A 72,089-nucleotide genomic window follows, 5' to 3' on the forward strand; every position below is an offset into this window, starting at 1 on the left:
AGGCCTCACAATTAAGTTTAAAAACTTATCTTAGAAAAAAATGCTAAAACCCTCATTGCTGACTATCACTGTGGTCACTTTTGATGTACACCCCTTGGGAAGCTCTGCACTGATGCCAGAACCTAGTCCACCCTTCAAAGTAATTTTGGAACTCTTTTTTTGGACTGTCCAACAGAGCTGTTGTTGCATTATCCTTAATGTCCTGAATGTCATCAAAATGTCTTCCTGTCAATATTTACTTTATCTTCAAGTAAAGAAAAAAGTCTTTGGAGGCCAGAATAGGTAAGTAGGGAAGGTGTTTCAATACAATTATTTGTGTCCTGGGTGGAAGCTCCCTCACAGACAGTGCTGTGTGAGCTGCACATTGCTATGATGCAAGAGCCCATTTTTGCACACACCTTTCTCATGCCAAGATTTTCAGTTAAGATTGTTCTATTAATCTATTTATATTTACTTGGTGTTCTCTGCTTCTCCCAGTCTGCCAATGATTTTGACATACAACTCAATGAATATTTTACAATGTTTTCGCCAGTTCTGAGCATACTGTCAAGTTTGTGAACTTAATTGTCAGACCTTATAGATGATTTGGGGGAAGACAAATAGCCACTGGTTGCAATTTCATTTGAAGAAACAATATGGTAAAAAATAATTTTTGAAAGATTTGATACTACAGCTCTGCGAAGAAAACATAAGGAAGTGTGACCAAAATGTACGTGGTCTCCACAAAAAACATACAATGACAATGAGTCTTTATGGAAACAAGTGCAATCAGGACAAGATGTGGTGACAAGAGGAGTGGTTCAGATCAAGCCAAAAGGAAGAGTTTTGAGACAAGCACTGAAAAGCTGCTTTTCAAAAAAAGTCTCTGCTACTTTTGTCCCTGTGAGAGAGACCAGAAATATGTGAAGGCATATTTGCAGTGAACGCAGCAAACACATCTGTCCAGCCGCACATCAAGGGAAGGAAATATAATGAAAAGAACATGCAGAGAATGTGATTACAGTGTTGCTAGTTGCTTATACAATGATATGCAAAATGCACACATTTTACACAAAATTATAGTACTAGCTATTCTGGGGTTGTTCATTGGGTACTTAATTGGCATTGGTGTGCGACTGCTCTAAGGCGACTTGCAGCTGAGCAGAGTGGTTAATGCCTATAATCCTAGCCCTTTGTGAGGCTGAGAAAGGAGAATCACTTGAAGCCAGGGGTTTGAGACTTACTTGGGCTTACTTACTTACTTACCATGACCCCGTCTCTGCAAAAAATAAGAAAAATTAATCCATTGTACTGGTATACAGCTGTAGTCTCAGTAACTTGAGAGGGTGAAGGAGGAGGATCACTTCAACTGAGGGAGGAGTTTGAGGCTGCAAAAGCTATGATCACACCACTGCATCCCAGCCTGGGTGACAGAGTAAGATCCTGTCTCTAACAATAAATAAATAAATAAATAAACAAACAAATAAATAAATAAATACTCCACAAGGCCACTTGAAGGCTAGCTTTCACAGATAATCAATGACCACACATATATATTTTCAATGAGATAAATGCCATCTGAAATATATAGGTACAGCCATTTGACCAAATTCATGTTTTGCCAAGCAATAGATGAAAATCATAAAGCCATCTCTAAGAAACAGAATTCAAACCTCAAGCTTCAACTCAAGTGCCACGTCTTTCTCAAAGCACTTTCTAATCATGCATTCTCTACAGGTTCATTTGGCCATTTTTATGCCACTTGTCATTATCATAGTACTATAGTGATTTGGGGATTTTTTCTTATCTGACTTCACCCCACCCTAGCTCTCATTTGGTCTTTAAGGACAAGAATGATGATTATTCTTCCTTACATCTTTCATAGTGCTGGTCCTTACGTATAGCCTTTCGACTGAATCCAAATTTTACAAAACAAATACTTTTATTTCTACAGATACACTTTTATCCATCTTTTATATTTTTATTTTATTTTTAAAATAAATGTACTTAAGATACCAAAGAATAAAATAAGTTTCAGACAAATAATCCTCCCAGGTTGGACAACACAATCAGACCATTGGTAAGTCATATAGGCTAAACTGATGGCTACGATAGTCATGATTTAGTTCTAACTTCCCTGCCTGATTGGTGCCACTGCCACAAGACTGGCTGGTGAGAGGTCACAAGGCTCAAGTATATCAGTCTTTTTCAGCTTTTGACAACAGCACTTTGTTTCTCTTTGAAATGGGATTTGTGAATGGTTGAACAGCTCAACAGTATATTTTAGTTCTGTCTGCTTAACAGCCTTATTTATGTCAAAGAAGAGCAGGGGAATGCTGATGGTAGAAAACATTTTTTTTTTTTTTTTAAGGATGACTGGGAATTGCAATATTATCTTGTTTCTGCTAATGATAAGATGATTTTCTTGCTTTGTGATAACTGCAATATCAAAATTAAAGAAATTCAGTGCTTATCAGCATTATAACACTTATAAGGGCCACAAATATTTTAAATTAAAGGGAGAGGCATGAGAGATTATACTACAAAAAAGTAAAAGGTAAAAACAAAAGCACAGGCAATTCTTTCAGGCAGCAGCAAGACCTGTAAGTAATGCCACTGAATTATCTTATAAAGTGCCTTATATACTGGGGGTTGGGGGGATTGAAACCATTCAGTGATGTAGAAATTGCGAAAGAATTCATTGTAGTAATTTTAGGACTCTGGTAATGTTTCAAAGTACAAACAACTCCCTCTTTCAGGGAGCACCAAAACTGATCAGAAGCATGAAGTAACCTTTAACTTGACAAAATAACTTTATGCAATGCTTAAAAAGGAAAACATATATTATTGAATCACTTTAGATGAATCATGTACTGCTACTGAACTCAGCACAAGGTTTGTACATGATTCAGGTCAGAACGGATGATTTTTGTTGCTATGAGGAGTTACTCATTTTGGGCATTCTTGCAAATGAAACATAGTCAAGAGATGTCTTCAACAATTTTCAGAATAAATGTCATGAAGTTAGACTGAATTTGGTAAATTTAGTGGATGTATGTACAGATGATGCTCTTTCCATGACAGGGACGCATGAAGGATTTATTGCACAACAGATCCAGATGTTCTCAGCTCTTTTCCCTGTATCTTGCATCAACAAAATCTCTGTGCTAAATCTGCTGTTTTAAGTGATACTTTGCAACAAGTTATAAGTATTGTTAACTATATCCATGCAAATGCAACACGGTATTGTCAGTTTTGTGATATTCTAAAGTGCAACCATAGTTTATTCAATGTGGATTTGCTAAGGTGTGTTGGCTATCACAGGAACAGGTGTTAGCTAACATTTTATCTCTGTAAGAATAAAGAGTTAAATTTTGCAAAGAAAAGAATTATCAATGTGAATTATTGAAAGATTATTTCTATAGGAATGCAGCATTTCTGTAACATCATGTCAAATCAAAGTAACTTGAATAAGTCTTTGTAAGGTAAAACTCAGTATATATATGATATGTGGTGAAAATCCAAGTGTTTCCAGAAAAGCTTTTCAAAACGCTTTTTCAAAAGAAAATTTCAGATGACCATTTTCCCCAGTTAGCAAAAGTCATTGAGGAGCAGGATGATATATGTGAATAATCTGAAGAATACGCAGCTGTTAGAGACCTATTAATTGGAGAGTACAATGGGTTCACTATCATTACTTGATGTTAAAAAAGATCCAATCAAAACATGGAAAAATGCGATAGAATACTCACACCTTTGGCAACATGTCTGAAAATGCTTTCTTATTTTTCAAACATTTACTGCTGTGAAGCTACATTTTCCTACCTAACCCAAATCAAGATGCCTTAAGTTCACAAATGACTAATACTCATCTAGAGAAACACCTAAACTGCAGATGCTCATACTGCAACCAAATATTCAAATGGGCAGCACCTGTAGCTCAGCGGCTAGGGAGCTGGCCACATACTCTGGGGCTGGTGGGTTCAAACCTGGCCTGGGCTTGCCAAACAATGACAACTACAACAACAACAAAAAAAAAATAGCCAGGCACTGTGGCAGGTGCCTATACTCCCAGCTACTTGGGAGGCTGAGGCAAGAGAATAGCTTAAACTCAAAAGTTTGAGGTTGCTGTGAGCTGTGATGCCACAGCACTCTACTGAGGCACTGTCTCAAAACAAACAAAAAAAAAATATTCAAATGCTTTCCAGTAAAAAACAGACACAACAGAGTCATTAAAAGATTAGTTAAATTTAAATCTAACAGTTTTCATGTTTTGAAGTTATTAAGTCCATAGTAGTTAATTTTTACAAAACAGTGTACATTTCTAAGTGTATCTAATTGAAGTTTCTTGAAAATGGCCTTATTTGATTATAGCTAAATTAATATGGACTTCCAAAATAGATTCCCCAGTCCTGTACTAGACACTCAATAAATGTTTCTTGCTTAAATAGATAAATGAATAAATAAATATTCTGTTCTAAACAAAAATAAAACAAGATAAAGGATAAAAATCAATCCCACTAGTAACATTCTTTTAAAAATGATTACACTACCTCACATTGACCTGAAATTAAAAAAGAAAAAGCAAGGATGGAGCCACAGAAGTTGGTCCAGTGGGTCCCTGATCCCATCTGTGGTTATTTCCCCAGTTCCAGATCCATAATTAGTATAGACATCCAGGCATGCTTTGGAAATATTGTGGATGGGTTCCATTCCACCACAATAAAGCAAATATTGTAGTAAAGTGTGTCATGCAAACATATAAAAATGATTAGACTATAAATGAAAACATACTTCTATTATATCTTTAAAGTATTCTTTCTTTTTAAAACTATGAAACTATCAAGACAATGTATAAAATCAGTTAAGATTTCATGTAGCTAGGGTTTTTATAAAGGGTTTTAATAATGCACTATCCTCTCTATTTCTTTGTATATTTGAAATATACAGGGCATCCCAAAAATCACCCCCAAGTTATTTTCCCTCTACATAGGAAAGATGGGAAATTGTAGCTAAATGTACCCTTATTTACAAAATATACATTATGAAATTTTACAAAATATTTACAAAATATTCTTTGCATGTTGGCCACCTCTTTGTAATTTCCCATTTTCTTTATGTGTGGTGACTTCAGGGGTGAGTTTGGAATGCCCTGTATTAGACTTTAAAAATTTCTGGGACACAAGACATCGCTAATATTTTATATATGCAGAATAGCATATCACTTAGTAATTATCTGTGTTATATACCTTAATAACTATTATTTTCAGTTATTAGGATTTAATGTTTTTTTAAACCAAGTTATTTTTGAAATTCTACACATGAATTCACCTGCACATATGCAAACTATAAAACAACGTGTGACCAAATCAGTGGTGGAAGAACCAAACATTAGTGTGAGTGAGGCTTATTCCCAGTTCATCACAAGCCTCTGGCACAATTTTGTCAGCAGCAGGCCCGAAGGGAGCAGCAATGTACGCCGCGCCTCTCCTTTTAGCTCATCTGCGTTATCCAGGAAAGGAAAGAAGTCATCAGAGCTGACAGAAACTTCACTTAGTCTGTGGATCCATTCCTTCTTCTCTACCTTAGTAATTCAGGGACCTCCTCAAACAGTGCCTTCCACTTCATCAAATCTTCCTCCTCACCAGTGGTTCCAGTCACATATTGGTCGATGGCATTGGAGATGTCTGCTCTCTTCACTCTTGGTTTAAACTTAATTGAAAGCACCTGTGGATGGTGCCTCAGCCACCAATCATTTGCCTTGTGTATCCGAGACTGCTGTCCTGCTCTGATGCCAGTAACCTGCCATTCCTGGCATAGCACACAGAATTTGACTGAGTGTACTTGCAATGTGTACTTGCAATGGTGGCCACAAGGAGGTCCCTGGCGGCAGACTGAGAGATGTTTATTCTTGCTAATAATGACTTAATGAAGACCAAAGAGTGTTGAAATTTCATTTTCATTTGATTTATAAGACTGGTCCATCCGAAGAACACAGTAGTCTCACTTTTCTTTTTAGAAAGTATTTTCAAGGTTTCTTCTTCATATCCTGGAGCAATAATACCATCAGATACTTCTCTGGATAGAATTTTTGCTGTTGGTACATCAGAAACATCACATAATGCAATAAAATTACCAAATGAAGACATCCAAAAGCCCCTCTTGCTCGTGCATATGCGGTTGATACAGCAGTGCGGGTCTGATAGAGATCATAGGCCATGCAGACTTTGGCTTCATCTTCACTGAGTGGAATTCCAACAGCAGCACCTTCTGGGCTGACATGTTTCAAAGAGGCAACGGCTGGAATTCCTAATACCTCTTTGAGCTCCTTTGCCAGCTGCCAAGCATTCAAAGCATCACGTAAGTTTATAAATCCAGAAGCTCTATTTAGAACTGTGATGGGAAGCTTGGGCTTCATCGTGTACAGCTAGGCAGAGTTTGATGAGGTTCATTCCATACTCAAGGGCACCTGAGATGTTCCTTACTGTAACTGGTTCCTGAACTAATCAGAAATTCCTTCCTAATATTGTGCTCTACCTATGAGCAAATGCCTTCAAGGCTGACTGGCGTTTAGTCTCCAAGGAGGCATCCTCACTCTCAGAGCTCTGCATCTCTGTGGACACTGACACACAGTCATCTGGGTCACACTCCACTGTCACTGGAGCATGGTTTTGGCTGCGGCTCTCAGTAAGGTTACGGCACTAATTTCAATTTGCTCAAGAGCCCCCTCATCAGTTATATGTGGAGAATCCACTGTCTTCACGAAGGAATACAGTTTACAAGCTAACAGCTCTTACTTGAAATCAAGTCTGGCCATGTCAGCATTATCTTCTGGGGTCTTACGAGTCAGGATACCTGCATGGACTGCAGGGTGCAAAGTTTTCACATGACCCATCCCCCGCCCCCCAACATTTCAGGAAATCCCATCAGGTCAGGAACATCTCTGATGGTAGCCCAGCTTCCCTGAGGGCCTTTGCAGTCCCTCCAGAAGCAATTAGATTGAAACCAAGAGAAGTTAGGGTTCTTGCAAATTCCACAAGGTGGGTTTTGTCAGAGACACCAAATAGGACGAGCTGGCCTGGAGCCATGGCTGCAACAGCAGGGTCCAGAGTGAGCTGCCAGCGGCTGGGGAATGCCACGTGAGGAATCCTTAATAACTATTTTAAAAAACAAACAATGCAGCAATATGCTGCTCATATAGAGGTAATTCATGATATGACCTACAAAGAACAGAGTTAGGAACCAGCATAAAAAGATCTCTAAACTATATAAAATAGGATTTAGAGATAAAATGCAAGTTTCTGTGGTCAAAACATACTTTTTTAATGCATTATTCTAGTATATTTAGCTCCTTAGCTATCTAAGATTTAAAGGATTAAATGCAAAAAAATAGACATGAGAAAATCTGGAAAATTAAAAATATAGAGTTATCTGGGAACATTTGGTTGACTATATCATTTAGGAAGCTTCACTGTACAAAGGGGAATACAAGGGGCAGTGCCTGTGGCTCAAAGGAATAGGGCTCTGGCCCCATATGCCGGAGGTGGTGGGTTCAAACCCAGCCCCGGCCAAAAACAGCAAAAACAAAACAAAAACAAAAACAAAGGGCAATAAGGGGTGAAAATAATGATGATACTCTGTCCTAATGGTAGGAGATCATCAGTTCAATACAGTCATTAAGAACTCAGAGAAGCAAGGATTACATATTAGAAGGAATTGTATTACTTGTATAATGATGCATTTTGTTTTTAAGTTCAAAAAACATTAGGTTCCATTTACTTCAAATACTTTATTTCTTGGTTATTTGACTGAGGTGAATCCAACTAACAGAAACATTTTTGAACCCCTACCGCATGCCAAATTTTTTTTATAAGGTGCAAGGACGATAGGAAATTTTAATAAATCTTAAAAGATATGAAATGAAAAAAAGCCTTAATAAAGCCTTTTTGTGAAATCATCTTAACAAAGTGCATTACTCAAATATACGAGTCAATTGAGATATGAAATGAAAATCTCATTCAATGGATTTGGAGGAAATGAAAAAGGCTGGGAAGCTACGGAGAGCCTGTTCTTCAAAGTGGTAAGGGTTATAGCAAGTCTTCAACAAGAATAGCAATCTTTTCAAAAGCAGTATAATGCCTCTGCCCAGAAGGACCTGAAACAAAGACATCAATATTATTACCATAATGTGCAGCTCGAGAATCATCTTTTAATCATAATCTGGCAGGAGGTACTTTCTCCTCTTTGAAAAAGGAACAATAAGATGTGTTTTTCAAAATAGGAGCTGCAATAGCAAGGAGAGAGAAGATGATCTAAAAAGCCAGAAAAATTATACATAACATCAACATATATATTCTTAAAGCTTTAAGGGTTTTTGAGCTTCATTTAGTCCAATTTATTTTACGGTTGAGAAAATGAGACCCACTAATGACTATTCAGGTTCAGATAAACATCTGAAACCCAGATCTTCTGACTACAAGTCTACCTTGACAGCATGCTTTTCAAAACTTAAAATACATCAAATAAATTAAATAAAAACATTTGTTCTTGCTTCAATGATACGATGTTAACATAATGATATGATGTTATGGTTTCATAGGTATTTGTGGAAAAAATTCAAATAACATGTACCATCAGTTTGGTGCAGTCAAGTTTAATAAAAAATCATTAGATTTTCTAATTTAGAATCATGTCTACAGACCAAGTGAGAATCCTAGCAAGACAAAGCAATGTAGTACAATAGGAAGAAATTGCCTCTAAGTGCTTCATTATATTTTCAACACACTAGAAATATTCCTGAGACCACAGAGCCCCAGACACCCACATTAAATTGAAGAGTTATCTGAATTCTGCATATATTTTATTGACAACCAAAGATAAAATAAAAGTATACCTGAAATATCCCTCCACTTTAAAAATACCAAAAAACATTTAAAAAAATTATTTGTATTGTAATATGATAAAGTAATTGCAGACAAATTCATTATACTTCAATAGGTTTTAAAACATAATAAAATTTATATGAGCATTTAACAGTAAAGTTATAATCTATATTTAAATATTAAAAGTAATATCATAAATATGATTAATTTAAATCCAGAAATGATCATGTTGTGCCTTGAAAATAATTGAATTCACATTTCAAATGCATGCTTATTTTTTACAGAGAAATAAGATTTTGGACTTCAATAAAAAAAAATTGGATCTGGAGGTTTTGCTTTTAGTCTAAAAACTGGATCTAGATTATGTCATATGTAATAACATATGTCATTAAATTGCCATAAACTTCAGCAACTTAAATCTCTATAAATCCGATTTCTTTGTTTCTTCTGCCAAGAAGAAATAATATTTCAGAACAATTTTTAAGCTCAAATAAAATCCATATATAAAAGTTTTGACAATTTTCTTGTTATAATACATTTAAATTCCTGTTCTTTTTTAGTATAAATTACTACCTTATTGTCATCTTGTCTATAAAGAGAAGAGTTGTAATTAACGTAGCTTTTAAAATCTTTTAGTAAAACAGCCTAGTTTGGCATATATATAGGGAAAAGAATCATAAATTATTGCATTACCATATTTCTGAAAAAACTACTGCCATATGTTTTCATTAAAAAATTCAGTAATTATAATTAGAGACACAAAAAGAACAAATAGTTTGATTGAAATATAGCAGAATATTTGAAGTAAATTTAACTTTAAAAGGATTTTATTTATGCTTTATTTATCAAATCTTGCATTTATCCAAGCACCACATATTTGGCAGTTAAACACCCAATGGCTGGGCTTTTTGTGTGGCTCTATGAACATTTAGACATGAATCAACTATAAGTCTTGTACATTGCTGGAAAACTGTTTGCAAGTATTCACTAAAACTAAACATATGTCTGCCTTATGACCCAGCAATTCTACTCTCATGTATATATCCAAGAGAATGAGAGCCCTGGTTCCCCAAAATGCAAGTGAAAAAAAATGTATTCATAGAAACCATATTCATACCCCCTTAAAACTAGAAATATGGTAAATGTTCATCAGAAGAATAAGCAATTGAAGCACCACAATGGAATACTACACTGTACTCAAAGAAGAAAAAAACTACTGATACATATAAAATTGTGGATGAATCTCACAGATACTATGTTGAACAAAAAGAAGCAGTGTGATTCCATTTATAGGAAGTTAAGAAAAAAACTCTTTGGTGATTGAAGTCAAAATTATTACCACAAATGGGATAGTGATGTATAAGAAAACCAAGGCATACAGTATCATTAGTACTGGTATTGGGCAGCAGACAGAAGGGGGAAGGGTCTTAAAGAGGTTGTTAATGAAGGATGGAAAAACTGAAGAAAACTCTATCAGAAACTGGAGAAAAGGTGATTCAATCTATGTAGTGGCAGAGCAATCAGCAAAACTCTGGCCTAAAATAACAGGGGCTGTAGAAAATAGCTTAGTAGGGGTGGAAAAGGATTTGCTGGGAAGGGGTGTCAAAATAAATGTTCTAAATTCTTAATAGAGATACAGTCACTTTGGTATTCCGTTACAGATAAATTATAACTCAATTTAACAAGTGTATTAGAGAATACATTTAAAAGGGTTTTAAAATTACTTTCTAATACATAGTACTAGTATGTACTATTGTTCAAAAGTTGTGAAAAATCAAATCAATTATAGTCTGTACCATATGTTACAGTTTTTAAATAGCACAAGGTCCATAACCCTCTAGTTTATAAAACTTACGCTGGGAATTTTCATTATTCTCAGTGCTGTGCCATCAACCCCCTTGAATTATATATCTTCTATAGCTTTTAATATTGGAATGCTGAGAGAAAGTTTGTGTCTGCAATAAACATACATGTGGCATGCTAATAAAAGCAATTATAACTTAGACAAAATTTCTTCTTGTTACGTTTGAGCTATTTATGTAGACATGCCACGTTTCTACATAGAATAAAAGTGTCTGATGCAGTTGAAGATATTTTAAAAAGCCTTCAAATGTCAGGGTATAGTGACTACCAGATAATCTAGTTTAGGCATGGAAGTTAAGACAATTGGAAAATGTCACAAGAGACTTCAAAATACATATTTTGATACAAATTTGTATAAGCACTATTTTTTGTGTAGAAAGATGGTACAATTGCCCTACTGTAAGACCATTCGTAAACTTGAATGGTTTCTCGTTTTTCTGTGATCATTCTATGACCAAAAATTATACATCTCAGATAAGGCTAATAGCAGTGGTTTCCCTAAATATATATTTCTAAACAGAGGCACTTTAGCATTCCTGAATAGAATTTCCACCTGTCATAGGCAGGATTGTTTCCCTCACTGCAAATTCATATGTTGGTGTCCTAACAACCAGTACTCAGAATTTGTATTTGTAAGAAGGGTTTTTTAACGTGTAATTAAGATTTAAAAAAAAAAAGGCCATAAATGCGGCCCTAATCCCATATGACTGCTGTCTTTTTAAGGAAGGAAAATTAGGACTTGGACATGATGTGGACAGAGGGAAGACAGGGGGAGACGATGGCCACCTAGAAACCAAGCAGAGAGGCCTCGGAAGAAACCAAGCCCACAAACACCTGGACTTCAGACTGCCAGCCATCTGAACTGTGAAAAAATAAGGATCTGTTGTTTAAGCTCCTCATTCTTTGGTACTTTATTATGGCAAATATAAAACGCTAATACAACACCTCATTACTCAAAGAATACATTTGGAAGCAAATTACCATCTCCTATTTTTTTTATGTAAATCTATCTTAAGATGACAGGTACCAGAATACAGCTGTGGGGAAGGGTCTGTAAAAAAGAGGGATCCAGTCCAGGTGTTAGAAAGGGTTTATTAAAAGAGAGGAGAAGAAAGTCCGGAGTGGAGTCTGACTGTTTCCAGGGGCTTTTATTAGTATACTTGGGATGCAAGTAAGAGGTGTCATCTTTTTTCTGCAGAGTGAATGAAGCTGTGTCAGGGACTGATCTTAGAATTACTGCTTTCTACGTGAGTCTTAATCTTACACCAGGGCCTTATCAGGCCGGGCTCAGCCAGGACCAGGGTAGGAGATTGTTCTGATGTTTCCCAGGAACACTAGCCTTGACGCATTCAGGGAGTGTGGGGAAGAGGTTGCTGTTTGGTCTCTGATATGCCATCTGGTCTCTACTTTCTATTACTAGCTCTCCTTTCAGGATAGATATACTCTTGCAGGATTGTAAGGATTTACAGGGGTTGCTGTGGTCATACAACTTGGTTTCTGGCCTTCTCCCTCGTACTAGCTGTCTCCCAAAACGGCTGTGCTCTTGTCAGGATTGTGATGACTCCTTCCCCACAATTATACATTGTGTAACTTGCTATGATTCATCTCAAAGTGATTGGAATGTGAGATAGCACGTGACTTTCAACAGTGCAATTTCAGGAGCAAGGTCCCTGAGATGTCCTCTTCCTCTTGGCATACTCATAATTTCACTCACTTATCAAGCATTTCATTTACTTTCATGAGCCTTCTGAGGCTTTGTGGTTTTCACAGGGTTGTTTTTGTTTTCTTTTGTCAGAAGCTTAGTAAATACTCTCAAGTCTATGTTCCACTCTAATAATCACAAAATGACAACCCAGAGTATTGGTAGAATTTAGAAACTGTGGCTCAGCGCCCGTAGCTCAGCGGCTAGAGCGCCAGCCACATACATTGGAGCTGGGGCTTTCAAACCCTGCCAGGGCCTGCCAAACAACAATGACAACTACAACCAAAAAATAGCCAGGCATTGTGGCGGGTGCCTATAGTCCCAGCTACTTGGGAGGCTGAGGCAAGAGAATCGCTTGAGGTTGCTGTGAGCTGTGACACTACGGCACCAGTCTTACTAGGGCAACATAGTAAGACTCTGTCACAAAAAAAAAAAGGGATTTAGGAACTGAGTGAGATAAGACAGTGGAAAATGAGAAACACTGGACCTAGAAGTCAAATTAACTTAGTAGTCTTACCTGAGGCTACCCAGTTACCTGAAGTTTGACAATCTTCTCTCTGAAGACAGTAATTCTTCATCTATACCAGGGATTCATAAACCTGAACTCAATTAGAAGAAACCTAGAGAGCTTTTTAAACAAACAAATGGTTGGGATCTACTTTTATACTTGCTTTTCAAACTTACCTGGGCATTAGAATTACCTGTCAATCTTAAAAAATAATTCTGTCTAGACCCCATTATCTGGAGATTCTGATTTAATTGGTTTAATTGGTCTAAAATGTGGCTGTGGTATTGAGAGGTTTAAAAGATCCCCCTCTTCAAGAATGATATCCACTGCTCTGGTAGTATATGATTTAATTGGTTTAGGGATGAAACTGGCATTGGTATTTTTTTAATTCCCCAAGTGATTGTAATGCACATTAATTCATCGCTATGCCCATGCATAACTGTGTGTTATAAACCTAAAATATGCTCTTCTCAGCTCCAGCCCTTTGCAATTTTTTTAACTTTTTGTGAAATACTTGCTACCTCTAAGACCTTTCAAATTATACTTTTAAAATATGTAATTTAAACAAGTTCACTTACTTGAAAGCACATGAACTCATTAGTAAGTGTGAACTTTCAGTTCTGTGAGTCAAACACCTTTCAAGTGGCTTTGAGAGTGTCTGAATATACCTATACCAAAGGCAGCAGGAGGGGAGAGGCTGTGAAGGAAATTGGTCGCCATCCCAGCCCCAGCTGTATGACGAGTGCAATTATTTCGGGAAGGAGTACATGCACAAAGATGAAGGCGCAAAACATCATTGCTTCTATGAGAGTAATTTAGTTTCCAAAGGGAAAGATTTGAACTAGCATCTCCCATTAGTCTAACAACAATTACATAGTTTTTCCCTTTAATCCGTTCCTTTCAGGCTTTTTTTATATTTGAAGTTTTCTAAAGGGTATTTGAGTGATCTAACATTAAGCACCCACACGCAGTATTTACCACTATTATTAGCACAGTGGATAATCTTTACAACTTAGTGAAGCTATTACTGATTTTCTTTAAAAGAGCTTCCAAATCATGTGCCATTTCTTCTGATTTATATCACAGACAGAATTATTTTTAAGTGAACTTTAGCTTTTTCTCCTACCTTAAGACTAAAAATGACTACAAGTAGTGATATGATAGAAGTGCATCCTGAACTTTGAAGTTTTATATTTCAGTTTACATAAACTCAGAAAGATTTGAAAATATAATGTGACAAGGTAATATATAATAGTCAGATAGTCCTACTTTTGTGTGTCCTAAATAGCTACATAATTGTTCTAAGGTAGAGGGAGGAGGGGGATGGTTTACAACCATAGTGAGAAAATTTGTTAGAGTTCAGATGAATGGAAATTATGTAAAAGTCCATATATAACCTCTATAAATGAGAATTCAATTTTAGTCTCATAAATGAGGAAATATTGATTTTTTAATTTATCCATGTATTAGATATCAGCCCCTTTGAGCGAAACTGCAAAAGACTGGAATCCCTTCATATTTTTTCCAACCATGCAGACTTGACCATTAAAACAATACCAACTCATCCATAAAGGAAGAGGTCAGTTCTGAGCTCTATTACTATCTTTTAATTTGGAAATGTCACAACTTCGCTAATGGCTTCTTCTTTCACATGTATTAATACTAGCTGCTTTATATTATTATATCCTCAATGGGAGGATATTTCACTACAATCATCTCTTAGAAAGAATTCTAAAATCTTCTTGGGCTACTATAATAAGCATCTGAAGGAAAAGATCAGAAGAAATTAAAACAGCTTGCTCTCACCTTCTTCAAATCATCAAGTCCCTGGCATGTCTACACATATTGAATGAAAAAAAGTTACTAGGAAATATTTTCTTTTATGATTAAAACATAAGTAAATTAGGGAGATGAAGAAAAACAAGAAAAATTTTAAATAAAGTACCATGTCATCTTTATACATTCTCACTCACTCTATGGTTAATATATTTAAATGCCTTTTTAAAAATGTTAATTAAGAATATTTTAAGGTGCATGAATATTTTACTAAATGGAGTACATTATCCAGTTCTGCATACCAAATTTCAAATATATAGATTAATAGAAACATTAAAAATAGTTTTATTAATCTTGGGAATCATATAATATTATAGGCGCTCAAGGTGCAAGAGAACGAATCCAATTTTATATGTTATAAATCTTAGAAATGAATATGGGACTCAGTAAAAATCCCTTCAGTATGTAGTGGATGGGCCAAGGTCACTTGCTTAAGATCATACAGCAACATCAGTATGAACCACATCTGGGTATTTAACATTTGGAAGTTAGTTACTCCATGACTTAACCTTTTAGAGTGTGGCAGAAATTCTGCAGACCATTTTCAAGAATATGATTAATTTATGATCATTTTTATATATGTAATACTTGCTTTTTTTCAGTAACCATCACAGCCTAATTAATTCCCTACAGCACCCTCTTCACACTCCAAGTCTGTGTGTGATTCCTTATGCCTTCCTGTCCCACCTACAGAACCCCACTGCTGTAGTAATTTTTAAAATATTTATTATGTCATTACTGTAGGGGGAGGCAATTTGGGAGAAAGCAGGTTTGTCCAAAATTAAGTAAAATCACTTTATCACCAAAATGTTTCTCATCTCCATGCATATGTTTCTATTCCCTTTAAATTGCATTCTTCCCCGACCAGTTATTCATTATTTTTTGAGTATGTGTTATTCATATTAATAATCTCTCTGCCTAAAATGACTTTCTCAATATCTTTGTCTAGGAAATTTATTCTTCAAGACATAGTTTAAATATCTCTAATCTCCCTCGTTTCATTCTCAAAGGGCATAAAATTTCCATTCTCATTCTGCATTCTCACAACACTTTTTACACATCTCTAATAACCCTTATCCAATGGTATCATAGCACATTATGTCTTAATTTTAAGTAATGAGGGAATTATTTTTCAGTCTATGATCACCGTGCCCTAACTTCACCTAACCCCATACCACAAAGAGTGTTATCCTCCAAGTCCTTCTTATTATCATGACTTAGTTTAGTGCCTGTTACATATGAGCTATTTGCTCAATGTCAAGGTAAGTTTGTAATTTTATTTTGACACTAATAAAGCCACAATGAATTGGTGGAATTTCCACATTTTTATTAAACTAATTTTCATTAAATGTTATAAAGATTTTAGTGGTTATTTTATCAAATTTTCATATTTGACATAAAGGGGACAAGAAAAGTACAGTTAATTCAACAAATATTTTTTTTTTTTGAGCCAGATTCTTACTTTGTCACCTTCTGTGGACTGCTGTGGTATCACAGCTCACAGCAACCTCAAACTCTTGGGCATAAGCAATTCTCCTGCCTCGGCCTCTCAAGTATCTGGGACCAAAGGTGCCCGCCACAATTCCTGCCTATTTTTTTTTCGGAAATGAGGTCTTGCTCTGGCTCAGGCTGGTCTTAAACCTGTGAGCTCAGGCAATCCACTTGCCTTAGCCTCCCAGAGTGCTATAAATTCAACAAATGTTTATGGCATTTAAACTATATGTCAATTCCTAGTCTATGTGCTAGAGATAAATGATTTGGTTTAAAAGTATTCAAATTAATTGTATTTGTGTAACTCATATCTTGGAAGGAAACTGACCATAAGCAAACAAACTAGTTAATAGTCAGTGTATTATGTGATGTGATAATGTTAGCAGACCCTATAGGGGACAGGACTGAGAACAGATGCAGGGGCTTAAAACTCGGGTGCCAGATGTTAAAGTAAGCAACTCTCACGTAGAAGCTAACTAGGGGGAGCCGATAACCATTTCAGCCAGATTGTCAGTTAACTCTTCCACCTTTTATGAAATTTGGCAAATTGCAATATCACTTACATTGTGGTTTTAAAACTTCTCTGCCTTTGAAATCATCATGACAATTCCAAAACAATATAAAGTATAAAAATAAGAGGGAATTCTAGGAATTACTACCCAAATTCTCAGCAAAAGCCAGTCCCTTAACCTTTAATATTCCTCTCCTCAATTAATAAGACTTCAAAAGACTAAAAAACACTTCCTTTCCATCTGTTCTTTTTGAGACTGCTCACTCTCTCTCGGGAGTGTACTTTGGCTCTCAAAAGAAAAAAAATAAAGTTGTTTCTTGCTTGACTTATACAATACATCCTGAAATTCTTTTCTTCTAACGATCACCAAGAACCTGGAAAATCCTCCACTCAGAAGCTGATAACAATAAAGGTAATGAATAAAATAAGCTGTATAATTAACTCAAGTTCTCACAGCTTGCAGAGCTGAACTTGAGCTGTGATCTTCTATGACTTAGTACTGGTTTCATGTGTTTCAGTCCAGTGTTATGTTAAGTAACAATTACATTCTCTCTCCACATTGAGTACAGTTTTCTCAGAACTAAACTGAAGTTATTATTCCAGGTATCAATTGAGAACAGGCTGTATAGGTAAAAGTAAATTTTAAGCTCCTATAGCAAAGATACTTAAAAACTAAGGTGGCTTAATTAAGGCAGAAGTTTATTTACCTCCCACAAATGGTCCCAAGTTAAGAATCTGTCTATTGGAAAGCTCTGCCTATATTCTATCATTTAGAAACTCAAGTTCCTTTATCTTATTTTGCCAAGCATTATGTCTTACATGACTCCTGAAGGCTCTTTCATTCTGGCCAGCAGAAAGTGGAAAAAGAGGGGGACGTGCACATGTCCAATATTTTACGGGGAAGAACTGAAAGTGGCCATATTACTTTTTGTTCACACCCAACTGGCTAAACCCAATAAAGCACACTTGGATCCAAAGGGGGCTGGAAAACAGTTTCTAGCTGGATGGCCACCTATGCAGCTGAAACTGGCTGGGGGCAGGGAAGTTTTTACAAGTTTTACCAAGAAAGAAGGCCATCAGTTCCTGCCTCGCTGGGACTATTATTTTCTTTTTCTTGATCTTAAAAAGGAAGCCAGAAGCATCGGTAAATAATGAGGTCAGACCTGTTATTCCAAGGACAAAGTTATCCAAAGCAGTGGGGCGTTTGATGTTAAGAATCTGGTGACATTATTTTATTGAACAGTGGCCTAGTTTCTACTGCCTGAGAAACTCAGTACTAAGTTTTAAGAATATCTTTGCTTAATTCCCCCCTTAAAAAATAAACATTACAGGAAAAAAACAAAAAAGAGTGGAAAGAAAACATATACATCTCACATGGCATCTGTTTGTGCAGCCAAATTGATTTAGGTGGGTAATAGAAGCCACTTTAATGAACCATAACTGTAATTTAAACTGGCTGTGCTGTGCTGCATTCTAACTCACTTTATAGACCCAGAATATTATTTGCCATAACTGAGGTTACATATTATCTTGCTAAGAAATCAGTAGGGGGAGGAAACTGCCTAAAGCTGGTAATTTCGTACTCACATAGTATTCAAACAAAATTGCTGAATCACAGAGACAAAGATGGTAATTGTCTGAAGGCCTGGGGTCAATTGTTTCAACTTTTCGCTGTTTGTCAAAAGGCAGTGCAGGTAGCAATTTGAGCAGACATTTAGTCTTGTTTTAAAAACCTTCCTCATCAGTTCTTCATCTTTGAGTTACATGTAAGAAGACATTCCCTGCAGAAATATTTCTTCAACTAGACAAGGAAGTTGATGACTTCATATTTCTTTACTACTCATTTTCTCCTCCCTTGAATCCACTCTTGGGTGAAGGGAAGGAATTAATCAAGTCCTGTTTCCTCTAATAGACGAAAGATCATTAAAAGCAAACAGATTAGAAGAGGACAGCGGAAACTGGAAGGCAAGGAGATAAGGAGTTACCTTAGGAAGGACAAAAAGCTGTCTCGCCTTAGCAAAATAATGCAAAGTAGGGAATGCTCAGGGTTAAGAAAAATATGTTAAGCCTACAAGGAAAACTTATAGATGATAAACAATTTTGATATTTTAAGGTAGTAGTTGATGGATGAAGTACCCAGAATTAAGAGAAGGATGATAAAAAGCCAATAAACAGTACCTATATTTAGATACTGGAGCCAGGAAAAACTGGAAAAGAACTAACCATACAAGAAAGGGATAAGTTAAATGTTATGATAACAGTAAATGTTAAAGTCAAGGAGACTTACCATTATGTATTTACTGAGCATTTATATGGGGCCATCAACATTTTATCAAGCAGAAGACCATAGAGTCTTTGCATCCCATCTTGAAGGGGTAGTTTTACATTGTGTACTGAAATAAAATCCTAAGGGTTTTTCTCCCACCTGCTAACTGAATGTACTCCTTCTTGGCCAAGGATCTACCTCTAACATTGAGTTTCTAAGTCTAGGGAAAGGAGGTCAGACAAGCCTTATCAGTCTCCTCCCCTTTCTTAGAGACACCTGTCATAACTCATTAACAGGACTAAGGCTTTGCGAGACAAATCTACAAGTTCTCAATATACATAATAAAACACTTCAGTCTGGGTATACAACTGGTAGCTTCTCTCTAACTGGTAGACCCTTATCTTAGCTCGAGCATTCCTTTCCCTAGACTCCTGGTCTTTTAGACAAACCCTATCTCTTTCAGCCAACTATCAACCAAAAAATCTTTAATTCCCCCTGTAACATGTAAGCCTTCTCCTTTGAGATGGCTTTTTTTCAGGCCAAACCAATGAATCTTTTCCATGTATTCCTATAATTCCTATCTCCCTGGAATATATAAAACCAAACTGTAACCCAACTACAGTGAGTCCACTTGCCCAAGCCACTCCTTCTTGGCCACTGAGTTAGAAACTCAGTGTTGAGTGTGGCTCCAGGCCATGGTCCTCAAATTTGGCTCAGCATAAATCTCTTCAAATTACTTTACAGAGTATGGCTTCTTTTCCATTGATAATATCAACGCATACATTTTTTGATAGTGCAGTAAAACTACGGAATACGGTATTTTACTGATACACATCTGTTGATTGTCTTGAAGCACACAGCTTTGCTTGCAAAGATTAATAATATCACAATGAGAGGCAGAGCCAGTAAGAATGTCTAAGATACGCTAGGCTAATGATATAGCTGAAAAGAATGGGAAAGATAGATCGTTTATCTTGAACAGTAGCTACATACAATTAACCAGGTAAGTTTGTCTCATGCAGTTAAGCTACAAGAATGTGAACTAAAACTAAAAATCCTAAAGCCTCAGCTAAGTGACTGGATTCCTCTTGGCCAAGAGGGACCCGAGAAACACCTTTAAAACTGAGTTCCTGGCCATGATGGGATGGGAGAGATAAAGCACAATTACATGCGTATGATTTTCCTTCATAAATATTCATTACTGCTTCTTAGAGCTTGCTAAATATGTATATTTGACCACCTTGCTCAGTATAAAATACTGTTGCCGTTTATCTATTCTTTGAAGCATGTATTCCCGCTAGGCTCTGCTTCCCAACCTGTTGGAATGGCCTCTCAAGAGATTGCTACCTTTTATTAGAAAGAACATTCTTCTTTCCCCAAAGTATAAACCTTGTGAATAATTTTTTTTTTTTTGCACTGTAGCTTCCTGCTGCTTTCCTCCTACACGAGTTCTGGGAATCTTTGTCACCCTGCCAGCACATCTCAGCCTGAGTTTGAGAAAGCTGCAGAGAAGGTTAAGCACTGCAAGACCAAGCCAGCAGACTATGAGATGCTGTTCATCTACGGCCACTACAAACATGCGAGTGTGGGAGATGTGACTACAGAATGGCCTGGGATGTTGGACTTCACAAGCAAGGCCAAGTGGGATGCCTGGAATGAGCTAGAAGGGACTACCAAGGCAGGTGCCAGGAAAGCTGACATCAACAAAGTCAAAGAGCTAAAGAAAAAATATGGAATATGAGAGACTGGATTTGGTTGCCAGCCATGCATTTAACTTAAACTGATACGAGGCCTTGTTTTTTCTAACACTGCGGAGGATGTGAAATAACCAGTCAACCCTGTTCCTCAAGGCTGTTCAGGATATAGCTCCAACAGATTACGGGCTAAAATCATTACTGACCATCCCCAAGTCGTTTTTATATGAGTTGAATTAAAAATGTATTTGTTACTTTTTAAAAAAAGTTTATTTGTTGTTGTCGTTAGCAGTATATATATCTATCCACTTCTAAGCTCATTTATGTTATTCCCTGGGTTGGGGGTATGCGGGGTGTTTTGTTTTGCTTTTTGTTTGTTTGTGTATGTGTGTGTGTGTTTTTTCCTTGACAGCTGGCCAATAGATGGTGGGGGTCTTTGTCCATTTATGCTGCTATAATGGAATATCTGAGACTGGGTGTTTTATAAAGAACATAAATTCATTGCCTCACAGTTCTGGCAGCTGGGAAGTCCAAGATCCACGGGGAGCATCTGACGAATGCCTTCTTCCTGTGTCCACACACGGCAAAAAGAGAAAGAGAGCAAACACATTTCTGCACGCCCATTGTGTATACAGGCTCGTAGAAATGGGCGTGCAGAACTGTGTTTGTTCTCTTTCTCCTTTTGCCGTGTGTGGACACAGGAAGAAGGCATTCATCGGATGCTCACCCTGGATAGAGTCTTCCACCACATCCTACCAAATCAACAGTAAGGTGTTTTCGCTGGATAGCAAAGGAAGTATGGCATTTCGGAGTTTCTGCCTTTTTGTTTACTGGTTTTCTTTTTAAATATAGGAGACTTTTCTTAATATTATAACTTTTATTTTTTTATTTTTTGGGTTGAGAGAAAGTCTATTTTGTTCAATTACAAGAAAGCTCATAACATTACCAGATAGTAGAGTGACAAGATTTTATAATAATCTTCTGAAATTTAATCCTATAAAGACGGCTTAGTCGTATTTTTACCTTACATTCCTAATTTTTTACTGTACTTTAATTTTTAACACATTATAAGTCATATAAATAATTAAAGCAAACATTTCCTCAGCAAAGTGGATTAGTCCAAAATGTTTTTCATTGTTTTCAATTTTCAAGAGGACACAGGAATATTATCTAAAATGCCAATAAATGGAGATGCATTTCCTTGACAAAGACCTTCACAACAGTAAGAGAGAAAACAGCAAACCAAACATTTTACATAACTTCTTAAGACACAGCATTTCTGCATTAAAATGTTCATTTTATAATAACCTGGTTGATTCCTTTTTGTTTTATTCTGGAGTTTTGTTAGTTCATTTTCCTCTACTCATTATTATATCCTTAATTTACAGTCTGGAGTCTAATCTGTTTAGTTCAGGAAGAAAACATGCTTCGCTGCTTAGACAGACAGATGGACAAGACTCTAAGATCATTGTCACTTCTTTCTTCTGCTCACTCCTCCCGTCCAATTCATCCTGCTGCCTCCGAGTGAAAAATATATTCCAAATCTGACTTTTGCTGCAGGACAGCAAAATCATATTGAATAGATGACTTCCACTGATTAAATATCATAAGTGAATATCAGTTAACTATTCTCCAAGTATCTCATTCCACCTCTATAGAAATGACATAAGATGGGGAATTTACAAAAGATACTTTCTTTGGTAAAACAGAGTGGTAGGGCATGAAGATTTTTCTAAAAATATACTGCAAGTAAAACCTAGCTTCAGGAGTTTTCCCTGTCTTCCTTCTATAGATAACTTCATATCATGAATATTACAAAGTTACAATGAGGTACCCAGGCCCCCCATTCTTATATAAATCCACTTGCATGCTTAATTTAATTATGGTAAGTGTTGCTTTCCTGAACTAAATCCAAAACTAATATAACAACTTTTCTAAACAAATTAAAGAAATATAAGAGGGAACAAGAGAGTGATCTACTCTTATGCTTAAAAGCTAATGGAGATTGGGCGGCACCTGTAGCTCAGTGGATAGGGCATCAGCCCCATATACCCAGGATGGCAGGTTCAAACCTGGCCCCAGCCAAACTACAACAAAAAAATAGCCGAGCATTGTGGCAGGCACCTGTAGCTCAGTGGGTAGGGTGTCAGCCCCATATACCCGGGGTGGCAGGTTCAAACATGGCCCCAGCCAAACTATAACAAAAAAATAGCTGGGCGTTATGGCAGGCACCTGTAGTTCCAGCTACTCAGGAGGCTGAGGCAGGAGAATTGCCTAAGCCTAGGAGTTAGAGGTTGCTGTGAGCCGTGTGACGCCACGGCATTCTACCAAGGGCGATAGAGTGAGACTGTCTCTACAAAAAAAAAAGCTAATAGAGATTTTATGAGACTAATAACTATTAAAGTCCTAGAAAAAAATAATAAATAAAAAATAATCAGCAACTGAACTGTTGCAAAGGATGACAGGTACCTACTGAATTCTCTATTTTACCTACTCGTGGATGGGAAATACAAGAGGAAAAGCTTACAATATTCTTCTCTTTGTCCTTGAATTCATAATTTACAACCCCCTATGAGGAGACCTATCACTGTAATTTAGAGTCTCAGTCAAGGCATCATCATTGTTACGTGTTTTGTCCCCTCGTATGGCTTTGTAAGTTTTTTATTCTGGATTTTAAGGACACATGCATATTTCATGGTCACGGTGCCACTTACTGAGCATGAGTCACCAGGAGCCAGCTGCCAAAAGTCACTCAAGACTATGACAACAGTACAATTTTTTCATTTAATCTTGATATGGAGGATACTGTAAAACTGGTACACACACACAAAAGAGGAGTCTGCCCCAGAACTATTAATGTTCAAGGGCAGGATTAGGGCAGATGCAATAAAACATTGACCAAGATATCAGGAATTACTTGAAAAGTCTTATTGAGGAGCTACTCTATGAGAAATGGGAATCAGAACAGAATTTAAGGAATATTCCAAAGCTAATAACATGGGTGGGAAATTAGAAAAATTATGAGACTATGTGAGATTGTGACTCCATGTAAAATTATGTAAAATTTCAAAGAAGCCACACTTAGTAAATTAACTTCAGGAGGTTTACCTTGAGTCAAATTTTGGGACTATAAACTACAGCCACACCCAAGAGGCCTTGAGCAAGTAGACTCATAGTCGTGGGGCTACAGTTTGGTTTTATACATTTCAGGAAGACAAGAATTACGGGTAAGGTCATAAATAAATACATAGAAAACATACACTGGTTTGGCCAAAAGGGTAGAACATCTAGAAGTGGGGTTGAGGGGGGCTTCCAGGTGATAGGTGGGTTTAAAGATTTTTTAGCTGACAATTGGCTGAAAGAGTTAGTCTAAAAAGACCAGGAGTTATCAAAAGGAATACTTAAGATAAAGGGATTGTTAATTAGAGACAAAGTACTGAATAAACTCAAGTGGTTTGTTCTGTATATTGAAGACCTGCAGGTAGGTCTTGCACAGCCTTAGGCCTGTTAGTGAGCCACAAAAGACATCTCTAAGAAGGGGAGGGGGCATGATGAGCCATGTCTGTTTTTTCTCATGGCTAGCAACTCAATTTTAGGGATCCTCTTGGCCCATATCGAGGGCCCAGTCAGTCAGCCACTTGGGGCGAGCCTTAAGATTTTATTTTAGTTCACCAAGGTATGAATATTAGAACACATTGGTTTTTCTCAATAAGACGTTAAACATTGTACATGCTAACTACGTATGCTTATTCAGCCCTATGACCACCCTAAACTAGAGATAAGTAGAATTGGTACAGTTTAAAATAATTGAAAAATCACTGTACAATTCTACTGATACATTCTTGTATTTCTTTGTTTTTTTTTTTTTTTTTTTTTTTTTTTGTAGAGACACAGTTTCACTTTATGGCCCTTGGTAGAGTGCCATGGTATCACACAGCTCACAGCAACCTCCATCTCCTGGGCTTAAGCGATTCTCTTGCCTCAGCCTCCCGAGTAGCTGGGACTACAGGCGCCCACCACAACGCCCGGCTATTTTTTTGTTGTTGTTGCAGTTCGGCCGGGGCCAGGTTTGAACCCACCACCCTCGGTATATGGGGCCAGCGCCCTACCGACTGAGCCACAGGCGCTGCCCACATTCTTGTATTTCTTAAAAAGAGAAAAAAATTTGAAAGTTGAATTAGAAGAGTAAAGTATTATTATTTACATTGTGTCAGTTCCAGGACTTGGAATAAGGGAGGATACCTGAGAAGGGTGAGGTCCAGGAGAACAGGTCTTCTCAAGGAAACCACAGGATACACCTGCAGGGTTCTTTCCATGGTGACTCAACTTTTGGGAATTTGTAGACTTAACTTCCTAGAATTGGAAACGTCCACTTCAGTGAAATCCTGTAGTTCTGTGAGGGCTGGAATAGCATCTCCTGCTTGATTCAAACTGACCACTGAGAAAGGTACCTGTGGTTGGAACTTTTTGACTGGAGATAAAAAGGGAAAGACCAAACCAGTCGGGGAGCATGGCCATTTTGAATTCGTCTAGGCCATAAGTTCCGCGGGCTGAAATGAAGAGCCCTTCCTCTTTTAAGCATGGTGCTTGTATGCTCTTTCTCTCCACTGGGCCTCATCTTCCTGCAACAAGAACATCAGAATAAACTAGTACAACTGTGGAATAGATTTTATTACACAATCAGAATGCAGTAAATTCCAGGACTACAGCTATGGTTTACTAAGGGAGAAAACTCTTGGTTGAGAGACAACATTGTGGTATTTCCAGCTTAGCGCTCCTCAGTGGAATCCTTTAGGTGAGCATATTGATAACAGTTTATAACAGAGGGGCTTTTTTCCTATGAGACCACATACTTATAAATAGTTGTAGTCATCCTATGAGCTTCTTTCTCTCACACGTGACCACTGTTCAATCATGTGTTCACTTATTCTGGGCTAAGGGGACATAGCCCCCTTGCTCTCAGGACAAATGGAAGGAGAGGAAAATGTCCAATATTGGGTATTCAAGAAGGCATATATCTAGGGAGCATTTACAAGTTTGCTATTCATTATGTGTTCCTAGGGCAGGGCATCAGGACCCAGCTGTTTCTTATAGACATGATTGCAAGAGGGACTTTTACTTGACAATTGCAATCAGTGTAACTGGCTTATTGTACCCTCAATGAATCCCCAACAGTAAAAAAAAAAAAAAAAGAGAAAGAAATGCAGAAGCACAGGCTCCACCCCAGAAAAACTAAATCAGAATCTGCATTTTAAGAGGATCCCCAGATGATTCATCAGCACAATCAAGAAACTTTATTCTAATTTACATGAGAAAATTGCTCTTCACTATTCAGTATTTTTACCTAGTTGAGAATCAATATCATTTGTTGAAAAAAAGAAGAAATTAAATGGTGGAATCCCTTCAAACTTCCTTTTAATACTCTAAGAAATACTCTTATTTAAATAATTTAAATTGTAATTATAATTCAGGGTTAACAAATGCATCCTGAGAACTCAAAATGAGCAAGGTGCCATGCCAGGTGCTGCGGGCTATAATTGTTAGGTAGATAGTGAGGTAACTCCAGCTCTCCTGGAGACAAAGGCAAGTGCCTAGACTACAGGTGTTCTCAAACTTTTTAAACAGGGGGCCAGTTCACTGTCCCTCAGACCGTTGGAGGGCCGGACTATAGTTTAAAAAAAAAAAAAAACCTATGAACAAATTCCTATGTACACTGCACATATTTTATTTTGAAGTAAAAAACAAAATGGGAACAAATACAATCACACCGCCGCATGTGTCCTGCGAGCTGCAGTTTGAGGACCCCTCCGCAGCCCCAGAGCAATTGCTACATCTGGGGAGAAAGGAACACCGTGTCAATCTGCCAATCAGAATTTAGTGTGACAACTGCAAAAGAATGCGAAAGATTCCCAGCCTACCAACCAACCAGCTCAAACACAATAGGGTCTAGAAGACAATGCAGAGCAGTGTTTTCCAACCTTTTCTATCTCAGGCACACTTGAACCTATGGTCAGACTTCCACAGCACACTTAAATTATGTTGATTAAAAAGTTAAAAACAAAGAGTATGCTTATTGTGCTTTGAACTTCTTTTGAAAATAATTAAGGATCGGCTCGGTGCCTGTGGCTTAAGCAGCTAAGGCACCAGCCACATACACCTGAGCTGGAGAGTTCGAATCCAGCCCAGGCCCGCCAAACAATGACGGCTGCAACCAAAAAATAGCCGGGCGTTGTGGCGGGCACCTGTAGTCCTAGCTACTTGGGAGGCGGAGACAGGAGACTCGCTTGAGCCCAGGAGTTTGAGGTTGTTGTGAGCTATGATGCCACATCGATCTACCCAGGGCAACAGCTTGAGGCTCTGTCTCAAAAAAAAAAGAAAAGAAAATAATTAATGATTGTAAATACTTTCGTGGCACATGGGTTGAAAATCACTGAGCAACCTAAGGCTCGTTATCATGTCATTAGTTTGAACCTGCATTGTGTTTACCGTCCCCCATGGGCTTTTAGAGAGGCTGGATCTGCATGCCTAGTAAGAGTCAGGTTTTATAACTCCCAACTGTCTATCAAAGTGGTTCAATGAGCCATTTTAATCATGAGGAGGTAGGTGTGTTGGAGGTTGTTGATTACTATGCTGACCTAGAAAGGTCAACTGAGGCATGGCAGTAATTGAAAGCAAGAACAAATAGAAACTGGAAATAAAACTGGAGTGGCACAGGCAGTGTGGATAGAAAGCAAAAGTAACCTACACAAGCTTCTGGGTAACAAAGAGAGATTCTATTTGGGAAGAACACAGAGGAAGTATAGAGCACTTCCAAAGACAGCTAAGAGTGGCTCCCTCTCAGGGAGGAGAAAAGGTGAAAGTGAGGAAGAGGCCTGTGTGAGTATAAATACTCTCTCCCTTTAGAATTGGTTGCAACTCTTTCTTTGGCCTCTCTGTACCCTCCAGGCAGTATGGTCCTTGATTGTCTTTGATGGTCACTGGTTACCCAGGTTATTTCTTGCCCATATTCTTATAGATCTTCTAGAACTTCCTGGTTCAGCAGACCATGTTTTCCTTCCACACCTCTTGAAGCCCCCTTTTTAATGTCCTTTTCAGAGTGCAGCCTAGACCATAATCAGAGCCCTCCTATTATGACCCGGGGGCTATTCACTGTCTGTAGCAACACAGCTTACCTTGCTCAATAACCTTTCCCTTGTGATAGCCTTGCTTTCAGTGTGTCTGGTCATTCTTCAGCCAAGAGCACACCCAAAACCAAGACAGCCTGGTTACCTGACATAATTGTAGCCAGAATTTCTCTCTGCCATGTACTTGGTCCAGGGGATTTGAAGAATGAATCCATATACCACCAAGTACACAAAAGGACACATTTTTTTTGTTTTGAAAAGTAAGAAATAGATAAGGAAGCCTCCGTGGTAGGGAGGGGGGAACCCAGTGGGCAAACTGTCTGGGCCTTCTCACTATGGGTGTATATGCTTCTTTTTCTGTCCTGTATGCACAGTGTTTGGGGAAGTTGGAATGTATGTCTAGAATATGTTACAACGGTTTGGCACCAGGGGCTTAGACAGAAGTTAATTTCAAAACTGCCATAGTATAGAGGAATGTGGTCCTTGCAATCTCTGCTCCAGGCAAGCACTTCTCTGTTCCTAGAGAGGCAGCCAGGATGAGATACTGGTCAGGCTGCTTTTTGTGAGTGTGTTTGTCCAGAGAATGTGGCCTATATAGGGTCTGTTTGTGCCCAGAGATGGGAGTCTATGATGATGAAACAGAAAGAATAACACAGGGAAGTTGAGGCAGCTGGGGTTACAAGAGCACGCTTCTATGAGCCACCCACATTACAGAAGGCAAGAGCACAGGTGCTTTGAACCACATCTGGGCATTCCTTCCAGGGGTCCTCAAACTGTGGCCCGCAGGCCACATGAGGTGGTGTGATTGTATTTGTTCCCATCTTGTTTTTTTTTACTTCAAAATAAGATATGTGCAGTGTGCATAGGAATTTGTTCATAGTTTTTTTTTTAAACTATAGTCCAGCCCTCCAACGGTCTGAGGGACAGTGAATTGGCCCCCTGTTTAAAAAGTTTGAGGTCACCTGCAGAGTCATCATAAATAACCAAGAAAGTGTGTGACTCAGCCCTTTGTAGAAGTCCCATGCCAGAAGGCAGATTAATTTTTAACTTAATATTTAGGCACCTGATGGATACAAAGGAACAGAAATTAAAACACAAAAGAATAAAAGGAACATAGGTTCCAATTCTTTACACACAAAGAAGATAGATGAGGTTAAACAGCATATATATAATTCCCTTAACACTTAGTTTTCTTTGGCAACCTGCTTCAGGCCTCCTCTGTTTATGCTGTGCTGGAGGCTTCACTAATCTCCCCTTTTCTTCTCTACTTCAATGAAGGAATTTTCCCACTTGCTGTTAATAAACTTTTGCTTCATTTGCTGTCTCTCTCTGTCCATGAATTCATCCGTGGACTTCATGAGACAACAACTTGCTTCAATAATTCAGGTAACAATGAGACTGATTTCTGAGCCGTCTTAGATCTGGAAAATGGGGAGTCTTGGTCCAGCTCTGAGTGGAGGAACCCTGTATCATAATGAAATATAATTTTTTAAGAATATTAAGATGTACCAAGAAACTAATATTCTAATTAAAAATAAAAACGATATGTCTAATTTCATCACAAATATACTGACATTTAGATAGTAATGAATTCAAGCAATAGTATAAGACAACAATAAAGAAGGCTCTGAGTAGACAAAAACTGTAAGAAAAATAAACTGTTGGAACTCAGAAGAAGAAACCATTTATTGCTACTTGAAGTGAGTAACAATTGGAGTAATCAATATTGATAAAATGTTTAGTAGCTACTTTGCAATAGAGAAGGGATTAGTGAGGATAATAATAATAAAGCATAGAACTATGAGCATTTACTATGCACTAAGTACAATTATGAGAACTCACATTTATCAACTCAATTAAATATCATCACATCCTTAGCATAAATATTGTTAAAATTATTGACAATCTGTAGATTAAAAACTGAGTCATGAGGTAGTTTATTCATGCGCCAAGGTTCATTGACTAGTAAGTGGGAGGAGATTTAATGTGGCCCAAAATAAAATCATCAACCTACTTACAAACATTATGAGATTTTTTTGCAATGTTTTGGTGGAACTCAACTGCACGGTTCTCAAGCATGAACTCTGTAGACAAAAAACATCATATTGCAATGTTGTATGAAGTAAACACACCTACACTTTCCCTATTTGTATGTTTGTGTGGCTTCAGTTTTATGGCAGTAGGTGGCTTCCAGCGTGCTATCTTCCAAGTACAGTCAAATTGACACCATCAGATGTTATATGAATTCACGAAGACTTGGTGAGGCAGTGATTATCAATAATATTTCAACTTACCATCACAACGTTAGCGATTCAGTGATTCATGACTTATTTACAAGTCATGTAAGATTTGTATTTGATTATTAAGCGTACTTCCACAACTGGGTGGCACCTCACCCATCTCTTTCCATGCTTTACAACCAGCCTTGCCCTGCACCAGCAGCCCAGATGTGGGAGGCCCAAACCTTGCTTTCTATTTTCCTATCAATTAGGTTTATAATAAAAGTAAATATACTCCCTTACCTATTATCATTTTTTTAATCCCAGCATGGCTTCTACTACATCACAAAAGAAAACAAACCCCCCAAAAGAAAAATTATGGATGAGGGAAGATTGTTCAAGGAAACGTGGACAGATGACTACTTTTTTATCAAGGCAAATAGTAAATAGTAGTAAATACTACTTAATTTGTAGTGAATTTGAACAAATTTTCAAAGACTAAAATTTGCAAAGGCTTTATATGTGAAAACATGTTGCCAAATTAGATACATGTAAAGGATTGTATCATAAGGACAAATTAGTGGAACTAAAAATATCTGACTTCTTAACAAGATTTTTTTTTAAAGTTACAACAGATTCTATTATAAAAGTTAGTTATGTTATAGCATATTTAATAGCAAAAAAATCAAAACCATTCACTGACAGTGAGTTTATTAAGCAATGGATGAAAAGCATGGCAGATATAATTTGCCCTGAAAAAAGGGGGTGGGAGGTATTTCTAAAATCAGTTTGTCTAATTTTAGACTATGGCCAGGAGAACTGAAGAAACTGGGAAATCTATTGAAAGAAGTTTGAAGAATAAAGCTGCTAATTTAAAATTTTATGCTTTGGTGATGAATGACAACATTGCCATTTTTATTAGAGGTACTGATGATGAATATAATGTCACTGAAGAAATGGCTTCTTTAGAGCCATTAAAAGACATGACTAAATTAAGAGATTTATACAAAGCAGTAATTACTATGTTTAAGTGACTTTCTTTGTTCATTGCCAATATTGCTGTTGTAGTAACTGATGGTGCCCTGGCAATGGTAAGTAAAAAGAGAAGGACTTGTGAAATAGCAGAGGCGATGTGATTGATGCATTTGATAAAGTATCATTGCATAGTACATCAAGAAAATTTATGTGCAAATGCTTTACAAATGGATAATATCATGCAAATCGTCATCAAGACTGAATTTTATGAGAGCCAGGGATTGAATCATGCCAATTCCAGGAATTCCTTTGAAGTACTAATGCTAGCTATGGTGACATCATTCACATTTTAGAAATAAGATGGCTAAGTGGAGGCCAAATGTTAAAAGTTTGCAACCTGTTATCAAGTCATTTTGGGTATCAAAAACCAAATCTGTGCCAGAACTTGACAATGAAAACTGGCTTACATATTTAGCACTTATAGTGACTTTAGTGACTTATTTACATGAGTTAAACATGCATTTTTAAGGTGAAAACTAACTTGTCAATACAGTGTTTCAAACCAGAATAGCATTCCAAATGAAACTGAAATTATGGCAAGCTCAAATAAAGGAAAACAATTTTGTGCATTTTGACACGTTGGCTAAACTCAGCCCTGGGAACAGTGAAAAATATGCAGCTTTGCTTTTCTATTTGATACCAAGATTTGAGCACAAATTTTAAGATTTTTAGGAAAATAATATTTTAGTGGATTTGTGACTTCATATTCAGTGGATATAAAATTGTTCCCTGCCAATTTTCGAGTGGAATGGATATAGTTGAAATCTGACATTCAACTTAGAGAAAAATTTGATCAGGTCTCTTTACTAGACTTTTATAAGTCTATTCCTCCCAGAGACAAATATCCCTTGTTTCACAATCATGCCTTATTCATTTCATCACTTTCTGATAACACCTAAATTTGTGAGCACCTATTTTCAAGAACAAAGCACATTAAAAGTAAAATTAGAATCTCTATCTGATAAGCACCCTGAGAACTCAGTGAGAATTGCAACTACTTCCATTCAACCAGACATTGATGCATTAGTTTCTCAAACACAATCGCACTAGTCTAATATCTCACCAGTCTTATGTTGCCCACTTTTCTTTGACTTTTATAATAAAAACATTTTTAAGATGTTTTATTACTTAAATATGTACATTTTCTATGTTAGGGATTGCAAACTTGGGACCTGCTCAATGATTTTAAAAGACTCTCTGAACAGGGTACTACATAATCAGGATATGACATGAGGACTGTTTTGGCTTATCCAGGGTAGCAGATACCAGCAAAGTTACGCACAGAGTTTTTTTGCTCATCAGCTTTCATTAGTGGCTGTGTATTCCATGTATGCTCCAAAACAACTCTTCTTTTTCCAGTGTGGCCTAGAGAAGACAAAAGGTCAGATACTCAGATGTAGCTTTTTTTTTTTTTTTTTTTAACATCATGAGTCATAACTGGGAATTCTGACTTAGGTAAATCAGAGAAAAGTAGGTACTGAAGCGTAGCACATAACCACATTGCCTTTGGCTTGAATCGTGGCTTACTACTTACCACCAGTGGGATTTCAGATACCTGACTACACTGATCCTCTCTTTTTTTCAAAACTATTATAAAGTAGATATCAGAAGTAAGTGAATGTACTTTCTAAATTAAAGTTCTTTTATCAGAATTATGTCGGTAGTCAAAACAGTAGCATAGTAATGGAATCACAAAATTAGAAAACTAGGTTAATCAACAAAATCACGAAATTGTACTCTCTCTAATGGCTTCTCTGTGTCTCATCTCTGACAAAAGTGACTCAACTTAAGGAACTAAGTTCACTGTTGTAACAGGATCATCTCTCATTATGTCAAAGTTTTATAGCCAATTTTCTACCTAGGTCCCCCCTTTCATATAAAGGACATTTCAATTAGGCTTCTACCTTTCAGTTATCCGAATATCTGAAGTGATGTTGGTAAAAAGCAAGGTTTATCCAGAGCCCAATTAACACTAAACATTTTCCTCTCTCCACATGGCTCTCTGTGCCATATTACATATGTAGAAATACAATAAGCGTGGGATAATTACAAGTTGTGCATATGATGTCAGAAGACTATTATTGTGACATTCTGAAGACAGTGTTTTCAAAGAATTTTCCCATAAAGTCAGAGCAAGTTAAATATAGTACTCCTTCTTGGTTCCAAATAAATTATGGAGTTGGTCAGTCATGGAGATAAAATTACCTTTAGACTTCCCACTGCTGTTATAAGAAGTGAAACTGAAAAGGCCATTCTCACACTGAATAGCAGGTGTCCCAGGTTCTTAATGTTGTTTTCTGAACTGAACCCAAGTCATGAGTTTTTAGATGAACCCTCAGAAGCCTGAGAGAATTATTGCAATTGGCCCATAAGTTTCCTATTTTCTGCTAGGAAACAACTGTGGTTTGACAGAATCTGGCTAATTAGAGAATGATTATATTTTCTGTGATCTAATTTGAATTCCAACTCATGTCTGCATTTGGTCTTAACGTTTTCCTGACCTTCACTTAATAAACCTTCCAACCATACTGGCTGTGAAGTGAAATTTGCATCATAGTTTATCATTTCCTTTAATTTCTTCCAAAGATATAAATACCTTCAATCAGAAGTCATCCACGTACCAGAAATAATATGTCTTTGAATAGAGATAATTCTAATTTATTTCAGCTAAGTTCATATGTCACTCACATATTATTCTTTCTTAAAAAAAATTAAAAATTTATTCAATCATGACTAGAGATATGCACCCAGTCTTTGACTGAGAGTTGTTAGGTCAGTTTTTCTCATGACTGAAACAAATTACAACATAATTATTGTGCAGTTTTTATCCCCACATCTGAGAGCCAGAAATGTAACCAACTTTGAACCAGGAGCCAAGTAGAATCCTCATATTAAAGTCGTTAGCTCCTCTTAAATAAAGACTAAGTTGGCGGCGCCTGTGGCTCAGTCGGTAGGGTGCCGGCCCCGTATGCCGAGGGTGGCGGGTTCGGACCCAGCCCCGGCCAAACTGCAACCAAAAAATAGCCGGGCGTTGTGGCGGGCGCCTGTAGTCCCAGCTGCTCAGGAGGCTGAGGCAAGAGAATCGCTTAAGCCCCGGAGTTGGAGGTTGCTGTGAGCTGTGTGAGGCCATGGCACTCTACCAAGGGCCATAAAGTGAGACTCTGTCTCTACAAAAAAAAAAAAAAAAGAACAATTTCTGCTCATTAGATCGTTTTGTCAAAGAAAATGCATAAAAATAGAAAACTAAAATATATCTAAAAATCAGCATAAATTTATAACTCTCACAGGAAGTAGTAAAGAAAACTCATTCACCTATTTCATGAAAACTCATTCACCTATTTCACCTATTTCATGAATGAGAAGTGAGCAAGAATTGGAAAAGGAATCATTTTCCTTGATCACAAACAAGTTTGTGAAAAATCTGCCACTTGCTTCTGAAGCTTTTTCCCTATCTACCAAAAATGGTTATTAAAGCAGAGAAGAAGAGTGTAGAAACTACAAAGAGTATAGAAGTGTATATAATATCTTAATGACTCACATAAAATCAATCCATCTAGTTCAAAAGAGATAACTGGTGATCAGAATATTTTTCAGTCAAAATCTTATTAGCAGATTTATTCATTTTCTTGAGGAAAGGCATGTAACACCACTGAATTTATGACATGCATACATTTTATGTATCTATCTCCTTAGTTTACCTTTAGAATACAGATGATGTTTACGTAGGATGCACTGAACATTAACAGCCACTAAAATCAAACAGAAAAAAAACACCATTCTTTCCTTGATATTAAAGCACTGCTAAATAGGAGCTAGAAGGAACAATAAGAGAACAATAACAATATTCAATGAACATTAAGAAAACAATAATAATAAGGAACAATAACAATGGTGGATCTTGCCCAATATCCAACATCTGGGAACCAAGGGCAAGTGTATTCTATTTCCCTACTATACATGTTGGCATAATCTCAGAGAATTATTTTCAATTCATACAGGAGAACAGCTTTTCATGGTACATGGTTAGTACTGAACATTATAACAAGTTTATGGTCATTGACATGGAAGCAGCAATTATTTTGATCCATTTCAAAGAAACTTTGGGAGTAATTATTAGAATATTTTATTCTCTAACTTTCGCTTTCTCCTTGTTTTTTGTCCCAGAAGGACTATAACTGAGATTTTTATTTCTTTTTTTTCCTTTCCTTAATAACTTTTAATTTCTAAGAAAGAAAGAGGGGTGGGGGGAAAGAAAGACATTCTCTAATCATTCTCTTTTAATCTACCAAGGCTTTAGAAACTAAGATTCCTGATTAAAAAAAATTTTTTTCCTGATCTCAATCCTACAAAGATGGTAAAAATATAGACTTATGAATCTTACAGGTCTTTATGAATCTTAAACTACCTAACATATGTAGCAGATAAATACCAATCTAAAATATTTCAATGTGGAATTTGCAACTTTGATTGTCCTATGGTTATAACCCTGTTTGAAGGTCTACAAAAATACTTCTTATGACACAGGGAGCTTACCACAAGGGGGTAAGATTGCAATGATGTTCCCAAATTAACACCTTCTTTTGCTCTTGCAAACACTTTCCCAGCCCACGCTCAGTATTCATCACATGAATTACTTTGACCAATGAAATGTGAGAAAATAATATGTCACATCCTTCCAAACAGAACTTTTAAATATAACTTTGTGGTTCAGGCTAAACTTCTTTAGCCTCTGCCCTTTTCTATGAGAACAACTTAACTCACACAGAAGCTATTGCTCTAGCGTGGGTTTTTGAAAGAGAAGACTTGCAGAGTGGACTACAGTCAACCAGAAATAAAAAATATGTAAAAAGCAAGAAATAAACATATGGTCTCATAAGTCATTTAGATATTGGAATTGAGTGCTACCATAGCACAAACCATAGAATAGAATTGGTAGAATTGGTACTTAACACTTGACTTTTGTTACTAAACAAAAAAACTGATATTGGGCTGCAGGTTTATTCAGAGCCTAGAGAAATTGGTAACCACTACCATGCAGTATGTTAAAACTCCTGCCCATGATAATTTGAAACACATAAAACTCACTTGATGAACTTTTGACTTTTGGCGAAGAGGTTTAAAATAGAACATTCTTAGCATTAGTGGCTGTTTTCTTTATTTGATAAACTCAGAAAAGAGTCATCCTGTTTGCAATAGGCATAAAAGAAAAAAAAGCCCTGAAATGTTAAGACTAGTAAAGTTTAAAATGGGACTATTTCTCATCTACTATCAAAATGAGAAATGCTTTGGACAATTGAAGCTGATTTAAGATTCATTCTAAATATGACTCAGGCTCAAAAAGGTTTTTTTGTTTTTTGTTTTTTGTTTGAGAAAACTCTGATTGTTTTTAGGGTGGCCTCTAGCAAAAGCCTTCAGATGCATAAACTAGTTCAGGAAAGAAAGACTAAAGTCCTGATCTCACAGAAGTGAAAAGTTAGAAGTTGGACTAGTTTGAAGTGTATTTAATTATGCCTTGAGAGTAAGGCGATCCAAAAAACCAATATGGCTATTGGCACACAGCCTCAATGGAATCAAAAAGATTTTTTTCAAAGAGATCTGTATTATCAAAACTACCATTAGCCTGGGTGAAAAGAAACTGATTGCTAGAGCTCTAAAATGATCTTTATGAACGCTGCCTCCTAGGGCAGAAAGCAGGCTGGGAAAGCTGCTTATTTTTCTCAGTGAAGGTCGATTTCCAATGTCCGTATCACCTGACATGGAGAAAATTAAAAAGGAATCCTTTTCAGAGTGAATCCAGGAGCTGTGGAAAATAATGAACTAGAGAGCTATTCCCATGGAGAAGAGAATGGCCTACCGATAAAACATTTGCCCTTGTCCGGATAAGAAGCCCTTGCATTATTTATCCAGTGGACTGTCACTCTCCTCGCTGACTAGACGGCTTTACTGTCGTCATCTGTCTTTGTGCTCCCATTGTATGTTGCTTGTGTTTATCTGTAGTGAGGACCAAGATAACTTGTCTTCTTGGGAAACTATATCCAGATGTAAAGTAGACCTCAAGATTCTGGAGTTTCAATTTGTGTGTCTGTGTACCTGTGTGTGCAGGAGGGAAGTGAACATGTAGTAGTAAGTGCATACATTTTATTCACTCTTTTACTCACCTGGTTTTCCTGCTTAACCAAGTTTCTTCATGCTGGCTTTTATGCGTATACATCCAGCCAAGCAGCTTACATGTAGTAGGTTGCCTCATCCTCTAGAATATTTTACCCTCTGGCCTGGGATTAGCATGCCCAATACCAAGGTTGGTTCTACTGCCTGAGTGGGCCCATAGCCTTCATAGTTCCTGAGCAGTAAATAAATGTGTATGGCTGTAATCCACTGCAATTTGGAATGTGTGAATTGCAAATTTTGAAATTTCTACTGCATCAAGTGATGATTAATGCATTCTGTAACCAGCAGTTAAGAACTGTTTTTAACAACAGGTAAGTTTCTAATTTAAAACTTGATGTATATAATTTACTTTTTATAATAATCCCAAAACTTACCAGGTAACTTCAAACTAAACATCTGAAAAATGTGGGGAAATGTACTAACTAGACAGATTGAAGGGCCCTAATTGTAAACATATATATATAAAATATATATAAACATTATATATAAATATAAAAAAATGTTTGAAGAGTTGTTCAAGTTTGATCTGTGCCATGCAAATCTCAGATAAATACTAATTTGGTTTTTTTTATTATGCCACTTTCATTTATAACGTTCTGATTCTAAATAAGGTGTATTTGAAGTATGCATAGAACATCTAAGAGAAATGGTTCAGATTACATGTTTTCAATATTTTTGGGTTATCCTCAATATTTTTAGACTTCCCCATATGTTATTAAAACTTAAGTCAGTTATGAAGAAATTATAGAACAAATTATGTGTATATGTGAAAAGAGCCTTTTTCTTTCTTTCTTTTTTTTAGAGACAGAGTCTTATTTTGTCACCCTTGGTAGAGTGCATGGCATCACAGCTCACAACGACCTCCAGCTCTTGGACTTAGGCGATTCTCTTGCCTCAGCCTCCCGAATAGCTGGGACTACAGGCACCTGCCACAATGCCAGGCTATTTTTTGTTGCAGTTTGGCTGGAGCCAGGTTTGACCCCACCACCCTCAGTATATGGGGCTGGCACCCAACTCACTGAGCTACAGGTGCTGCCCAAAAAGAGCCTTTTTCAACTAAACAATTTTCTTGGAATATAGAATTTCTTCCTTTAACTTATTTGCCTACTGCAGATAGAGACTCATCCAGGATGAGGCAAATACCTACCTGAGAGTGTATGTCCAGTTGTGCATATTTCAATGAAAGTCTTCCTTCAATGATACGACCTTATTTATCTCTTTAAGTCAAGAATATTTCACCAAAGGGAAGTAAAATCTATCGGGATTATTCACTTTGACTTTTGTTTTCTTGTGTAAAGACAACTTTAGATATACTTTTGTGGCATCTAGAATCTCTTTTCTTTTTTTTTATAATAAATATGTACGCCATTTTATTACCTGTAAATTGCACATATACCTTAATAAAGTTATTTTGATGAAAATAAAAATGTGATTACTTTTAGGAGATGGAATTAAAGATAATTTTGTTTGTTTGTTTTTTATTGTTGGGGATTCATTGAGGGTACAATAAGCCAGGTTACACTGATTGCATTTTTTAGGTAAAGTCTCTCTTGCAATCATGTCTTGCCCCCAGAAGGTGTGGCACACACCAAGGCCCCACCCCCCTTCCTCCTTCCCTCTTTCTGCTTTTCCTCCTCCCCCCATAACCTTAATTGTCATTAATTGTCCTCATATCAAAATTGAGTACATAGGATTCATGCTTCTCCATTCTTGTGATTCTTTACTAAGAATAATGTCTTCCACGTCCATCCAGGTTAATACGAAGGATATAAAGTCTCCATTTTTTTTTAATAGCTGAATAATATTCCATGGTATACATTTACCACAGCTTGTTAATCCATTCCTGGGTTGGTGGGCATTTAGGCTATTTCCACATTTGGCGATTGTAAATTGAGCTGCAATAAACAGTCTAGTACAAGTGTCCTTATGATAAAAGGATTTTTTTCCTTCTGGGTAGATGCCCAGTAATGGGATTGCAGGATCAAATGGGAGGTCTAGCTTGAGTGCTTTGAGGTTTCTCCATACTTCCTTCCAGAAAGGTTGTACTAGTTTGCAGTCCAACCAGCAGTGTAAAAGTGCTGCCTTCTCTCCACATACATGCCAGTATCTGCAGTTTTGAGATTTTGTTATGTGGGCCATTCTCACTGGGGTTAGATGGTATGTCAGGGTGGTTTTGATTTGCATTTCTGTAATATATAGGGATGATGAACATTTTTTCATATGTTTGTTAGCCATTCGTCTGTCTTCTTTAGAGGAGGTTCTATTCATGTCTGTGGCCCATTGATATATGGGATTGTTGGCTTTTTTCATGTGGATTAATTTGAGTTCTCTATAGATCCTAGTTATCAAGCTTTTGTCAGATTCAAAATATGCAAATATCCTTTCCTATTGTGTAGGTTGTCTCTTTGCTTTGGTTATTGCCTCCTTAGCTGTACAGAAGCTTTTCAGTTTAATGAAGTCCCATTTGTTTATTTTTGTTGTTGTTGCAATGGCCATGGCAGTCTTCTTCATGAAGTCTTTCCCCAGGCCAATATCTTCCAGTGTTTTTCCTATGCTTTATTGAGGATTTTTATTGTTTCATGCCTAAATTTAAGTCCTTTATTCATCTTGAATCGATTTTTGTGAGTGGAGAAAGGTGTGCGTCCAGTTTCAGTCTTTTACATGTGGATACCCAGTTCTCCCAACACCATTTATTGAATAGGGAGTCTTTCAGTTCTCCCAACACCATTTATTTAATAGGGAGTTTGATTTATCAAAGATTAGGTGGTCGTAAGATGTTAGTTTCATTTCCTGGTTTTCTATTCTATTCCAAATGTCTATGTCTCTATTTTTGTGCCAGTACCATACTGTCTTGACCACTATGGCTTTGTAGTACAGCCTAAAATCTGGTATGGTGATGCCCCCAGCTTTATTTTTATTACTAAGAACTGCCTTACCTATACAGGGTTTTTTCTGGTTCCATACAAAATGCAGAATCATTTTCTCCAAATCTTGAAAGTACAATGTTGGTATTTTGATAGGAATGGCATTGAATAGGTAGCTTGCTTTGGGAATTATAGACATTTTACCAATGTTGATTCTGCTCAGCCATGAGCATGGTGTGTTCTTCCATTGTTAAAATCCTCTGCTCTTTCCTTTCTGAGGATTTCATAATTTTCTTTATAGAGGTCCTTCACCTCCTTCCTTAGGTATATTCCTAGGTATTTCATTTTCTTTGAAACTATGGTGAAGGGAGTGGTGTCTTTAATTAGCTTCTCATCTTGACTGTTATTGGTGTATACAAAGGCTACTGACTTGTGGACATTGATTTTATATCCTGAAACATTACTGTATTTTTTGATGACTTCTAGGCGTCTTGTGGTTAAGTCTTTGGGATTCTCTAAGTATAGGATCATGTCGTCAGCAAAGAGGAACAGTTTGACCTCCTCTGCTCCCATTTGGATTCCCTTTATTTCCTTGTCTTGCCTAATTATATTCGCTAGAACTTCCAGCATTATGTTGCATACTAAAGGTGACAGAGGACAACCTTGTCTCATTCCAGTTCTAAGAGGAAAAACTTTCAGTTTTACTCCATTTAGTAAAATATTAGCTGTGGATTTGTCATAGATAGCTTCAATCAGTTTTAGAAATGTGCCATCTATGCCTATACCCTTCAGTGTTCTAATTAGCAAAGGATGCTGGATTTTATCAAATGCTTTTTCTGCATCTAATGAGAGGATCATATGATCTTTATTTTTGCCTCTGTTCATATGGTGGATAACATTTATGGACTTGTAACATTTATGTGTATGTTAAACCAGCCTTGCATCCCTGGGATGAAACCTACTTGATCATGATGTATGACTTTTTTGATGATAAGCTGTAATCTATTGGCTAGGATTTTGTTGAGAATTTTTGCATCTATATTCATGAGTGAGATTGGTCTGAATCTCATTTGGTTGGGTCTTTTCCTGGTTTTGGTATCAGGGTTATGTTTGCTTCATAGAATGTGTTGGGGAAGATTCCTTCTTCCTCGATTTTTTGGAATAATTTCTGCAGTACAGGAATAAGCTCTTCCTTGAAGGTTTGATAGAATTCTGGTGTGAAGCCATCTGGACCAGGGCATTTTTTGGTTGGAAGCTTTTTTATTGTTTCTTTAATCTCAGTGATTGAAATTGGTCTGTTCAGGAGCTCTGTTTCTTCCTGGCTAAGTCTAGGGAGAGGGTGTGATTCCAAATATTGATCCATTTCCTTCACATTGTCAAATTTCTGGGCATAGAGTTTCTGGTAGTATTCAGAGATGATCTCTTGTATGTCTGTGGGATCAGTTGTTATATCCCCTTTATTATTTCTGATTGAAGTTACTAGAGATTTTACTTCTCTATTTCTAGTTAGTCTAGCCAATGGATTATCTATTTTATTAATTTTTTCAAAAAACCAACTCCTTGTTTCATTTATTTTCTGAATGATTCTTTTGTTTTCAATTTCATTGATCTCTGATTTGATTTTGGATATTTCTTTTCTTCTACTGAGTTTAGGCTTAGTTTGTTCTTCTTTTTCCAATTCCATAAGATGGCTTGTGAGATTGTTGATGCACTCTCTTTCTGTTTTTCGAATGTGGGCATCTAAAGTGATAAATTTTCCTCTCAAAACTGCTTTTGCAGTATCCCACAGGTTTTGATAGCTTGTGTCTTCATTGTTGTTATGCTTAAGGAAGTTAATGATTTCGTGTTTTATTTCTTCCTGCACCCATCTGTTATTCAACAGAAGATTGGTTAATTTCCATGCCTTTGTGTGGGGTCAAACATTTTTGTTAGAGTTGAGTTCCACCTTTAGTGACTTATGGTCTGAGAAGATACAAGGTAAAATTTCAATTCTTTAGATTCTGTTGATATTTGTTTTGTTCCCAGGATATGATCAATTTTGGAGAATGTTCCATGGGGTGATGAGAAGAATGTATATTCTTTATCTTTGGGATGGAGTGTTCTATATGCATCTATCAAGTACAATGTTCTAGGGTCTCATTTAAATCTCTTATATCTTTGTTTAATTTCTGTTTAGAGGATCTGTCCAGCTCTGTAAGAGGAGTGTTAAAGTCCCCTGTTACTATGGTATTATCAGATATCATATTGCTCAGACTGAGTAAGGTCTGTTTCAAGAATCTGGGAGCATTTAAATTGGGTGCATAGATATTTAGAATTGAAATGTCTTCTTGTTGTTGTTTTCCCTTGACCAATATAAAGTGACCATCTTTGTCTTTTTTGACTTTAGTTGCTTTAAATCCACATGTATCTGAAAATAAGATTGCAACTCCTCTTTTCTTCTGAATTCCATTTGCCTGAAAAATTGTCTTCCAACCCTTGACTCGGAGCTTTAATTTGTCTTTTGAAGCCAGGTGTGTTTCTTGCAGACAGCAAATGGATGGCTTGTGTTTTTTAATCCAGTCAGCCAATCTATGTCTCTTCAGTGGGGAATTCAAGCCATTAACATTTATTGAGATAATTGATAAGTGTGGTAATATTCTATTTGTCCTATTTTGTGAGAGTCCATTGCTTAGTTTTATCTTTTGCATCAGTGTGGAGGTTAGGTTCTATCCTTTAATTTCTGAGTTCTTACTTTGCTGCTGATCCATTGTGGTGGTCAGTGTGCAGAACAGGTTGAAGTATTTCCTGTAGAGCCGGTCTTGTTGTGGCGAATTTTCTCAATGTTTGTATATCCGTAAATGATTTGATTTCTCCATCAATTTTAAAGCTTAGCTTAGCAGGGTACAGAATTCTGGACTGGAAATTGTTCTGTTTAAGTAGATTAAAGTTAGATGACCATTGTCTTCTTGCTTGGAAAGTTTCATTAGAGAAGTCTGCGGTCACTCTGATGGATTTGCCCCTGTAGGTCAACTGGCGCTTACTCCTGGCAGCTTGCAGAATCTTTTCTTTGGTCTTGACTTTGGACAGGTTCATCACAATGTATCTTGGAAAAGCTCGGTTAGAGTTAGGCGACCTGGGGTCCGATATCCCTCTGAAAGCAGTGTGTCAGAATCTTTGGTGATATTTGGGAAATTTTCTTTTATAATATTCTCTAGTATGGCTTCTATTCCTCTGGGGCATTCTTCTTCCCCTTCTGGGATTCCTATTACTCTAATGTTGGAACGCTTCATAAAGTCCCACAGTCCCATAATTCTGACAGTGAACGTTCTGCTTTCTCTCTCTTTTTTTCTGCCTCTTTTACTATCTGAGTTATCTCAAGAACTTTGTCTTCTACCTCTGAAATTCTTTCTTCTGCATGGTCTAACCTGTTGCTGATACTTTCCATTACATCTTTAAGTTCCCTAATTGACTGTTTCAGTTCCTTCAGCTCTGCTATATCCTTTTTATATTCTTCATATCGTTCATCTCTTATTTGATTCTGTTTTTGGATTTCATTTTGGTCATTTTCCACTTTATTAGCAGTTTCCTTCATTGTTTCCATCATTTCTTTCATTGTTTTCAACATGTGTATTCTAAATTCCCTGTCATTCCTAACATTTCTTTATAGGTGGAATCATCTGCAGTAGCTACCTCATGGCCCCTTGGCGGGGTTGTTCTGGACTGGTTCTTCATGTTGCCTGGAGTTTTCTGCTGATTCTTCCTCATGAGTGTTTTCTTTTATCTGTTTCCTTGCCCTAATTTTCCTTTCACTTCTTCTTGCTCTTTAAGTTCCCGTGCCTGTGGAAGCTATCTGGGGGATTAGGCCAATTGATCACATGCGACCACTTGCCAGTTTTCCACTGTTTTAGTCCTCCTCTTGGGGTCCAGAAGTCTCTCGCTGACTCCCTGTATCCTCGAAGGGATGATTATAGGCAGATCCCACCAGCCAGAGATGCCTGGAGTCTTATCTCCCTAGACTTATGGTGCCCAGATGCAAGTAAGCTGTTACTCGGCTGCCATCTTGCTCTCTCTCTGCATCTAGAATCTCTTTTTTATATTTTCCCCATTTTTACATATAAACTTTTGCATGTTCACATACCTGTCTTTGATTACAGCAAACTGTAATTTGCTTCATGGTTTTAATTTTTTCCTTTCTGATGTTGAAAGATATATAATTAATTGAAAAAAAGACATGTTAGTTTTTAAAATTCCATATGTGTATTAATTTTAAATTAATATTTGATTTTGATGGGAGTCAGAAAGCTTTTAGGCAGGAACAGGGAAAATGGGTCCTGGAGAAGAAGGAGGGTCAGGAGAGGAGGTTGGACTCAGTTTAAAGGCCTGAAAACTTCACAGCAGGAAGTTTCATAACTGCCAGAGTGGCCAAGTGACCCACAGCCATTAGTCAATAGCTGTTGTTGCTGAGTGGGACATACTAAGAGGAAAGTCTGGTCAAAGGAAGCCTGCCAGAGCAAACAGGGAGCCAATCACCACTGGCCATAACCCACCTAGCCGGAAGAGGGAGCCAATCACCACAGGCCATAAGCCCACCTGACGGGAAGAGGGAGCCAATCACCAGGAGCCATTTCAGTTTGAAAGTCCCAACCAGAGTGCGCCAACAACAACCAGGAGAGCACTTAGGGCTTAAAAATCCCTAACCGAAAAAGCCACAAACTTTTAGACAACCTTCTCGGTACCTTCTCCGCTGTGCTGAAGGCTTTGCTTTTCTCTTTTCCTTCATCTTAATAAATTCTCTTGCTCTCACTCACTTGCGTTCCATAAATTCATTCTTTAATTTTAAAGATCAAGAACCCTGAGGAAAAATTCCAGCGTCAATTTTAATAAAAGATCTAAAATTGCAAAATTGTATGTATGCCTTAGATTTCTTGGCTTAAGAAAAATCAGATGAGAGAAAATTTATGTCATATGGAAAAACATCTTCAGCCTTCCAAACTAGGATACAGAGAACAAATCTTTGTAAGCTCTGGTTGCCAGGCCCAGCAAATTGAAGGCTCAGTTTAATAGGCCTTGTATGATGTCGTGCCTTAAGCAATCTTAGTCACCAATTTTAGCTCTTACATCTGAATAAAAAGGATTTTTCCTTAAAAACTTTATAATCATCATTATTGTAGAGGAGCAAAAAAAAAAAAAAAAAAAAAAATGGCTTCCTTTCACCCTTCTAAATTATTTGTCTGGGCTAAGAATTAAATTGGCATATGATAAGACAGAGTAACAGGAGAAAAATCATGTTTAATCATGTACATAGGCAAGAAAGTGCCACAAAATATGATATTCTCAGGAGGGTCAGAGTATGGAAGTTTATATAGAATCCTGAGCTACAGAAAGGAATAGGGGCTGAAGCTTCTGAGAATTGGTGACTCTCACTAACTCACTAACTTGGTGACGAGTTATGGGAGGATGATGGGAGAAAATGTATACTGAGTGAAGATTGTCTTGTTATGCTGTTAAGAGTCTCTCAAGTAATAAAAATTGTCCTTGAACAAGGGATCAATCTCCAGTGGCCTCTCATGTGGTAGGAGGTTGATAAGGATCCCAGGGAGGAGACTCATGACAATTGAGTTCCTTTTGGAAGATCCCTGTCTAGGAAGAGAAAGTCTTTGCCTGTATCTTCTGTTCCCCAAGTGCCTTCAGTTCAAAATAATCAGCATAGTACTCTCTCACCTTTTCTTTTTCACAAGAGGGAACCATTTCCAATTCTCTTTGGAAGTGCTCTAAACTTTCTCTTTGTTCTTCCTTAATAAAATCTCTGTTACACTAAAAAAATAATAATTTTTTTAGAAAAAAAAGTATACCAAAATATTATATTTTGGTGTTGCATTTCCTGAACATTTTTTTTTTTTTTTTTGCAGTTTTGGCTGGGGCCAGTGCCCTACTCCTTGAGCCACAGGTGCTGCCCTTCCTGAACTCTTTTATCATAAATAAAATACTTGCAAAGTAAACATTCTACAACAAGTGCTAAAGTATGTATAAAGAATTTATACATAAATTCTTTCATTTACTCCTTTTATAATATAGGTGCTATCATTACACTATTTTATAGATGGGGAAAATAAAACTTTATTAACTTGTTCTTTGCAGAGACCCAGGAAATAATTCTTAAGTGGCAAAGGTGAGAACACAGCAGTCTCTTCAACATACTAATTTTGATTCCAATATTCAAAAATAAAATTTAAAGAAATTATCATATCTTTATAAAGTCTCACCAAGTATGAAGGTATGATATGAACTATCTATACATTTTTCTTTTCCACAGTTTACTGTGGTTCTAGTTCTACCCTAGGGACCTCATTAGAGCACACAAACTTTCCTTTTATGTAAAAACTTCTTTACTTATAGGTACTTTTGAATCCTTCTCTCTTCTTGTGGCCAATCATCTTTATAGAATGTAGTTTCATACTTTCTCACTCTTTAAGAAGTCTGCTTTTGATGTACTTTTGTTTGCTAATGTCTTCAAACTGACTCAATAAGAGAATTAGAGGTAGGAAACATTAAAGGCATTGCAACAAATTAAAGAACACACAACCTTGAGAAGAGGTGGGTGGCAATAAAAAAAAAAAAAGAAGAAGAAGAAGAAGAAAAATAAGGACCTGATAGGAAAAAAGGAGATTTTTAACAAAAATGCTCTACAAATTTTGGCTTAGTGCTGATCCAACCAAGGATATCTAAAATTAGCTTTATGTTTTCTTTGTTGATCCCTGAGTCATGATCAGAATATAATTCTTTATCTGGTTGGATCTGAGGTTAGCAGAGGCTCTTTAAAAGGATGTTTAAAAAAGTTTTATTCTCCTCTGGCTCTCAGGCTTACTGGAAGATTTTGCCTGTTTGTTTAGTTTAATATTCTTATATTCTTTATCTTAAAGTCTTAAGGCATTTCACTAATTTATTTTTATCTTTTCTGCTTAATGTAAAATTATAAAAGCATTTGAGTTTCTTGTTATGTGAAAATATGAGCCCTAGCAAAAGAATACTATAACTTACATTGATCTTCTCATTTAAAAATAACAAGTTAAAATCGCTTCTCGACCTTTTGGCTAAGATCAAGTGTAAAAATAACAAGTAAATATTACAAAAGCCATTTTAATTTTACTTTCAGTTTTATTTAGAACTGTTTTTATACTGTTCATTGATATATTTTTTTAGCTGATAATCTTAATTATTAACTTAATTTTTAAATTTTCCAACATCAGAAGCTCAATAAGAAGGTATTTGAATACTGTTTTAGTATTCAAAGAAACATCTAAGTTTACCTTTACAAAAACCATTACTAATATCTCATAAAATATGTTTGTGAGTAATGATGTACATGAATATGATTTAAATTCTCTGAGAAATTACAAACATAAAAGCTCATAATAATTTTGCAACAAGAATTATCCCCAAGTTAAAAAAATGGATGTTAGACTGGATTGGCAGCAATGACTGAGCATCGGAAAGTTACTTGGAGAAGCATTAGAATTTTAGTTCTTTTCTAATGGTCATATTATTACTGGAATTTCCTGCCAGGTCATTGGTCTCAGGAACTGAAGAATGAATTCTTGTCCTATGAATAAGTGAAAGGATAGGTTTTATTAAAGAGAAAAGGAAAGTGAATAGCAAAGCTTTCACCACAGCAGGAGATACCAGGCAGGTTGCCACTTCTGGCTCTCTAGCAGCAGTTCTCAACCTGTGGGTCACGACCAATGACAATACATCCTGCATATCAGATATTTACACTATGATTCATAACAGTAGCAAAATTACAGTTATGAAGTAGCAACGAAATCTTATGGTTGGGGGTCCACAACATGAGAAACCGTATTAAAGGGTCATGGCATTATGAAAGTTGAGAACCACTGATAGGGGTTTATATACAGTTTCTAATCATACCTCCTTCTCTGCCAGCAGGGGGGATTAGGGAAAAAGAATGTATATCTATAACACATGACACGGTCATTGGCACCAACGGCCTATGGGCAGAAGTTAATCTTAAAACTGCCATTGTGTAGGAATATGGTCGTGTTTTGGGCATTTAGCTCTTCCCAGGGAGTGGTGGCTTAGATGGAAGATGGGTCAAACTTGTTTACAAGCTTCCTTAGGCCCAGAAAATGGAGTCCATATCCAGTCTTAAGTGGAAGGAACCTGCATCATTATGTTTGAACAACTATGTGCAGCTGAAGCAAGTGAAATTGTCCGTTCAATTCATTTTTAATTGAATGAAGCAATTTCACTTGCTTCAGCTAGGACTGTCTACTCTGTTCCATGTGCTACCCTAAGAAGTTGGAGCTTAGAGATAAATAAGAAATGATTCTTACTCACAAATCCCACAGTCAAGAATAGAAGACAACAAATCCAGTCCAACTTGATAAGTGCAATACCGTAAGATCTCTTGAGAAAAGGAAAAATACCCCCAATTAAGCAAGTGTGGAGTGAGGAAAGGTTAGTTTGGACAACAGGGTCCACTGTGGATATGTGCACTACATGCTACATGTAATGATGGTTGTAAGCATCATATGTTCATGATTTCTTTGGGTCTTTTTTGTTAATCACTTAATTCCTGTGCCTACAATGGTGCCTGGTACGTATTAGATGCTAAAAAAAAAAATGCTGGAAAAAAATTAATTACTTTTCCTTTTGATGCTTTACTATTGATTAATTTATATAATTTAATCCACATATTATTACAAATTTTTGGATCCACGTAGTCTTTCATTAAATTGGAGAAATTATAAATATTTGTACTAAACTAAGCAGCCGATAACTTTAAGAAATATCATCTCACGAAATGGAAAATATTCTTAAGCCATCACTACTTTAGCCCCAAACAAGAACTCACTGATAGATTATAAATACAAAATCAGAACTGCTAACTGGCCACATGAACAAATTTCAATGATCTCTATATTTTTTATAATCTTCTCCCTTAACTAACTACTTGACCTCTTGAGTCGTTTCCCAGAAGTGGTAGATTTTCTTTAAGACAAAGGACCTGAGACTTTAAAGACCTAAAAACCGTGGGCAGACTTCCTGTCACTAAGATTCACCATTCCTCTCCATGCCCCCAGTTCTCATAACTCCTTATTAGTTACACCAAGACTTGGCCCAATGCATGTGGCCCCTTCTTCAAAATCAAGTGATTGTCCTAAATACAGATTTGAGGTAGCTTCTCTCATTCGCCCAATAAGGCATCTGTTGTATTAAAATTTCCTTTCTTCCTTGGCAATCCTCGTATCAACAATTGGATCTTTGTCCAATGAGCAATGGGACCTGAGCCAAAACCCCCTTTGGACAACAGAACAGCATAGGTCCATTTGAGTTTATAGATAACTAGAATTGGTGTAAAAACAACCATAAGCTCTCAAGTTACTATAAAACTGGGCGATTAGAGAGTCCTCTACAGAAAAGGAAAGGTCAAAGGCATTAGCCATTCATTTCTATCATTTTATAGTTGTCAATGGAAAAGAAGCCATACTCCATAAAATAATTTAAAGAGGTTTAGTCTGAGCTAAATTTGAGGACCAACGACCCAGAGCCACACCCCAGAAGCCTTGACCAAGTGGACTTGCAGTGGTGGGGTTACAGTTTGGTTTTATACATTTTAGGGAGACAGGAATTACAGGTTAGGTCATAAATCAATACATGGAAAACATACATTGGTTTGGTCCCAAAACGTAGGACATCTTGGAGGCGGTGCTTACAGGTGATAAGTAGGTTTAAAGATTCTTTAGCTGACAATGGGATGAAACAGTTAGGCTTTGTCTAAAAGACAAGGAATCCGTGAAAAGGAATGCTTAAGATAAAGCATCTGTTAATCAGAGACAAAGTACCAGACAGACTCAAGTGGTTTGTTCTGTATAACGAGGACCTTGCACAGCCTTAAGCCTGTTAATAAGTCCCAAAGTGCATCTCTAAGGAGGGGACAGGGCATGATGAGGCATGAGGTCTGATCTCCTTTCTCATGGCTAGGAACTCAGTTTTGAGCATCGTCTTGGCCAAGAGGGAATCCAGTTAACCCCTGGAGGGGAAGTCTTTCAAGGAAAGAGGCATACATATTAAGAAGTTTTGTTCAATAACTCAACCTGTCAATTACCTTAAAGGGGGAAGGTTGCAGCCAATCATGTAGGGGAGGGGGAAAGGTGGGACAAACCGGTCAGCTTAGTTAGCCTAGAAAGTTGGGGTGTGCCTAGACCTCATGGCCTCTTCTCCACTCATAAAGAGGGCCTGTCTGGCTCTTGGAGATGTAGTCTCCTTATGGTTTACATGCTTTGTTCTGCAATAAGTGTACACTGATGTTGATCACTTTGTGTTTGTGATCACTCTGTCATTGGCTAGACACCAGTCTCATTCTTGGCACTGGGAGCCAAAATCCGGGGAGCATCCTCCTCCAATGGGACCTAGCAAGTTGAGTCAGTCCATAGGTATGGACTGCCAGCCTAGGTGGGTCAGCCAACCCAGTGGGATGCAGACCTGAAAGATATCTCAGGAACTATCCCTAGGTTTCAAAAAAATTGTGTTCACTAAGAGTCTTTATGACCATCAGCTATTTGACTCCAAAGTATCAGAGAGAGGGCAGGTGTTAATAGCTATTATTTTTAGCTGGACCTGTGCCTTATTTTTAGCTAGATCCTTACCACAGCTCTTGCCTTGCACTCCTTCACCAATTTTTAAGGGCAGTTTCAGACATAGAATGGAAGAGATGAATTTGAAAATATATAAAAACTTTCTCCCTAAATGTCAGGGGAATAAATCATTGCTGGATACACTCCTGAACTCTACTAAAACTAAGAGAGTCTTAACAGAAATACTTTCATCTCAATCAACGTGGCCTTGCAGAAACATTAAAAACAAAAAAAAAACATAAAATTGTTGAAAAGTGGGAGAAGAGAAGATTGTCAAGTAGCCTCACAGGGAAATATGTATCTGTGTCTTAAACCTCCATTTCTGCCTGACTTAGGTAATTATGGTCTTATAAAATCTACTTTTTTTTCTTTTAGGTTTAAAAGTTTCAAGAGTTCTCTCTTTTCCCCTCATTACCCCATTTTTTATACATGACATACATATAGTCAGCTTGAAAAGTATAAGACAAAGGTGATAGTGGCCTTTTAGATAACATTTTCTAATTAAATGTGGAAATAGAATTTAAGGTAAAAGGCATTTGTCCAACATGCATAGGTATTTGTTCTGCTCTTGGCACTTTTGAAACTGAAGCTAGAATAGCTGTAGAGTCTTATCAGTCATATGCTTAGCAACTCTGCCTACTGTGCTAATTTAAAGAAAGTGGGCATAATAAATCTCTTTTACTGGTGCATATATTGCTCTTCATTTAAAGGAAAAAAAACTTTTGCGTTCTTCTATGTTACACTAAACCACTAATTCATTACAAGACATCCTAGGGCCATGTAAAAGGCATTATTAGTGAAATTTGGCTACATATTTTCTTACTTTAAAATTCAGCTTTCTGATTGCAAAGATGTTGCTAAGTTTTAACAGACAATTTTTGAGCTTAGGAATTTTACGTATTTCATCTAAACCAAAAGAAAGTTACACCACGCAGTCTATGGCCTTGGTTAACTTGTAATTCTGTCTTAAAAATCCTTCAATGACTCATTTAAGTCCTTTCTACTCAGATTGCATCTAATTAGAGAAGTCCTATCTATAGGTCATCCCACCCAAGACAATAAAAAAAGGTTTCAGCCATCTGTAGGTTACCAAAATCATTCTTTATGTCCTTTAATAAACCACATTTTTTTAAGCAAGCAAACAATTTACGTTGATTCTATGGTCAGTGATGAGTTTCCGTTTGTATCAAAAGTCATAAATGTACATGATGAAAAATTTCTCTTGAAGCATGCAATTCTTTCAAACATCAAGAAGACAGCTGGTCTCGACCTCATCAACAGCATATAGAGAAAGCTCTCCGTTGCAGATTCTGCCTGGGCCAGAGTAGTCTTAAAAGAAATGAGGAGGTGCAATGAGAAGATGGATCCTGGAGCTAGCTTCTTGGCTTCTGATTTTTATTTGTTTTCCTTGCTAATGGCCAAACAAGGCATCATAACCAAGTGAACTGGGAATTCAAATCAAATGGAGCACCCTTCATTGTCACCTGCCTCCAAGTTCCCATTCCTTCCATCTATCTCTCTGACTCAGTCCTGGGGTTTTCCCAATTAAAATGTCTCTTATTCCTGACTTCAAACATAGACTCCTAGTCTTTGTTTATGAATATTGCTTCATTCTGTGACTTGATAATTCAGTTGTTTGATCTTATATTTAAAGTATTTTAATATAATTAAAATTGTGAGTTAATCAAATTATTGGTTTTACAAATTTTATAGCCCTCTGTAAAAAAAAAAAAAAATCAGTCTCAGGCCCACCCACCCACCCCAAGCTCTTTATGCTAAAGGAAGGTAAAAGCCTCAGGCACCTGGAAAGACCTGGTCCCACAGAGCATTCCTTGAGGAATTTCCTTGCTAACCTCCCATAAGCAAAGACACACAAATTTTACTTATGTTTAGCATCTAACACCAAAGCCCATCTGATTCCACACTAATAATGAATTACAAGTTTATCTTATAGGTAACAGAACTGGAGACAAGACAGAATCAGATACTCTTCCACCTACACAGGGACATCTACATTACTGATGTTTCCTTTACTGCCTTGTGTAGGTAAAATGTAGGCCTCGCAAAAATGTAACTGATACAGGCCCCTTTCACCTAGAGCTGACCACAGACCCCATTTTCTGGGCCCAAACAGACACATAAACCAGTTTGATCAATGCTCCATCTAAGCCGCCACTCCCAGGGATGGGGGAATGCCCCAAATAGGACTCCATTCCTACAGTAAAGTTAACTTCTGCCCATAGGTCTCTGGTTCCAATAGCTGTAACATATTTTACCCACAAAGTCCATCACCACAAAGCCCCCTGCCTGCAGGATATGAAAAGCTGCGTATGAACCCCTAGACAGAGAGCCAAAACAGGCTACCCACTTGGACCCCCGCTGCTGTGTTGGAAGGTTTGGCTTCCTTCTTCTCTTCTCTCTCAGTAAAATTTAGCCTTTTGCATACTCAGTGATCCAGGAATTCGTTCTTTTAATTCCTGAGACCAAAGACTCTGAGATTCCAGTAACACAACCACTTTGCTTCGTTATCTCCCTACCCCCCACCTTTCATTTTTCTTTCATTACACCTTTAAAATGTTGAAGATTACAACTTCTTTAGAAAAACAGCCTGCAATTGTCAGTTCCTGTCTTTCCCACGCTTATCCTCAAAATTTTGGCTTACTAAACCTTCATTGATTAAAGTTTTTGCCTCAGTCATGTGCTTGGGTTGACAGCTCATTTCCTTTCTTTCTTTTGTTTTTTATCTTACAGAAACAGAGTCTCACTTTGTGGTCTTCAGTAGAGTGCTATAGCGTCACAGCTCACAGCAACCTCCAACTCCTGGGCTTAGGCGATTCTCTTGCCTCAGCCTCCCCGGTAGCTGGAACTATATGTGCTTGCCACAATGCCCAGCTATTTTTTTGTTGCAATTTGGCCAGGGCTGGGTTTGAACCCACCTTCCTAGGTATATGGGGCCAGCGCCCTACCCACTGAGACACAGGCGCCACCACTCATTTCCTTTCTTATAAATAAAAATTAACAAAATTTAGGCAAAAATTAGATTTTAAACTCTTAATCTAGTAAATTCATTCTTCTTCCCAGCCGAACACAAAAAGATATACAGTATTTCTTAAATACAAAGAATATTGTATTGGAGCACCATTTTTATTCCAGAAAAATTAAATTTTAAATGAGAGAATCTTATCAGGCGTCATAATTGAAAACTGCATGTTTTTCTTATTCATTATTTAGAGAATACTTTATTAGTTTCTGTAATCAAACCCATGTAGGTAAGACCTTACATATTTAATACAGTGCATTACCCCTGTACAAATGGAAAAAAATTAATTTTAACGTTTCTAGACCAATATGGCTGTTAATTTCTGTACAATGCCAACTCAACACAGTAAACTGGGATACTTTTTCCAAAGTTTACAGCACAGCTAAATTTTCTAAAAATTCAAATTATATATATATGTACATATATATATTTATATAAAAAGGCCAATAATAGCAGTATGTTATGCATCAATAGCAGCAACAGCTTTTCCAGGTTCTGCAGTCATCTGAACAAAATTATAGAGACATCAGCACACTCCATTAAACAAAGCGGGGGAGGGGAGGTAAAAAAAAAAAAAACAAAACCAGAAAACAGTACAGACTAAAATCTGGTATGCTGATGCCCCCAGCTTTATTTTTGTTACTAAGAACTGCCTTAGCTATACGGGGTTTTTTCCGGTTCCATACAAAACGCAGAATCATTTTTTCTAAATCTTAAAAGTACGATGTTGGTATTTTGATAGGAATGGCACTGAATAGGTACATTGCTTTGGGAAGCATAGACATTTTAACAATGTTGATTCTTCCCGTCCATGAGCATGGTATGTTCTTCCATTTGTTAATATCCTCTGCCGTTTCCTTTCTGAGGATTTCATAGTTTTCTTTATAGAGGTCCTTCACCTCCTTTGTTAGGTATATTCCTAGGTATTTCATTTTCTTTGAGACTATGGTGAAGGGAGTTGTGTCCTTAATTAGCTTCTCATCTTGACTGTTATTGGTGTATACAAAGGCTACTGGCTTCTGGACATTGATTTTATATCCTGAAACATTACTGTATTTTTTGATGACTTCTAGGAGTCTTGTGGTTGAGTCTTTGGGGTTCTCTAAGTATAAGATCATGTCGTCAGCAAAGAGGGAGAGTTTGACCTCCTCTGCTCCCATTTGGATTCCCTTTATTTCCTTGTCTTGCCTAATTGTATTGGCTAGAACTTCCAGCACTACGTTGAATAGTAAAGGTGACAGAGGACAACCTTGTCTGGTTCCAGTTCTAAGAGGAAAAGCTTTCGGTTTTACTCCATTCAGTAAAATATTAGCTGTGGGTTTGTCATACATAGCTTCAATCAGTTTTAGAAATGTGCCACCTATGCCTAAATTCTTCAGTGTTCTAATTAGAAAAGGATGCTGGATTTTATCAAATGCTTTTTCTGCTTCTATTGAGAGGATCATATGATCTTTATTTTTGCCTCTGTTAATATGGTGGATAACGTTTATGGACTTGCGTATGTTAAACCAGCCTTGCATCCCTGGGATGAAGCCTACTTGATCATGATGAATGACTTTTTTGATGGTAAGCTGTAATCTATTGGCTAGGATTTTGCTGAGAATTTTTGCGTCTATATTCATGAGTGAGATTGATCTGAAATTCTCCTTTTTGTTTGGGTCTTTTCCTAGTTTTAGTATCAGGGTGAAGTTTGCTTCATAGAATGTGTCAGGGAAGATTCCTTCTTCCTCAATTTTTTGGAATAATTTCTGCAGTACAGGAAAAAGCTCTTCCTTGAAGGTTTGATAGAATTCTGGTGTGAAGCCATCTGGACCAGGGCATTTTTTGGTTGGAAGATTTTTTATTGTTTCTTTGATCTCGGTGCTTGTAATTGGTCTGTTTAGGAGCTCTATTTCTTCCTGGCTGAGTCTAGGGAGAGGGTGTGATTCCAAATATTGATCCATTTCCTTCACATTGTCAAATTTCTGGGCATAGAGTTTCTGGTAGTATTCAGAGATGATCTCTTGTATCTCTGTGGGATCAGTTGTTATTTCCCCTTTATCATTTCTGATTGAGGTTACTAGAGATTTTACTTTTCTATTTCTCGTTAGTCTGGCCAATGGTTTATCTATTTATTTATTTTTTCAAAAAACCAACTCCTTGTTTCATTACTTTTCTGAATGTTTCTTTTGTTTTCAATGTCATTGATCTCTGATTTGATTTTGGATATTTCTTTTCTTCTACTGAGTTTAGGCTTCAATTGTTCTCCTATTTCCAATTTCATAAGATGGCTTCTAAGATTGGTGATGTGCTCTCTTTCTGTTTTTCGAATGTAGGCATCTAAAGCAATGAATTTTCCCCTCAAAACTGCTTTTGCAGTATCCCACAGGTTTTGGTAGCTTGTGTCTTCATTGTTGTTATGCTCAAGGAAGTTAATGATTTCCTGTTTTATTTCTTCCTGCACCCATCTGTTATTCAACAGAAGATTGGTTAATTTCCATGCCTTTGTGTGGGGTCGAGTATTTTTGTTAGCGTTGAGTTCCACCTTTAGTGCCTTATGGTCTGAGAAGATACAAGGTAAAATTTCAATTCTTTTGATTCTGTTGATATTTGTTTTGCGTCCCAGGATATGATCAATTTTGGAGAATGTTCCATGGGATGATGAGGAGAATGTTTATTCTTCATCTTTGGGATGCAGTTTTCTATATGCATCTATCAAGCACAGTTGTTCTAGGGTCTCATTTAAATCTCTTATATCTTTGTTTAATTTCTGTTTAGAGGATCTGTCCAGCTCTGTAAGAGGAGTGTTAAAGTCCCCTGTTACTATGGTATTATCAGATATCATATTGCTCAGACTGAGTAAGGTCTGTTTCAAGAATCTGGGAGCATTTAAATTGGGTGCATAGATATTTGGAATTGAAACGTCTTCTTGTTGTATTTTTCCCTTGACCAATATAAAGTGACTATCTTTTTCTTTTTTGACTTTAGTTACTTTAAATCCACATGAATCTGAAAATCAGATTGCAACTCCTCTTTTCTTCTGAATTCCATTTGCCTGAAAAATTGTCTTCCAACCCTTGACTCGGAGCTTTGTCTTTTGAAGCCTGGTGTGTTTCTTGCAGACAGAAAATGGATGGCTTGTGTTTTTTAATCCAGCCAGCCAATCTATGTCTCTTCAGTGGGGAATTCAAGCCATTAACATTTATTGAGATAATTGATAAGTGTGGTAGTATTCTATTCGTCTTATTTTGTGACAGTCCATTGCTTAGTTTTATCTTTTGCATCAGTGTGGAGGTTAGGTTCTGTCCTTTAATTTCTGAGTTCTTACTTTGATGCTGATCCATTGTGGTGGTCAGTGTGCAGAACAGGTTGAAGCATTTCCTGTAGAGCTGGTCTTGTTGAGGCGAATTTCCTCAATGTTTGTATATCCGTAAATGATTTGATTTCTCCATCAATTTTTAAGCTTAGCTTAGCAGGGTACAGAATTCTGGGCTGGAAATTGTTCTGTTTAAGTAGATTAAAGATAGATAACCATTGTCTTCTTGCTTGGAAAGTTTCATTAGAGAAGTCTGTGGTCACTCTGATGGATTTGCCCCTGTAGGTCAACTGGCGCTTACTCCTGGCAGCTTGCAGAATCTTTTCTTTTGTCTTGACTTTGGACAGGTTCATCACAATGTGTCTTGGAGAAGCTCGGTTAGAGTTGAGGGGACCTGGGGTCCGATAGCCCTCTGAAAGCAGTGTGTCAGAATCTTTGGTGATATTTGGGAAATTTTCTTTTATAATATTCTCTAGTATGGCTTCCATTCCTCTGGGGCATTCTTCTTCCCTGGGATTCCTATAACTCGTATGTTGGAACGCTTCATAAAGTCCCATAATTCTGACAGTGAATGTTCTGCTTTCTCTCTCTTCTTTTCTACCTCTTTTACTATCTGAGTTATCTCAAGAACTTTGTCTTCTGCCTCTGAAATTCTTTCTTCTGCATGGTCTAACCTGTTGCTGATACTTTCCATTGCATCTTTAAGTTCCCTAATTGACTGTTTCAGTTCCTTCAGCTCTGCTATATCCTTTTGATATTCTTCATATCATTCATCTCTTATTTGATTCTGTTTTTGGATTTCCTTTTGGTTATTTTCCACTTTATTAGCAGTTTCCTTCATTATTTCCATCATTTCTTGCATTGCTTTCATCATGTGTATTCTAAATTCCCTTTCTGTCATTCCTAACATTTCTTTACAGGTGGAATCCTCTGTAGTAGCTACCTCATGGTCCCTTGGTGGGGTTGTTCTGGACTGGTTCTTCATGTTGCCTGGAGTTTTCTGCTGATTCTTCCTCATGAGTGATTTCTTTTACCTGTTTCCTTGCCCTAATTTTCCTTTCACTTCCTCTTGCTCTTTAAGTTCTCGTGCCTGTGGACTAAGGGTTAGATGAGTCCTTTTGGTACAGGACCAGAAGGGTGAGAAGGTTGAAGAGCAAGAAAGGGATGAAAGAAAGGAGGACCAAGTGAAAAGAAAAAAAAAAATAGAGAAAGGAGAGGGGATGGGTAAAAGGAATATTGACAAAAAGAAGAGAGGCACAGAAATAGGGAGACAGAGAAATATAGGTGTACAGTAGGGTACTTTGACACAACCTTAAAAAAAAAAAAACACCTTCTGGGGCTGCCCAGTTGGGTGATTCCCTTGAGGTCAGCAGCTCTTTGCTAACCTGATCAGACACAGTACCCCACCTCCACCAAGTAGAGAGGAAAGACAAAAATGCTATAAATCAAACCAAAACAAGCAAACAGAAAACTTTACGGGATAAAATTGGGTGAAAAACCAAATAATAGTGGTACAAAAGTAGCAAAAATGAAGTTCTAGTTATTAAAAATGGCAGCAATGGGAAATTATAATTAAACCAGAAAAATTGAGAAAGAAAAAAGATCTGTACGGAAAAGGTTGAAATTAAAAAACAAAACAACATCAACAACATCAAAATAAACGAAAAAACAACCAAACAAAAAAAAAAAACACAAAAAACACAACCAAAAACAAAGCAGTATGTATATGTTGTTGAATATTGTCTGGGCAACACATGGTCTTCTGGGGTATGAAATGTTAATCACAGTTCCGATACGACTGGAGGCTGCTGATTTCTCTAACCCCGGCAGGTAGACACCCTAAATCTCCCTTCAGCCCACTTAAAAGGCACTTTGAACTTGTAAACTTGCTGAGTAGAAGCTTTCCCAGGAAATTGCTTGTCACTGGAATCACTGCTGAAGTGGCTATCCACTTACCCAGTGTGCCAAAACCGGTCTCACTCTGCCCCTGAGGGTTGGGGCTGCAAGGTGGCTCAGACCCCACCCTTAGGCTACTTGGTCGCTGGGTTACCACTGATTCTAGCTCTGAGATCCTGGGGGCAGAGCTTGCCAGGGCAGATAGCTCACAATGGCTCCCTGCGGCCTACAGCCAAACACTATTAGCTCCGTCTGGCTTAGCGGCTCAGACTGGGGCCCTAGACAACAGCCAAAGTTCTCTGCATTCCCACTCAGGCTCTCCCCAAGGCAGCTCAACTGAGTGCCAAGTCCAAAGACACCAAAACAGTTCATAGGTAAGGCCTTTCCGGTTTGCAGTCTCGCTGCTACTGAACTTACAGTTGCGGGTGGGTTTAGACCTATTGAACACACGCGACCACTTGCCAGTTTTCCACTGTTTTAATCCTCCTGTTGGGGTCCAGAAGTCTCTCGCTGACTCTCTGTATCCTCGCAGAGGTGATGATAGGCAGATCCCACCAGCCAGAGATGCCTGGAGTCCTATTTCCCCGTTCTCATGGTGCCCAGATGCAAGGAAGCTGTTACTCGGCCAACATCTTGCTCTCCTCCTCCACAAGCTGAAAACTGCATGTTATAATACTTATAGATATTGACAACCCAAAATAAGTGACTGAGGCAAAGATCTCAACCCTTGGAGGTTTATTAAGCCAAAGCTCGAGGGTGCACTTGGGAAAACCACAAATCACAGACACATCTGTGATTTGTGCTTTCTGAAGATAAATTTGGAAACTCAGTACTGGAGAGAACACATGGAAAGAAAAAGGGGGGTGCTCTCTTCAACTGAAAGCTTTCTCTATATGCTGTTGATGAGATCGAGACCAGCTGGGATGGGCAGAGGAGGCAAAGGTTTACAATCTTGTGGGACTTTAGGTAATGCCCAGGAAATCTACATTTTTACAGATGTTAAGGTGAATGTTTGAAGAGAACACATTTAGCAAAAAAAGAATCAATTATACAGATGTTCCTAGGTCTGTGGGAGAATGATTGATCTTTCCTTGTCTCTGTTCTGCACCTGGGAGAATTAACTTGTAATCGTCATTATTAGTGTGGAAGTGGGCAGACTTTAGATTTGACAGCTAGGCTTAGGGTGCAGAGGTAAAATTACAATTCTAATCCCCATGTTTACAGGAGGCCAGACAAGAATTTCCTTATGAATGATCTGTGTGGGCAGTCCTTGTAGAAACCTAAGGCCCTTAACTTTGCCATGGGAATCTGCCTAATGCATAAGGTTAATAAAAGATATTCATTCGGAAGTTTTGCATGACTTAGCTTCTAAGCTTAAACTTCTCTACTGCAAGAGATTTTTATTTTCTTTTACCATTGAGTGAGAAAAAAAAACCCCACCTTATTCTGGAGCAATACTGATAAGAAAAATTTAGGCAGTAATAAGTATGCTGAAATCACATTTAGGAGCCCAAACTAGAGTAAATTCAAAATAATCATTCACATCTACATCTCTCTGTAGAAGGAGTTAAAAGTTGATCCCATCGTATTCTTAAGGGTAAAGACTGCAATTTACACTTTTCTAGCCTTTTTGCCATCAACATATAATATACATAAAAGATTTCATCAAATGCTTGTTGTATTGACTTAAATTGACTTTTCAATTGTGAATGATTAATTATGGGTAGACAATCTTCCTCTATCTCAGCAATATATCAATAAATGGGAATAATTTGTTCTTCAGAGGGCTCTTTGTTCTTCTGAGCACCTTTGGAAGTCAGTTCTAAATGGTACTTTAAGTACTACATAATAATTCATATTTATTAAAAAACTATAATGTATGCATATATTCATATATACAAGCTGGACATAATGTCCACACTGTATGTTCTTTAATTAAGTTTAAAATATGCTATGCAGGCAATTATATTTGGTCTAAAAGAGTATATGAGAGATGCTATTCAAACTACTTAATGGATTTCTTCTTTTAGGTATAAACAAGAAAATTTTTGACTCTGTAGAGAAACAATGAATAATAAAAGATATATTCACAATGCAAAGTGAAGGTTTACTCATGATTTATACTATAACCAATTGGCAACTCATTTATTAATATTTGTTGATAATGAGATATTAGTTTCTTTATGCATGTAAACTCTTCCTGCTCAAAAGTCTTCATTAATGCACACTTAAACTAAAAATCATTTTTGTTTGGAGAAAGCAAAGTGGCAGAATAAAGACAAAACACCTCTCAAAGAAAACATTGTAGTGTTTCCCTCTTATTGATACGTTTTACCCTGTGAGCGAAGGTAAAGACAGCAATGGTCAAGTTAGATTGCAGGAATTATACTGAGCATTTTTCTTTCTTCAGGTCTATTTCTGTGACAGTAGATGAGATTTATGATGGTACATGTATACATTTATTATGGTTTCAGAATATATTTTATTTCATTCTAAACTTATAATTTTTGCTTGTCCTTTTGTCAGTTCATGTAAACTGGACCAATGATTTTGGAAGATTTGAAACTATAGGCTGCATTATATCATGTTTCCTTTTTTCCCCAAAACCATATTCCCTAATCTTCGGCTCTGTTCTCTTATTCCTCAGAAAAAACAACTGTAACAGATGATTGATTTCCTTTTGATGCCAGAAGGAAAAAGGAATCTTACATCAATTGTTTACCTAAAGACTTTATTTTGTTGAGAAGCTTTCCTGACTGACCATATAACAACCAACAAAAATCAACAACATATAAGAAAAACATTAAGGTTCTAGATGTGAATTTTTCCTAATTCATATTTTTCTTTCTTGATTTCATAAGAACAAATCGGAATGACTCAGATACTATAACTGTATAGTTTCTATTTATTCACTGGCTGTCATGTATTTATTATACAATTTAATAAGAAATTCATATAAAGACAATCATGTTTTATTACCACCACTATTGTATTCACCGTTGGCACACCAAAACGAGTGGTATGCCACTTTATAGCACAGTGCCCAGCATGTTTTTGTTGAATTACCTGTTGAATTTAAAGATTTATCTGATTCAATTAACGTTCCCTTTGATGTAGTGATTATAACCTAATTTCAAATCTATTCATAGTAGCTATTCTTTTCCATTTTATCATACTATCTATAAAAAATACCATTATTCATGTCCAAAATATAGAAATATACAATCTGACCAGAAAGATTTTAAGAAGTTAAAGAAATGGCACATACGAAAGCAAGTTTTTCAGCAAGAAGAGACATAAAAGACAGAGGGTATTGAGTTTTCATTTTAGAAAAAAATATAACTTTTTTTTTTTTAACATTCAAGCAGACCTTGAAGAAAGATCAGAACATTTTATGTAGGGTGGACATTTCACAATAAATCTCTGATGTTTGTGGAGGTGGGCCATGCTGAGAACACAATTGAATAAAAGTGGGTGAGGCCCAGGAGACTTAGCTCTTTTGCTACTTAATCTTTTATCGGATCTTAGTTAAACCTCAACAGCAATAATAATGTATTTGAGAAACAAAAGCCGAAATTGAACAACTTATTATAAAAGTTTTAAAACTTAAGTTTTAGATATTTTCAAGGCTATATTTTAGAGATGGTCAAGTACTACAGGGCCTAGCCTCATGGTATCACTTAGATTTAAAAGCTAAACTCAAATTTATTTTACAATAGAAAGGAGGCTTTCTTAAGTACATAGACTTTCAATTCAAAAGTTCAAAAAGGCTCCAAATCTAAAGGACAGGTACAGATTCACAAGAATTCCTTCAATAAAAACATCTACCCGTTTTGATTTCTAAAAACATGTTCATTTGTCCTCTGTTCTTTAAGATTTTTCCTCTTAGTATTATTGTACATCTTTATCTCTTCAAAAGTCACTTCTTTGTTAATGACTTTTAACTGCCATTTTAGAAATCTAAAAGCCAGGTATTCTGTTCAGTCTTGTTTATTTGGTCCCTCATTATTGCCCCCAAGGCAGTACACCTAATATTCCTCTTCAAAGTTCTCCATCTGTAGAAGTCACATAGACACTCACTTGATGCCAAAATGTTAAATTTTAGGGTCATCTATAAATCAATTCACTTCTCAGGCATGAGTCAATAAATGATTCCTGGTGATTCCTTTCTCAAATGTCTATCATTCAGTTCTTCCAAGTACCTATCTTAGGTTTATTTTGGTAGAAGAAGAATATGAGATGAGAATTTGAGCACATAGGATTTTTTGTGGCAGTGTCGTCAGAAGAAAGGGAAATAGGGAAGCTGTTATGGCAGGGGAAGGAATCAAGCAGGGATGAGTTATCCTCTGTGGTCAAGCTTAGCCAAATCCCAGGGGTCCATGGAGTATAAACTGTGGCACAGCATCGTCCCCATCCTAAGGCCAGAGGCCCGCCGTCTATATTTCCACAACAGTCATTGGTTCTGAGGAAAGACACATAACTTCCCAGGCAAAAAAAAGCTCCTCTTCTGCCAGGAGCAATCCTTTACAGAAGGCAGCATCTGTGAGGCCTGAGCAGCGACATTCACAAGAGCTGAAACGTGAGTGTTCTGGCCCTCTGTGGTGGACCTGGACGGGGCGTCAACAGCGTTCATCACTATCCTTAAGCAAAATTTGGAGGTTTAGCATAATATATTATTAGATTTCACTTGAAAAACTTCCATCTATTGGGGTTGAAGAAATTCTGAGAACATTAGTAATGTTTTTAGAGGGCATTTCTTCCAGTGTTCTTCCATAGCATATTTGCAAATTTCATTTCTAGAACTACTTATAAGATCTGTTTTCACTGTGCTATATAACATTCATAGAAGTGTAAACTGTAACCACAAGTAATTTTGTATGATATTTTAGATTTTGTAGGGTGAATTACTCTCTGAATTTTAATTTTTAGCAGATAAAAATTATTTATATGTGCAGACATATGCATGCATATTCACACATTCAAACAAGCACATATGTAAATGGTGGTCTGGACACAAACTTTTTGGGGTTTTCTGCATGGCCATCAGCAGACTGGATGAAAGAAAATTGAAGGGCCTGCAAGTTAGTTCCCATGAGATAAGCTTTGATCAATGCAACATGGAAACAACTTAGGAGTTAAATTCTTCCATTTCCATTTCAGTGGGGTACTTCAACAGGCAGCACCTTCTCGCTGTCTAGGAAAAGAACTATGGGACAAATGAGCATGCCTGCTGAGTGACTTGCTGGGTCTCCTGGGGCTCCTCGTGAAACCATGCCAAACGTAGTAATAAATCATATTACGTTGCTTCCCGTGCTTTTTTGTTTGTTTGTTTGTTTGTTTTGTTTTGTTTTTGGTACCACTTTTCTTTTATCCTTATCCTCATTGCTCTGGGTACATTCTTCCCAAATCAAGTGTAAAAATTTTATTCTTGCTTCAAGTTCTGTATTATAATGGGAATCAATGCACTGATTCGTTCACTGAGGAATTTCTAAACTACAAAAATAATCTACTGAAATAAACAGTGTGCTCAGTGTCAAAGCTGACTTACATTGTGATGCAAGTTCCCTATCCCATCGTGTACTGATGGGATTTATCAGCCAGCTAGATGTCGATGGGTGACTCTTTTAAAAAGTCGTGTTTTGGAGGATGAAGGCTGAGGCACAGCATACTGAGATGTCTCTATAGTCTATTTCTTTTGCAGACGTACTCAAACTTTTTAAACAGGGGGCAAATTCACTGTCCCTCAGACCTTTGAAGGGCTGGACTATAGTTTAAAAAAAACCTATGAACACATTCCTATGCACACTGCACATATCTTATTTTGAAGTAAAAAAAACAAAACAGGAACAAATACAATCACACCACCTCATGTGGCCCACGGGCTGCAATTTGAGGACCCTTGTACAAGATTTGTATTTTTGTACATTATAGATTTTATACATATGTGTTATTTATACTTCCATAGTAATACCTAATGTCATGTTGTGAATAATGAAAAATTTACATAAATTGTTGTGTTGTCAATTTTTTTACAAATTGCCTTTTGCATTCAACATCATACTTTTGTTGTTCAAAGTGATGCACAGTCATCAGATTTACTTATTTTAAAATCTGGATAGCATCTCATTGCATTAATATACTATTTTTTTATCCATGCCCGCACTGATTAACATTGGATTATTTCTACTTTTTTCTTTATTACAAGTAATAATGCCATAAGCATCCATCAATATATTTTCTTTACAGCAATTACTGAAGATGTATCTTGAAGTGGAATTCTTGTGATAGGTGCACTTTCAGCATAATTAAATATTGTCAAATTGCTTTCCAAAGCCAACCTACATTTAAAGCTTGACCCAGTCAAAAGTCGCTTCATTAATTCATGATATTTTAAGTTTTTATTTTTGTGATGTGGTAGTATAAAGTAATTTTTAAATAATTAACATAGTTATTTCAATAAGTTCATACATTTAACATAAACACTTTATAACAATTGCCATTTTATTTTATTTTTCATTTTTTAATTTTTATGTATTTTTTTTTTTTTGAGACAGAGCCTCAAGCTGTCGCCCTAGGTAGAGTGCCATAGCATCACAGCTCACAGCAACTTCCAACTCCCGTGCTTAAGCAATTCTCTTGCCTCAGCCTCCCAAATAGCTGGGACTATAGGCACCTGCCACAATGCCTGGCTATGTTTTGGTTGTAGTTGTCATTGTTGTTTGGAAGGCCTGGGCTGGATTCATACCCACCAGCTCTGATCCATGTGGCTGGTACCTTAGCCATTTGAACTACAGGCCCCGAGCCTGCCATTTTATTTTTAATGATCTCATGTGACGAGGACTTAACCAGTGCTAACAGAATTAATTACTAGTTTATTAATTTGAGAGCCCTTTCATTTATATAACATTATGTTCATAAATTTCATGTGATTATGACAATTTTCTCAGTGGTCAAAAATGTCCCATGTGCCACTTTTGAAGCTTTCCTTGCCAAAAAATTGAAGATACTCTAAAAACTATGTATTCATGGATTTTTAAAACTATCTTAAAAGCAATTTTTTTTAGAAATGTGGAAAATACAGAAATTAAGTCAATTATTATACTTCAATAAGGAGATTAAATTTTTTCACCAATTGAAAGTTAGATCTACTGAGTGGATTTCTCTTCTAAAATTTGAGGGGGGGTTTATTTCAAAAGCTTTTGTGATAACTCACACAAAATAATTACAAAGCTCAAGTTGAGAGTAGCCTTTTTAGTACAATTTTATAACTATTGTCTTTTAATATTAATAATTCTTAACATTATTAAGTTCTTACATGTTAGACACTATACTAAATACTCTATATGTTGTACTAAATTATCTGTTTCCCTGATTCTAACATTATCTCCTTTCTCACATGCCTTTTTTATAATAAATGGCATTGTAATCTACCTCCTAATTGTTGGTGTCTACTACCCCTGAGCTTGAATATGGAAAGATTTGTAATTTCTTTGACAAATAGACTTGGGTAGAAATAATACTGTGTGACTTCCCAAGGCTGGCTTGTATCAGTTTTTGCATTGCTTGGAAGTCATGTGTTCAAAGAATACCAGGCTGTAAAGAAACAAAGCCTAAGGACAGGGTACACCTACCTGCTCTGACAGTAGTACTAGACTTCCAGTCATCCCAGCCCCAGGGCCAGACATGTAAAGTGAACAAGACTTTGATTCTACCCTTGATCATACACTCATTCCCAGACTTTGAGTCTTCCCAGACCTGATATTATGGAGGAAAGATAATCCTTTCCTGCTGTCCTCTGGTCAAATTTCTGATCTGTGAGCATGATAAAAATCCTGGGTTTATCTTTCATGTTTACATGGATGGAGCTGGACCATATTCTTCTTAGCAAAGTATCTCAGGAATGGAAGAAAAAGTATCCAATGTACTCAGTCCTACTATGAAGCTAAATTATAGCTTTCACATGAGGCTATAACCCAACTATAGCACAAGACTATGAGGAAAGGGCCAAGGAAGGGGAAGGGAGGGGGGAGGTTTTGGTGAAGGGAGAGTAATGGGTGGGGCCACATCTATGGTGCATCTTAGAATGGGTACAGGCCAAACTTACTAAAGGCAGAATACAAATGTCTACATACAATACCTAAGAAAATGCCATGAAGGCTACGTTGAACAGTTTGATGAGAATATTTCAGATTGTATATGAAACCAGCACATTGTACCCCTTGATTGCACTGATGTACACAGATATGATTTAACAATATAAGTAAATAAATAAATAAATAAAATAATAAAAAAAAAATCCTGGGTTGGGGGGGTATTAAAAATTGTTCAGGGGCGGCACTTGTGGCTCAGTGGGTAGGGCACTGGCCCCATACAACAAGGGTGGAGGGTTCAAACACGGCCCTGGCCAAACCACAACAAAAAAATAGCCGGGTGTTCTGGTGGGCGCCTGGAGTCCCAGCTACTTGGGAGGCTAACGCAAGAGAATCACGTAAGCCCGGAGTTGGAGGTTGCTGTGAGCTGTGATGCCACAGCACTCTGCTGAAGGCAATAAAGTGAGAGTCTGTCTCTTAAAAAAAATAATAATAATAATTGTTCGGGATTCATTGAGGGTACAAAGAATTAGGTTACACTGATTGCATTTCTTAGATAAAGTCCCTCTTACAATTGCGTCCCAGTGTGCCATTCACCATGACTCCTCATCCCTCTCCCTCCTGCCCTCTCCCTGCTCCCTCATTCCCCTTCCCCCACCTTATATTAGATCATCTGCTGCTTTCATATTAGAATTGAGTATATTGGATTCTTGCTTCTCCTTTCTTGTGATGCTTTACTAAGAAGAATGTATTCCAGCTCAGTCCAGGTTAATACAAAAAATGTAAAGTCTTTCTGCCACCTCTGGTATATGGGGCTGGCACCCCACTCCTTTGAGCCACAGGCGCTGCCCCCAAGTCTCCATCTTTTATAATGGCTGAATAGTAATCCATGGAATACATATGCCACAGCTTGTTAATCCATTCCTGGGTTGGTGAGCAATTAGGTTGTTTTCACATTTTGGCAATTGTAAATTGAGCTGTGATAAACAATCTACTAGGCATCTACCCAGAAGAAGAAAATCATGTTATCATAAAAGTCCTGTTTTAAGCTGTTAAATTTTAGAGTAATTAGTTATACATCAATGATAATTGGAATACAAATGATAACTTTTTAACATCCTAAAACAATTTTTTTTTGCTTAGATGGATTATTGATTCTACTAAATCCATGAGTAAAGAATGCTTCTCAGTGGACTATTAACTAGTAGAGTAAAAACTATACAGCTTAATGGCCTCTAATAAACATACTCACTGTGAATGTCTCCATTGCATTCATGGAAACATTCTTTCTAATAGGATTGGGGGAGAGGATACTTATGTATTCAAAAATATGCATTAAAAATGCCCTATATCCAATTTTATATTCTACTGAGAAACCCATATTGTCAGTTCCTCTTAGAGAAAATGTATTTTTAAAAAACAGCAACATAAAGGACATTTGTGAAAGGTCAAAATTTTCTAAACTAATTATTACCTTTTCCTTTCCAGCAATCTGTACTCAACCCATCTGGCTATATCTAGAATTAGATGATTATTGTTCAAATTGACACTTGGGGAAAAAAAATCATTACCCTAACCATGCCCCTTTGGATAAATTACACATTTTATTACAATTTTTTTCTATCTATAAAAACAGGTTCAAGTATACTTTTAACCAAAATTATATATTAAATATTTAGTAAGTGACATTTAATAATCATACATTGATATGCAAATGACCACCTCCACCATTAGGTACACTTTTATCTTTTCAGTAGTTTAAGCAAAGTCTGTAATTGATATACCTGAAAGATTTACACTTGATGTATCATTAAATATAGAGTTCGATGTAGAAAAAAGACTAGCTTTCACCCACCTAGATCTTAGAATTTCTTTACTCTGAGTTTTCATTACCTTAATATGACCAAACATTTCTATTATAATTATCCCAGTTGAAACCAGCAACCTAAATTCACTCCAGTCAAGTTATCCCTATTTGCAGATGACATAATCATATGTATACACACACACGTATATATATATATGTATATATACAGACATATAGAAAACCCTAAAGTCTCCACAAAAAAACATATTAAAACTAATAAATCAATTTAGTATGATTTCAGGTTACAAAATCAATATACAAAAGTCAGTAGCATTTCAATATACCAATAGTGAACTATCTGCAAAAGAATTCATGAAAGCAATTCCATTTACAATAGTAACAATAGAGCCAAAAATATCTAGAAATAAACTTAAGAGGTGACAGATCTCTACAATGAAAACTATAAAACATTGATGAAAGAAATTGAAAAGGACACAAAGTATAAGATATCCGGTGTTCATGGATTGAAAAAACTAATATTGGGCAGCGCCTGTGGCTCAGTGAGTAGGGCGCCGGCCCCATATGCCGAGGGTGGCGGGTTCAAACCCAGCCCCGGCCAAACTGCAACAAAAAAATAGCCGGGCGTTGTGGTGGGCGCCTGTAGTCCCAGCTTCTCTGGAGGCTGAGGCAGGAGAATCGCGTAAGCCCAAGAGTTAGAGGTTGCTGTGAGCTGTGTGACGCCACGGCACTCTACCTGAGGGCGGTACAGTGAGACTCTGTCTCTACAAAAAAAAAAAAAAAAAAAAAAAAGAAAAAACTAATATTATTAAAAATGTCTACATGACCCAAAGCAATCTACAGATTCATCGTAATCTTTATCAAACAACAATGACATTTGTTGCAGAAATAGGAAAAAATAATCTTAAAATTTATATAGAAATACAAAAGATCCTAGATAACCAAGGTAGTCTTGAACAAAAAGAATAAAGCTGGAGGCATGATACTATCTGACTTCAAAACGCACTACAAACCTAGTAACCAAAACAGCATGGTACTGGCATAAAAGCAGATACACAGAACAAGGAAACACAGTAGATAATCTGGATATAAATCCACATGTTTGCAGCCAAATTTTTAACAAAGGCACCAAGAACACACATTGAAAAAAGGATAATATCTTCACTTCAATAAATCATGCTGGGAAAACTGCTAGGAAAACTAGATATTCACATGGAGAAGAATGAAACCAGACCCTTATCTCTCATTATATACAAAAATGAACTTGAAATGGTTTGAAGACTTAAATGTAAGGCCTAAAACTATGAAACTACTAGAAGAAAACACATGGGAAATGCTTCTAGAAATTTGGCCAAGGATTTTTTGAATGGGTACTCAAATGACAGATAACAAAATCCAAAATAGTCTAATGGTAATATATCAAACTAGAAAGCTTTTACACAGCAAAGGAAACAAATAATAGAGTGAAGCAATAAACTACAGAATGAGAGAAAATATTCACAAGCTACTCATCTGACAAGGGGCTAATATCCAGAATATAAAAGGAACTCAAAAAACTCAATAGCCAAAGAACAAATAATCTGATTTATAAATGGACAAAATAGACATTTCTCAAAAGAAGACATACAAATGGCCAATACGAAATAGAATGGCTATTATAAAAATGAAATATATATATATAACAAATGGCTAGGATATGTATTATTGGTGGAAATGTAAATTACTGTAGCCATTATGGAAACAATATGGAGGTTCCTTAAAAAATTAAAAAAGAACCAACATATGATTCAGTAATCTCATTATGGGGTATATGTTCCAAACAAAGGAAATCAGCATGTCAAAAAGATATCTGCACTCCCATCCTTAACACAATGCTATTTACAATAGCCAAGATATAGAGGCCACTTAAATGTCCATCAAGAGATGAATGGATAAAGAACATGTTACATGCAATGGAATATTTCTCAGTCATAAAACATAATAAAATCTTGTCATTTGGACAACATGGATGAGTCTGGAGAACGTTAAGATAAATAAACCAGGTACAGAAATATGAACACCACATGATCTTACTTACATGTGGAATCCAAAAAAAAAAAACCTGATTCAATATATGAGTAGAGAATAGAACAGGGGTTACCAGAAACTGGAGAGGGAAACAGGGCCGGAGGGACCTACAGAGGTTGGTCAACAGTTACAAAGTTACAGGTAGACAGGAAGAACAAGCTGTGCTCTATTACACAGTAGGGTGACTACAGTAAATAATAATGCAGTGTACACATCTCAAGATTGCTAGAAGACTTTGAATGTTGCAGCCACAAAGAAGTAGTAAATATTGAAAATGAAAATAACATGTATGGTAATTTACCCTACTTTGATTATATATTACATTATACCATATATTCATGCATTGAAACATTTCACTGTGCCCCATAAATATGTACAAATTATTGTGTCAATCATAAACAAAAAATTAATTAAAAATGAAGTTTACTGAACCTTGAACTGGAAAGATTAAATCCGGTGGTAACATATGTAACTCATTAGGCTCTATTCTCTATGTTATGGTATTAGAAAAGATGATTTCACAAAAAAAAGAACAAAACCGCCTGTAAAATGTATTTGAACTTTAGACCTATTTCTATTTTCTGCTTGTTTGTGTGCTTTTTTGTGCTAATCTTTTATAAATATTTCAGCATAATCTTTGTTTCTAGCAAATTCCTTCTCATGAAAATTCCTCATTACCCCTTAGTCTCATCCCTCAGCATTAGAGGAATCATGTTCTTAGAGCACTAAAGGAAAGTGGGGTTTTATTCACCTGCTTAAGCAAAGGAAGAGAATAAGACAATTAAATATTCAGAATACTAATTCTTTAGATGACATGCAATTGGGTCATAATTTGTTCAAATAACTGGTAATTTTTCTGCTGCACACAGGATAAATATTTAACTGTTACCTTGGCCCTAGATCTTAAGGACCTTACACAAAAAGCTTAGTGTATTTATTTTCTAGTGGTAGTTGTAATCAATTACCACAAACTTTGTCACTTAAACAACAGAAATTTATTTCTGTGGAAATTAAGGTATTGTCAGGGCCGCACTACCTTTGCAAGATATAGGGAAGAATCTGTTCCTTCCCTCTTTCAGCTTATTGGCTTTCCATAGTTC

At 36.8% G+C, this 72,089-nt stretch overlaps 1 protein-coding gene and 1 pseudogene across 1 annotated transcript; one reads left to right on the forward strand and one right to left on the reverse strand.

Moving 5' to 3' along the window:
• Nucleotides 1-5,348: 5,348 nt before the first annotated feature.
• On the reverse strand, nucleotides 5,349-7,067 carry LOC128568134 (bifunctional purine biosynthesis protein ATIC-like; annotated as a pseudogene).
• An 8,957-nt stretch (nucleotides 7,068-16,024) lies between these two features.
• On the forward strand, nucleotides 16,025-20,779 carry LOC128567401 (acyl-CoA-binding protein-like). The gene is made up of 2 exons (XM_053564607.1): nucleotides 16,025-16,032; nucleotides 20,461-20,779. The coding sequence occupies exons 1-2, from the start codon at nucleotides 16,025-16,027 to the stop codon at nucleotides 20,777-20,779; spliced, it is 327 nt and encodes a 108-aa protein (XP_053420582.1).
• The last annotated feature ends 51,310 nt before the right edge of the window (nucleotides 20,780-72,089 follow it).

Source organism: Nycticebus coucang, chromosome 16, assembly GCF_027406575.1.
Source record: "Nycticebus coucang isolate mNycCou1 chromosome 16, mNycCou1.pri, whole genome shotgun sequence".
NCBI lineage: Eukaryota > Metazoa > Chordata > Mammalia > Primates > Lorisidae > Nycticebus > Nycticebus coucang.